Source organism: Elephas maximus, chromosome 6, assembly GCF_024166365.1.
Source record: "Elephas maximus indicus isolate mEleMax1 chromosome 6, mEleMax1 primary haplotype, whole genome shotgun sequence".
NCBI lineage: Eukaryota > Metazoa > Chordata > Mammalia > Proboscidea > Elephantidae > Elephas > Elephas maximus.
In genome coordinates this window covers 116692112-116753059 of record NC_064824.1, presented here as the reverse complement: position 1 = coordinate 116753059, position 60948 = coordinate 116692112, and the positions used below count along the sequence as shown (strand labels likewise).

Genomic DNA, 60948 nt, shown 5'->3' with positions numbered 1-60948 from the left:
TGAGCTAAAAGGGTGTGTGGGGGCTGTACTCTCGGGGTTTCACCTTTCTCTGTCAGACCAGTAAGCGGTCTTTTTTTTTGTGAGTTAGAATTTTGTTCTACATTGTCCTCCACTTCTGTCTGTCTGGAACCCTCTATTGTAATTCCTGTCAGTTGGTGGTACAGTTGGTAGTGGTAGCCAGGCACCATCTAGTTGTACAGGACTCAGTCTGGTGGTAGATGTGGTCCATTAGTCCTTTGGACTTCCCTTGTATCTTTAGTTTTCTTCATTATTCCTTGCTCCCGAAGGGGTAAGACCAGTGTTATATCTTAGATGGCCTCTCACAGGCTTTTAAGACCCAGACACCACTCACCAAAGTAGAATGTTTTCTTTATAAACTATGTTATGCCAATTTAGCTAGATGTTCCCGAGACCATGGTCCCCACAGCCCTCAGCCCAGCAATTCGGTACCTCAAGGAGTTTGGATGTGTCTATGGGGCTTCCATGACCTTGCCTTGTACAAGTTGTGCTGGCTTCCCCAATATTGTGTACTGTCTTAGCCTTCACCAAAGTTACCACTTATCTATTGTCTATTTAGTGTTTTTCCGTTCCCATCCCTCCCCTCCCTCATAACCATCGAAGATTGTTTCTTTTTGTGTGTAAACCTTTTCATGAGTTTTTACAGTAGTGGTCTCATACAATATTTGTCTTTTTGTGATTGACTTATTTCACTCAGCATAGTGCCCTCCAGATTCATCCGTGTTTTGAGATGCTTCAGAGATTTGTCATTGTTCTTTATCATTGTGTAATACTCCATTGTGTGTATGTACCATAGTTTGTTTATCCATTCATCTGTTGATGGGCATCTAGGTTGTTTCCATCTTTTTGCTATGGTGAACAGTGCTGCAATGAACATGGGTGTGCTTATGTCTATTCGTGTGATGGCTGTTACATTTCTCTAGGATATATTCCTATGAGTGGGATTGCTGGATCATATGGTGTTTCTATTTCTAGCTTTTCAAAGAAGCACCATATCGTTTTCCAAAATAGTTGCATCATTTTGCATTCCCACTAGCAGTGCATAAGAGTTCCAGTTTCCCCAAAGCCTCTCCAACATTTGTTATAGCTTGTTTTTTTTTTTATTTGTGCCGGTTTGAGATGGTGTCTCATTGTGGTTTTAATTTGCATTTCTCTAATGGCTAGTGATCGAGAGCATTTCTTCACATGTCTTTTGGCCACTTAAATGTCTTCTTTGGTGAAGTGTCTGTTCTTTTCCTTTGCCCTTTGCCCTTTTCTTCTTTTTTGATGTGTGCACCTATTGCTATAAATTGATCACTGAGAACTGCCTTTGTTGTGACCCAAAGGTTTTGGTATGATGTGTTTTCATTTCCCATTTGAGTCTAGGAATTTTTTTATTCCATCTCTGATTTTTTCTATTACCAGTGGTTTTTAAAACCCAGTGACCCAGTGGATTTTAAGCAGGGTGTTACTCAGTTTCCATGTAATTGATTTTTTTCCCCTTGCTTTTCTTGTTAATTTCTACCTTGATGGCATTGTGGTCAGAGAAGATACTTTGTATTATCTCAATGTTTTGGATTTTGTTGAGGGTTCCTCTGTGGCCTAAGATGTGGCTTATTCTGGAGAACTTTCCGTGTGCATTGGAAAAGAAGGTGTACTTTGCAGCTGTTGGGTGGGGTGTTCTATATATGTCTATGAGGTCAAGTTGGCTGATTGTGGCCTTTAGCTCTTCTGTATCTTTGTTGAGTTTCTTTCTAGATGTTCTCTATCTTTTACCGAGAGTGGTATGTTGAAGTCTCCTACTATTATTGTGGAACTGCCAATTTCTCTTTTCAGTGCTGTCAGAGTTTGTTTTATGTATTTTGGAGCCCTGTCATTGGGTGTGTAGATGTTTATTATGGTTATGCCTTCATGATGTGTGGTCCCTTTAATCATTATATAGTGCCCTTCTTTGTCTTTTATGGTGGATTTTGTTCTAAAGTCTATTTTATCTGAGATTAGTATTGCTACTCCTGCTCATTTTTTGGTAGCTATTTGCTTAATATATATTTTTTCCATCCTTTAATTTTTAATAACTTCATGTCTGTGTTTCTAAGGTGTGTCTCTTGTATACAGCATATTGATGAAACCTGTGTTTTTATCCATTCTGTCATTCTCTGTCTCTTTATGGATGCATTTAGGCTATTTACATTCAGTGTAATTATTGATAAAAAATACATGTGAGTTTATTGCTGTCATTTTGTAGTGTTTTTTTTTTTTTTTTTGTGGTGCTGACGTTTTCTTTTTTCCTCTTACCCTCCTGTGCTGAATTCCTTTTGTTTGTGGATTTTTTTTTTCCATTTCTTTTGTTTTTGTAGATTTTGTTTTCACTGAGACTTTGTGTTTTTCTTCTTTATTTTGGTAAATAGGTTTGTTAACTTTCTTGGTGGTTACCTTGAAATTTACCCTTATCTTCCTAGGTTTGAACCAGCCTACTATTACTTGGTATTGCCTTGCCTTCCTTTCCGATAGAAAGTTCTGTACCTATACTGTGTATTCCCTCTTTTATTGTTCTGATGTTGTTGTCATTTACAGATTAACCTCTCTGGTTCCCTGTTGTAATTCTTTTGGTTTTGGATAGTCTTTGAGAGTTCATTACCTAGGTTGGTATCTGGCTGGTGCAATCTTGCATCTTAGCTTCAGGCTATGGTCTGATCTTGTTTGTTCTCAGTCTGAAGGACTCCCTTTAATAATTCTTTTAAGTTTGGTTTGGTTTTTACATATTCCCTTAATTTCTGTTTATCTGGAAATGTTCTAATTTCACCATCATATTGGAATGAGAGTTTTGTAGGATATATTATTCTTATTTGGCAATTTTTTTCTTTCAAGGTTTTATATATGTCATCCCATTGCCTTCTTGCCTGCGTGGTTTCTGCCGAATAATCAGAGCTTAGTCTTATTGTTTCCCCTCTGTATGTGACTTTTTGTTTTTCTTGAGCTGCTTTCAGTATTCTTTCTTTGTCTCTGATTTTAGTGAGAGTGATTATAACATGCCTTGGTTATCTTCTTTTAGGGTCTGTCCTATATGGGGTTTGTTGAGCTTCTTGGATGGTCAGCTTTTCATCTTTCATGATATTAGGGAAGTTTTCTGACAGCAATTCTTCAATGATCCTCTCTGTGTTTTCTGTTTTCTCCCCTGTTCTAGAACTCTGATCATTCACAAATTTTTGCTTTTGGTTTTATAACACATAATTCTCGGGGTTTCTTCCTTTTTCTTGGTTCTTTTTTCTGATTCTTCCTCAAACAGAGTTGTATCCAAGTGTTTGTCTTCAGCTTTGCTGATCCTGTCTTCCTTCATTTCAAACCTGCTCCTCAGCCCTTCCAGGATGCTGTCCGTTTCTGAAATCTTGTTGTTTATCTTTTGGATTTCTAGTTGTCGTTTTTGTATGATTTCTAGTTGTGCATTTATTTTGGCATTTTGTCCCTGTATTATTTTTCTGAATTCTTCCATATTTTTGTCTGTATTTTCCATGAAATTTTTTCCTCATTTTTCTCCCGCTTTTTGCTTCAGCTCTTAGGTAGCTCTGAATATTAGAGATTTGAATCCACTATCAGGTAGTGCTAGTGCCTTTTCTTCTACTGGAAAGTCACCTGGCATTTTATTTTGGAGGTCTCCTAGAAGCATCTTGTCCTTTTTTTTTTTATGTTTTGATATTGTCTACTGTCTTCAGGATGTTCAGTAGTTATTTTCTTTGTTTATTGATTGTAGATTTATTTGTTTCATCCTGTGTTTTTGTTTTGTTTGGTTATATCTGAGCAGACAGACTGTATAGTCTTTGTTTTTTGCTTGTCTCCGGGCACAATACTTTTCACCTCCTTGTCCAATGGGCAGGGCCATTTGCTCAGCTATGGTGCAGCAGGGCAGGTCCAGCTGAAGGGGAGGGGCTGGGATAGGTTGTTTGTGGCATGTACTACAGCCAACAGGATGGACTGGGAATAAGTCCTTGTGCTGCTCAAGGGTGTGATGTTCAGTGCACAGTGCAGATAAGCAGGTAGGAGGGGGGAGGTTGTGATGTGTGGAGCTAAGATGGGTATGGGAAAGAGGAGAGAGAGGAGAGGTAAACAGGAGTAAAAAACAAACAAACAAACAAAAACAAAAAAAGTGCTAAGGGAACTTGCCACTGGAGTGGAGAGATGAGAAACCAAGAAATGGAGAAAAGCAAAAGGGAAGAAAAAATAAATAAATAAAAATTAGAAAAAGAAAAGCCTTCAGGGATCCCACTGGTGTGGCTGTGAAGACTGGGAAAGTGGCTCCCAGGCCACGCAGTACAGCCAGGCTAGAAGGGTAGAGATGTCACACAGCGCCAGGTATTCAGGAGACAGGAAAAGAAGGTAAGTATAGAGAGATGAGAAACTGAGAAATGAAGAAAGAAAAGAAAAAAAAAAAAAAAAGAAATGCCCTCAAGGAATCCACTGGTGTGGCTGTGCAGACCAGGGAAGAAGCTCCCAAGCCACACAGTACAGCCCAACTAGAAGGGGCTCCCAAACCTTGAAAAGAAAAAGAAAACAAACAAAACAAATTAAAGCAAAAAAAAAAAAAAAAAATCCCTGGGGATCCACCAGCATGGCAGAGGGCTGGAGAAGCTGTTCCCCAGTTGAGCAGTGCTTCACAGCCTTTCAAGAAGGAGCAAAGATGGCACATGGAGCCAGGTGTTCGAGAGAAAGGAGGGGGAAATGGTGAGAGGAATGGAAGAAACCAAAAGAAGTGGAAAAAAGCAACATCAGCAACAAAGAAATGGTACTCTGGGAGCCAGCCAGTGTGTGTGTGTGGGGGGGTGGGGTGGGTGTGTCCAAGTGGCAAGAGGCTGAAGCCAGTGCCTGTTGGCCAAGAGACTGCAGCTGGCGGGAAGCAGAGAAGGCCGAGCAGACGGGGGGAGAAGGATGGGGGTGGGAAGGTGTATCACTGGTTACTGGGTGCTCTGTCTCCTGCTTGGAGCTCTGTGAAGCTGCTTTCCCATACTCCCTGTCTGCTGATCTCCTACAGGAGTCCAAGATGGTGAATCCATGCTGCATTAGCTGATAGGGGACCTGAGCACATATCCCTCTTCACTCTCTTTTCTCTGTCAGTTTCTTATTCCATTCAGAACTTGGATGAGCTCTTTATATCTTCATTTGACACTTAGGGTTCAAGGATTGATGTTTGTCTGTTTTACTTAGATTTTTTGGGTCTTTGCTGTGGAGGGACAGTGTAGTGCTTCTGTCTATAGTGCCGTGTTGGCTGGAAGCCTCTCCATAAATTTCTGTTTCTTAAAGCCACCCACTTGTGGTATTTCTGTTATAGCAGCACTAGATAACTAAGACACCAAGATCCTGATTTAGACTTCAGAACTGTGAGAAAATAATTTCTGTTCTTTAAAGCCACCTGCTTTGTGGCATTTTTTGTTATGGCAGCATTAGGTAATCAAGACAGGTCCTATTTTTATTCTCATTTTACAGATGAGAAAACTGAGGCACAGAATGGATACCTGAGGTGCCCAAGGATGCACAACAGGCCAGGAAGGGAAGTGGGATTTGGGGCTGGTGTTTTGGTTCTACAGCCTGTGCCCTTATCTCATTTCATCCTCACAACAGCTCACTGACACAAGTATTAAAAAACCAAAAACCAAACCCACTGCTGTCAAGTTGATTCTGACTCATAGCGACCCTACAGGACAGAGTAGAACTGTCCCATAGAGTTTCCAAGGAGCACCTGGTGGATTTGAACTGCCAACCTCTCGGTTAGCAGCCGTAGCACTTAACCACTACACCACCAGGGTTTCTGACACAAGTATTAATATCCCCATCTTTATAGCTAAGGCTATTGTTATGGATTTAATTGTGTCCGCCACAAAATGTGTGTCAACTTGGCTAGTCCGTGATTCCCAGTATTGTGTGATTGTCTACCATTTTGTCATCTGATGCAATTTTCCTATGTGTTGTAAATCCTACCTCTATGAAGTTAATGAGGCAGGATTAGTGGCAGTTATATTAACGAGGCAGGACTCAATCTACAAGATTAAATGGTGTCTTAAGATAATCTCTTTTGAGATATAAAAGAGAGAAGTGCGCAGAGAGACATGGGAACCTCATACCACTAAGAAAGCAGCACTGGGAGCAGACCATGTCCTTTGGACCCGAGGTTCTTGTGCAGAGAAGCTCCTAGACCAAGGGGAGATTGATGACAAAGACTTTCCTCCATGGACTTTCCTCCAGAGTCAGCAGAGAGAGGAAGCCTTTACCTGGAGCTGGCGCCATGAATTTGGGCTTCTAGCCTCCTAAAATGTGAGAGAATAAACTTATGTTTGTTAGAGCCATTCACTTGTGATATTTCTGTTACTGCAGCACTAGATAACTAAGATATTTTGACACAAGAAATTGGTCCAAGATCACAAACTAAGAAAGAAATAGAGCTAGCATTTGAGTTATGGTCTGCCTGACTCCAAAGCAGAGCTTTCCGGGTCCTTTGCAAGGATTTCTGAGTTCATCAGGAGGGTGTCCTTCAGAGGAGGTCTCGTGTGTTCACTTCAAGGTTCCTCTCTTGCTCCCACCAGAGCTTGCAATCAGGGTTAGGAGGTCTGCTGTTGTCCAGGCTGTACCTCTCTGTCCAGTGCTATCAGTGCTGCCATTTTCCTGAAAATGTGGCCCATTGACCCCTCTGCTCTCTTCCTAGATCATTTGTGGTTTCCAAAGCTCTCTTGGCTGGGCATGCTCTTGGTTGCAAGTAGCAGAAAATTGAACTTGAGCTAGTCTAAATCCATAGGGGAGGGGTGACTCCTCTTCTCCATCTCCATTGTCTCTCCTTTGGTCTCCAGGTTCAAGTGGATTCTTCTGGAGGAATGTAAAAGATGCTGTTCCTGCTATCAAGGCTGATACGGAGACAGGATATATAAACTCATTGCTGGCAAGTTGATTCCAACTCATAGTGACCCTATACTTACAGCCTTTTTTGTTGTTCACATGGTCTTGCATAGGAAACATATTTAAAACAAAGTGGTAAGAACGAAATCACCCCAAAGAGACCCTCACATTCTGCCAGTTGACGCATTAAGATGGCACCTGTCACAATAATCTTTGTGGCACCGAGTGTTCTGCATAGAATGGAAAATGCTTTCTCATCAGAAACATTACAGACCAGATTAGGAGGGAGCAGTTATAAGTGGGAAGTGAGGTACAGAAGATATGTTGGGTGGATGGACTTTCTGGGACATATCTGAGTGGGCAAAATTTTATTCCAACCTCATCTGTATATGTTTTCTCCCCTTCTGCAGCGAAATCCTCTTTCCTTACATCAACTGAAATGTTCCTTTCAAATGTCTCAGGAAAAGACAACCTTCAGCACAGTCAGTGGGACAGAGGCATAAGATGCTTATCATGCTACCTAATTTTAATCTGAATTTCTAGACTACCAGCTATGTTTTCTTAGAAAAACATGTCTTTTCTTGGTGGTCAAATATAGGATGTGAAACCATATGTCTTGAGGGGTCTTAACCAAGTGACCATCTGCACCCTTTGAAATATGCGTACTCAGGAAGAGTGCTGTCTGGGTGCTGTTGCCAACAAGATATTTTGCAAAACAGATAAAGCAAATACATGTAAGCATCTTGTGACCATGATCTAAGCATTCTGTGAAACTATGTGTAATCCTAACTATACTATTGATAATCAGTCAGTAATCAATAAGAGTGTGATCATCACAGTATTAATTAATTTTCCTGAAATTGCCCTCCCTATGGTTTGGTTCCTCTTTTTACTCCATAAGGATACTTGTATAATGAAACTGCCCCAGGACTACCTGGTTCTGTTTTCAGTGGACTATGTAGTTCCCCAGTTGCAATTGTTTTAAACCTTTAATAAACCTCTCTGTTTTAACTTGAAACAGTGTTCAAATTTTTCTCTACAACACAACTCTTGTCCTCCAGATCCACCTTCCCATTGGAGAGCTAAGCAGTTGCCGTTGTCATCACTGTGCTCTTCTAAAGAGGCTGCTCCTTCTCTGGCTCCGGGGCGGGGCAGGGGGGCAGAGGGACCAGATCCTTCCCCAATGCCTCAATGATTAGTTGTAATAGACTGGAATGTTGAACCAATTTGACTGAGAGTTTAGGAAAAACAGAAGGGAATTAATTATACCCGAAGAAGAACTGGGTGTTAGGTCAGGCCGCTCCTGGCTTTGGTGTTTCTCAATGGGTCACTAGCAGCAGCCCCTCTCCAGCGGCTGCTGCCACCTTGTGGCAAAAACCATTTCTCCCTGTCACCTCAGCTTGCTCTTGTGTACCTGCAGGGGTTTTGCAGCCCAGGTTCCAGATAGTCCCTTTTCTCTTCTTCCTCTTCAGTCATCACTTTATGCCCCAGGAGCTAATGGGCAATGTCCAGTCCCTCCAGGGACTACCCCTTCTTCGAGTCCTTTCTGGTCTAGGCATCTTTGAACCTTATCAGACCACAATAGTGCAGCATCAGTAAAACAATGCATGGGTAGCCCCAATGCAACTGTCTTCTCACATTCCCCTGCTACTATTTCTAAATGATAAAAGAACCCAGGAAGAAAGCTTGACTTTGCTTCAAGAATCTGCTTGCCAGTGGCAGAATTGTAGGTACCAGAGACACGAAAAATTTTGGCATTTATGGTAGGGGAAGGGCTTATACTTGCACAGATTGGCACTAACTTCAAACAATAGAGAATAGTCGGAAAGCAACAACGCTGCTGGTCTGACCAGCCTGGCTGTATGGTAGAGAAGTTTTCAGACATACCTTAAGTATGAGTGTGTGTCTTAAAGCGATAGACACTCTGAATCGTGCTGGTGTCCATGAACCATACGAGATCTGTCTAATGTCATTTATTCTGCATGTCTTGATCAAGCACTTACTATGTCCCCTGACAGAGGATAGAACGATGAATCGATGGGGTCACTGGTCTGTAGTAGTTCCTGGTCAGATGAGGAAGACAGACTTGTAAACACATCATTCCTGTACAATAGGGTTTACACTGTAATAGACAAGTGACTAAAGTGCCAGAGGGATAAAGCCAGAGGGACAGCCATTAGTTGCTGGGAACAGCTGAGGCAGGTTCTCAGAGAAGCCAAAGAAACCTGAACCTATTGCTTTTGAGCTGATTCTGACTCACGGCCACCCAGAGAATCTTTCCTTTATTACCAAGATTGCAGCAGCAATAACCGTTGACCCCCAACTCTTCCATTCACTGCTTGCCCCAGCTCTTATGGTCTCCCAGACTCCCAGCCAGTCTTCAGGAGCGACCTCATGCCCTCAGCCTCAGCGTAATTCTAATCAACCAATCATTGGCCTTGGTAGTGCCAAGGAGTGGCTGGCAGAGCTAGTTCTCCCTCCAAATCACCACTGACAGCTCTAGTAGCCCCCAGGTCACCCCAAAGAAGTCTATAATCTGAGTAAAAATTGTGTGCTTACTGTCCAAACTCAGCTTAAGTGCAGTCCTCCACCTCTTTCCCACCAGATTGTCCCCAAGTTCGTCCTTGCTAGAAGTTCTGAAGTCCCCACCTTATAAAGTCACATCCTTTCTTTATCCATGTTAGGCAAGTTAGAAGCTTTCAGTGGCGATCTACTAGGAAATTTAAGGACTAAACAGATAGAAGTAAATGCAAGGAAAGAAGGAGAATAAAATTGATTGTACATAGAATGGGGTATTCAGATAATGGACATTTAACTCCAGCTTCACGCCTGGCATCCCTGCTTGGACATATGGACCCTGGGAGTCTCTGATACCCCGTGACCATATATGAGTTAGTCTGTTCTGCAAACATAGACATGGGCGGGGCACAGAGGGGAGGTATGGAGTGGCGTGATTTCCTTATATTCATCAAGTTTCCTCTCACTGTTAAGACACTTCTGCTCTCTGAGCTGCAGGCTCTTGAGGTTGGACACACCTGGCCAGTGCCTCAGGTAGGGAGCTACCTCTGTTTGCCAGGACTTTCTTTGAGGGACTAGGGCTTGGTCTGACTATATTCTAGGAAATGCATCCATTTCTCTGGGGCACGAGGAATTCTGTTAAATGGAAATTTGACTTCCTTATCTGTGCATCAACTCTGACATCATATGTGGCTGTAGTTGGTAACAAGCTGGGCACAGCCTCCTCCCCTGCTCCATTTATACCACCCCCTTATGTGGGGCAGAGGCTTTTGATTCCCCAATTTGATCTTCACTGCTTTGCCCTAAGACTTTATGTTTGGTGAAGATGCAAATACTGTCAGGGAGAGAACATTTAGAACATGTACGGATCTAAATGAACTTGTAGAACCTCACACCTGGAAGCAACCTAGAGGTTATCTACTCTGTCCCTCTCAATTTCAGTCAAGAAAACCAGACAGGTGAAGGGATCCACCCAAGGTCACATAGCTTATTAATGATAGAATCAGGACTCGATGCTAGGTATCCTTATTTCCAATCCGGGGATCTTTCCAAAGCTTTCAGACTGTTCTCTGGAGAGCCACAGGGACCTTTGGGAACCCTTGTTAGAGCAACCTGGGTAGAGAGGGTAGCACACCCTTCCCTGATAGCAACTGAGCTTTTGTCTATTTTAAATATTGGATTTCCGAGAGGATTTAGTTCCAACAAAGTGTTTCACAATTAAAGAATTAAAGAATATTTGAACACTCCTGAACAATTCTGTGGATGTTTGGAAGATGATTTCAGGGAAACTTCCTCCTCTCAAATGCTTAGAATTCCTTAGACAGATGACCAAAACTTTTATTGCTCATTTAGAGACAAGGCTTAAAACACACTTACAGTACAATTTGTTGCTATCACTTCCTCCCCCTAATAGGTTTTAAGAAGGGTAAAGAAGGCTCGGGAAGGACATAGCAGGGAAAATAACATAGAAAAGGACCTCCAGGAACAGGTTTGTCTCTTTTCATTTTGCTTAATGCTGGCCTTTCTCTAAATGCATAAGACTGCCTTGGTCCTCCCATGTAAATACGCGGTCATGGTTGAGGATGGAGAAGGCCAAAGAGGGGCCCAGGTATCACTGAGGCAGCTGTAGGGCCAACCAAGTGCAAAGGTTTTTCACCTGTGTTCCATCTTATCCCATACTCAGGCCAGGCCAACCTCTAACCTCTGACAACACTGTTAAGCCAACCTCTAAAGAAGGCCAAGTCGGAGGTAGGGTTTTCTGGCTGCCAAACCAACAGAGAAGTTAAAGATATTCCACTAGCTGTTCTCAGATCTTTGATAAGAGTGACTCGAATGTGAGTTAATAAGTCACATTTCCTTCTAATCTTTCAACTAGACCAAACCATGGCTGATATCATAGACAACATATGGAATATTACTGATCTATGGGAGTGGTTTGATGACATTTCAAATTTCACTGGAATGCCACCTACAGAAGAAGATGTTGGCCCTTGTAACATAGAAACTGAGACACTCAACAAGTATATTGTGGTCACCATTTATGCCCTGGTGTTCCTGCTGAGCCTGCTGGGAAATTCCTTGGTGATGCTGGTCATCTTATACAACCGGGTCAGCTGCTCTGTCACGGATGTCTATCTGCTGAACCTGGCCATGGCTGACCTGCTTTTTGCCCTGACACTGCCCATCTGGGCTGCCTCCAAGGAACACGGCTGGATTTTTGGCACACCCCTATGCAAGGTGGTCTCACTCTTGAAGGAAGTCAATTTCTACAGTGGTATCCTACTGCTGGCCTGTATCAGTGTGGATCGCTACCTGGCCATTGTCCATGCCACACGCACACTGATCCAGAAGCGCCATTTGGTCAAGTTCATATGCCTGGGCATCTGGGGACTGTCTCTGATTCTGTCCCTGCCCTTTTTCCTTTTCCGCCAGGCCTATCGTCTACCCTATTCCAGCCTCATAGTCTGCTACGAGGACATTGGTAACAATACAGCAAAATGGAGGCTGGTGCTCCGGATTCTGCCCCAGACCTTTGGCTTTGTCCTGCCACTGTTGGTCATGGTGTTCTGCTATGGATTCACCCTGCGTACGTTATTGGAGGCCCGCATGAAGCAGAAGTACCGGGCAATGAGGGTCATCTTTGTTGTTGTGTTCGTCTTCTTGCTTTGTTGGCTGCCCTACAACCTGGTTCTGGTCACAGACACCCTCATGAGGACTGGGTTGATCGAGGAGACCTGTGAGCGTCGAAATGACATTGGCCGGGCCCTGGATGCCACTGAGATTCTGGGCTTCTTCCACAGCTGCCTCAACCCCGTCATCTATGCCTTTATTGGCCAGAATTTTCGCAATGGATTCCTCAAAATTCTGGCCACCCATGGCCTGGTCAGCAAGGACTTCTTGGCACGCCATCACATTACCTCTTGTACTTCTTCCTCTACCAATGTCTCTGCAAACTTCTGAAACCATCAATGAAAGAATATTTCATCTTCATGAAGAAATGATAACCGTCACCCCAAAGGGTGGGTAGTCTGGCTGAGGAGAGATACTATCTGGGTTTGGCAGGGAGGCTATAGAATGTGCGGAAGTTAGGGATTGGTGTCTTCAGGGCCAAGCCCACTTTCTGAAAAAGTACTGAGATACTTCTAAGGAAGGACCATGACACTTGCATGAAAAGGAAGTGTCATCATTTCTGCTGAACTCTTGCATCTTTGACTTGCTTACTTCGTAATTATCATGGCCACATCTGAAACCTGAATCTGCCATTAGATCAAAGAACTGGAACTGAAGCTGTTTTCTTATGTGGGCTGGATTGTCTTGTTAACTCTGCCCAAAACATCACCTCAACCACTGAGCATATACCAACTTTCCCACTAGGCTGTTTGGCAACTCTTTGTCCTCTGATTAGAGCTCATAGAAATGCTTTCTCATCTTGGATGTGTTGTAGTGTCTGTTGGGGACATTGAGGCAGGTGCCACCTAAACATCCAACCACGAGGTGGCCTTGTGATGTAGTTTTTTTTTTTTTAATTTTTATTGTGATTTAAGTGAAAGTTTACAAATCAAGTCAGTCTCTCACACAAAAACTTTTATGCACCTTGCTACATACTCCCAATTGCTTTCTCCCTAATGAGACAGCCCGCTCCCTCCCCCCACTCTCTCTTTTCGTGTCCATTTCTCCAGCTTCTAATCCCCTCTGCCCTCTCATCTCTCCTCCAGGCAGGAGATGCCAACATAGTCTCAAGTGTCCACCTGATCCAAGAGGCTCACTCCTCTCCAGCGTCCCTCTCCAACCCATTGTCCAGTCCAACCCATTGTCCAGTCCAATCCTGTCTGAAGAGTTGGCTTAGGGAATGGTTCCTGTCCTGGGCCAACAGAAGGTCTGGAGGCCATGACCACTGGGGTCCTTCTAGTCTCAGGCAGACCATTAAGTCTGGTCTTTTTACAAGAATTTGGAGTCTGCATCCCACTGCTCTCCTGCTCCCTCAGGGATTCTCTGTTGTGTTCCCTGTCAGGGCAGTAATCGGTTGAGGGCGGGAACCATCTAGTTCTTCTGGTCTCAGGCTGATGTAGTCTCTGGTTTATGTGGCCCTTTCTGTCTCTTGGGCTCATAATTACCTTGTGTCCTTGGTGTTCTTCATTCTCCTTTGCTCCAGGTGAGTTGAGACCAATTGAGGCATCTTAAATGGCCGCTTGCTAGCATTTAACACCCCAGACGCCTCCCTCCAAGGTGGGATGCAGAATGTTTTCTTCATAGATTTTATTATGCCAATTGACTTAGATGTCCCCTGAAACCGTGGTCCTAACCCCCTGCCCCTGCTACGCTGGCCTTCGAAGCATTCAGTTTATTGTGGAAACTTCTTTGCTTTTGTTTTGTGATGCAGTTTTGAAAACATTTTTCTCTTGGGAATGGTGGGTGGACAAAGGGAGGAGGGGTTGTGAAGCCAGACCTCTTGCACGAGGATCTCTTTTGCCCCATGACCAACATCATTCACAGATTGCGTTGGGAGCCATTTGTGCATGAGGCCATGTTGAGCCTTATACAGAAGAAGATGAACAGCTTTTAACCCCTGCCCTCTTCGATATGGACCATCAGCAACTTCACAAACCCATACACAGTCATCAATCAGCTGGACACTCAGATTTTTCTAATAAATTTATGTTCCATATTGGCCCCTCTGGAAGAATCTTTGTTGTGACATAGAGTAAGGTTTTGTGCGTGGTGTTCTTGGCTGTTCCTGCAGTAGAATGGGAGCAGCACCCAAAGAAGAGTCATCTCTCTGGGTTGATGGGCAGCGTTCCCTGGGGCTTTAACTACTGCTAGAATAGTCTCTTGGGGCACAGAAACTCCTTTTCCAGGCTACTTCAAATTACATTAGCACCCTGATCCTCCAAATATTCCCATAACACCTGACACTTTTCCCTTTGCAACACTCAGCACACTTTATTTCAGTTACTTCTTTGTCCGTTTTCCCTGTTTGAAGGCAAACCAAAGCCAGTTGCCACCCAGTTGATTCCAACTCATGGTGACCCCATGAGTCGGAGTAGAACTGTGCTCTGTAGGGTGTCCAATGGCTGATTTTTCTAAAGTAGATGGCCAGGCCTTTCTTCTGTTCCTTGAAGGCAGGAGCTCTACATCCTTGGTGCCTGACACATTGCCTGAAGCCTATTAAATGATCAGGAAATATTTATCGAGGCCCCTGTTATTGAATGAACCAATGAATATTAAAAATGCTCAAATCATTTACACACCATCAGTCCCAAATCCTCTTATCTGTGTTTCTCCCACTCCCCCCACCCCCTTTGTCTTTGGAAACATTTCACTCATCAAGTTTTCCTTTGTGGTTTATCTTTATCAGATTTTTATCAGCACTGACGAAGTCAAGAATCTTTTGATTGCAAATGACAGAAATGGAACCGTAGCAGTTGTAGCAAATCTGAGAATGTGTTGGTTTACATGGGATGAGAAAGTATGAGAGATAGCTTGAGGTTGGGAATAGGGTGAGGCACAGAGACGGGATTTAGATCAAGGGTGAGATTGGGATCAGGGATTGGGTGGAGTCAGAGTTGAGATGAGGGACAAGGGATGGGGTGGCAACTTGGCATAAGGTGGGGGGTGGGGGAGAGGTGAGAGAAGGATGGATGTTAGGAATAGAGAGAGCTTAAGAAATGGGGAGAGGCTTGGAGGTGGAGGATTGAGATTCATGGATGCAATGAGGGGTCAGAGGTAAGAAGGTTCAAGATGGGGCTGGGACAAGTTATGGAGTGAAGCTTAGGAATGGGATGAGTGTGGGGGTGTGGTGAGTTTCAGGGATGGGGTGTCAGAAATGGAGTGAATGTCAGGGATGCCTTAGTGGCTACAATGATAGAGCAAAAGGCCATCTCTTGTAGGGTCACTATCCTCTCTGGAGCATCATCTAAGGTGCTCTTCTAGGTCCAGGAAGGAGGCTCCTTGCCCTATCCAACCTACCCTCAAGGTAGGCTGACGAGGAAGAAGTGAAGGCATCAAGCACTAAGAGATAGATTTGATCTAGGAGAATGGACAAGAAGAATGCAAACAGAATCCAGGCACGAGGAAGGAGGGGTGAGAACTGGGCATGGGAACCTCCATTTTGTCTCCTCTCCTCCCCCAGCTCCTCTCCACCTGCCCTGTTTACCTTACCATCCATCTTCCTTCATGCTATACGCCCCAAAGACAACTAACTCCATCAGGAACTTCAGGAGGTAAATAAGGGTCCATACTGGGTCTGGAGGAAATACCAAAACCAAACCAAACCTATAGCCATCAAGTCGATTCAGACTCATGGTAGAACTGATCCATAGGGTTTTCATGGATGTAATCTTTATGGAAGGATTATGGGTGGTACAACCAAGAAAACTCTATGGAGCAGTTTTATTCTGTAACACCTGGGGTTGCCATTAGGTAGGGGCCAACTGGACAGCAGGTAACAAAAACAACCATCTTTATGGAAGCATATTGACAGGTCTGTTTTCCAAGGCCCTGCTGAATGGGTTTGAACCATGAACCTTTAGGTTAGTGCTGTGTGTCGTTAGGTGCTATTGAGTTGGTTCCAATTCATAGCTACCCTATGTACAAAAGAATGAAATGCTGCCTAGTCCTGTGCCATCCTCACAATGGCTGTTATGTTTGAGTCCATTGTTGCAGCTTGGTCTAAATCCACCTCATTGAGGGTCATCCTCTTTTTCTCTGACCCTCTACTCCAGAGACTGGCCCCTTCTGATAACATGTCCAAAGTATGTGAGATGAAGTCTTGCTATCCTTGGTTCTAAGGAGCATTCTGGCTCTACTTCTTCCAAGACAGATTTGTTCATTCTTTTGGCAGTCCATGGTATATTCACTATTCTTTGCCAACACCGTAATTCAAAGGTATCAATTCTTTTTCTGTCTCTCTTATTCACTGTCCAGCTTTTGCATGCGTATGGGGTGATTGAAAATACCACGGCTTGGGTCAGGCACATCTTAATATTCAAAGTGATGTCTTTGCTTTCAAATACTTTAAAGAGGTCTTTTGCAGTAGATTTGCCCAATGCAATATGTTGTTTGATTCCTTGGCTGCTACTTCCATGGGTGTTGATTGTGGATCCAAGTAAAATGAAATCCTTGACAACTTCAATATTTTCTCCATTTATCACGATGTTGCTTATTGGTCTAGTTGTGAGGCTTTTTGTTTTCTTTGTCCATACTGAAGGCTGTAGTCTTTGACCTTCATCAGTAAGGCTTCAAGTCCTCTTTGCTTCCAGCAATCAAGGTTGTGTTAACTGCCTATCACAGATTGTTAATGAGTCTTCCTCCAATCCTGATGCCATGTTCTTCTTCATATAGTCTAGCTTCTTGGATTATTTGCTCAGAAAACAGATTGAACAAGTATTGTGAATGGATGCAACTCTGATACACACTCTTTTTGATTTTAAACTATGCAGTAGCCCCTTGTTCTGTTTGAATGACTACCTCTTGGCCTATGTACAGGTTTCTCATGTGCACAGTTAAATTTTCTGAAATGTCCATTCTTTGCAATGTTATCCATAATTTGTTATGCTCCACATAGTCCAATACCTTTGCATAGTCAATAATACACAGGTAAACATCTTTCTGGTATTCCCTGCTTTCAGCTCCATCTGACATCAGCAATGATATCCCTCACTCCAAGTCCTCTTCTGAGTCTAGCTTGAATTTCTGACAGTTCCCTGTAGATGTACTGCTGCAACCAATTTTGAATTATCTTCTGCAAAACTTTACTTGGGTGTGATATTAATGATATTGTTCAATAATTTCCATATTCCATTGGATCACTTTTCTTTGGAATGGGCACACAAATAGATCTCTTCCAGTTGTGTGGGCAGGTAGCTGTGTTCCAAATTTCTTGGTGTAGACAAGTGAGTTCTTTCAGCATTGCATCAGTTTGTTGAGACATCTCAGTTGTTATTCCGTCAATTCCTGGAGCCTTGTTTTCCACCAATATTTTTAGTGCAGCTTGGACGTCTTCCTTCAGTACCATCAGTTCCTGATCATATGCTACCTCCTGAAATGGTCGAATGTTGACCAATTCTTTTTGGTATAGTGACTCTGTATTCCTTCCATTTTCCTTCATCATTCAAAAAATTGAACAACGCATAGAATCTTTAAATTCTTTCTTCAGTTCTTTCAGCTTGAAAAATGCCAGGTGTGTTTTCTTTTGGTTTTCTAACTTCAGATCTTTGCACGTTTCATTATAATACTTTGTCTTCTCAGGCCATCCTTTGAAATTTTCTGTTCAGCTCTTTTACTTCATCATTCTTCCTTTTGCTTTAGCTACTCGACACTCAAGAGCAAGTTTCAGAGTCTCTTCTGACATCCATTTTGGTCTTTTCTTTCCTTCCTGTCTTCTTTCTTCATGTATGATGTCCTTGATGTCATCCCACAACTTGTCTGGTCTTTGGTCATTAGCGTTCAATGCATCAAGTCTATTCTTGAGATGGTCTCTAAATTCAGGTGGGATATTCTCAAGGTGGTTCTTTGGCTCTTGTGGATTTGTTCTAATTTTCTTCAGCTTCGGATTGAACTTGCATATGAGCAATTGATGGTCTATTCTGCAGTCGGCCCTGGCCTTGTTCTAACTTATGATACTAAGTTTTTCCATCGTCTCTTTCCACAGATGTAGTCAATCTGATTCTTGTGTATTCCATCTGGTGAGGTCCAGGTGTATAGTTGTCGTCGATGTTGTTAAAAAAAGGTATTTGCAACGAAGAAGTCATTGGTCTTGCAAAATTTTATAATGCTATCTCTGGAGTTGCTGCTATCACCAAGGCCATGCTCTCCAACTACTGATCCTTCTTCTATGTTTCCAACTTTCACATTCCAATCAGCAGTAGTTATCTTGATGGTATGTTTGATCAATTTCAGACTGCAGAAGTTGGTAAAAATCTTCAATTCCTTAATCTTTGGCATTAGTGGCTAATGTGTAAACTTGAATAATAGTCGTATTAACTGGTCTTTGTAGAGATACAGTTGTTATCCTACCACTGACAGTATCGTACTTAAGGATAGAGCTTGAAATGTTTGACTATGAATGTGCTGCCATTCCTCTTCAATTTGTCATCCTGATTCAAAATGGCCAATACTAGTATATTTCAGATTACTAATACCCAGGATATCATTCTTCAAGCATTCCATTTCATTTTTGACAACTACAAATTTTCCTTAATTCGTACTTGATACATTCCACGTTCCGATTACTAATGGATGTTTGTGGCTGTTTCTTCTCATTATGAGTCATGCCACTTCAGTAAATGAAAATCCCAAAAGCTTTACTCCGTCCATGTCGTTAAGGTGACAGCTTTTCCCCAACAGTATTTTGAATGCCTTCCGACCTGAGGGGTTCATTTTCCAGCACTTTATCAGACAATGTTCTAGTGCTGTCCATAAGGTTTTAATTGGCTAATTTTTTTTTTTTTTTTGGAAGTAGGTCTCCAAGTCCTTTTTCCTAGTCTGTCTTGGTCTGGAAGCTGTGCTGAAACCTGTCAACCATGGGTGGCATAGCTTTCAGCATCACAGCAACACAGAAGCCTCCATAGTGTGACAAACTAACAGACATGTGGTAGGTTAGTAGTTGAGTGTAAGCCGTTTGTGCCACCCAGGAACCTTGGAGGAAGTACAAAATAAGAGAAGATGTGTAGCCTCACTAGTAGCCTGGGAAATGGGAATCAACAGTAAAATAACTTGGAAGTGTTTAAAGCACGGGAGGGATATGGTCAGAATTCTTTTCAAATGAGTGCGACATTGATCAGATATTTTAATGTTGTTAGTTGTTGTTGTTAGGTGCCATCGAGTCGGTTCCGACTCATAGCGACCCTATGCACAACAGGACGAAACACTGCCCGGTCCTGCACCATCCTTACAATTGTTGTTATGCTTGAGCACATTGTTGCAGCCACTGTGTCAATCCACCTCGTTGAGGGTCTTCCTCTTTTCCGCTGACCGTGTACTCTGCCAAGCATGATGTCCTTCTGCAGGGACTGATCCCTCCTGACAACATGTCCAGAGTATGTAAGACGTAGTCTCGCCACCCTTGCCTCTAAGGAGCATTCTGGCTGTACTTCTTCCAAGACAGATTTGTTTGTTCTTTTGGCAGTCCATGGTATATTCAATATTCTTCACCAACGCCACAATTCAAAGGCGTCAACTTTTCTTTGGTCTTTCTTATTCATTGTCCAGCTTTCACATGCATATGATGTGACTGAAAATACCATGGCCTGGGTCAGTCGCACCTTAGTCTTCAGGGTGACGTCTTTGCTCTTCAACACTTTGAAGAGGTCCTTTGCAGCAGGTTTGCCCAATGCAATGCGTGTTTTGATTTCTTGACTGCTGCTTCCATGGCTGTTGATTGTGGATCCAAGTAAAATGAAATCCTTGACAACTTCAATCTTTTCTCCGTTTATCATGATGTTGCTCTTTGGTCCAGTTGTGAGGATTTTTTCCATACTGAAGGCTGTGGTCTTTGATCTTCATTAGTAAGTGCTTCAAGTCCTCTTCACTTTCAGCAAGCAAGGTTGTGTCATCTGCATAACGCAGGTTGTTAACGAGTCTTCCTCCAATCCTGATGCCCCGTTCTTCTTCATATAGTCCAGCTTCTCAGATTATTTGTTCAGCATACAGATTAAATAGGTATGGTGAAAGAATACAACCCTGACGCACTCCTTTCCTGACTTTAAACCAATCCGTATCCCTTTGTTCTGTCTGAACAACTGCTTCTTGATCTATATAAAGGTTCCTCATGAGCACAATTAAGTATTCTGGAATTCCCATTCCTTGCAGTGTTATCCATAGTTTGTTATGATCCACACAGTCGAATGCCTTTGCACAGCCAATAAAACACAGGTAAACATCCTTCTGGTATTCTCGGCTTTCAGCCAGGATCCATCTGACATCACCAGTGATATCCCTGGTTCCATGTCCTCTTCTGAAACCGGCCTGAATTTCTGGCAGTTCCCTGTTGATACACTGCTGAATGATCTTCAGCAAAATTTTGCTCGCGTGTGATATTAATGATATTGTTCTGTAATTTCCACGTTCAGTTGGATCACCTTTCTTGGGAATAGGCATAAATATGGATCTCTTCCAGTCAATTGGCCAGGAAGCTGTCTTCCATATTTCTTGGCATAGACGAGTGAGCACCTCCAGCGCTGCATCTGTTTGTTTAAACATCTCAATTGATATTCCATCAATTCCTGGAGCCTTGTTTTTCGCCAGGCCTTCAGAGCAGCTTGGACTTCTTTCAGTACCATTGGTTTCTGATCATATACCACCTCTTGAAATGGTTGAACATTGACTAATTCTTTTTGGTATAATGACTCTGTGTATTCCTTCCGTCTTCTTTTGATGCTTCCTGTGTCGTTTAATATTTTCTCCATGGAATCCTTCACTATTGCAACTCAAGGCTTGAATTTTTTCTTCAGTTCTTTCAGCCTGAGAAACGCCAAGCGTGTTCTTCCCTTTTGGTTTTCCATCTCCAGCTGTTTGCACGTGTCATTATAATACTTTACTTTGTCTTCTCGAGAGGCCCTTTGAAATCTGTTCAGTTCTTTTACTTCATCAATTCTTCCTTTTGCTTTAGCTGCTCCACGCTCAAGAGCAAGTTTCAGAGTCTCCACTGACATCCATCTTGTTTTTTTTTTTCTTTCCTGTCTTTTCAGTGACCTCTTGCTTTCTTCACAGATGATGTCCTTGGTATCATTCCACAACTCGTCTAGTCTTTGGTCACTAGTGTTCAATGCGTCAAATCTATTCTTGATATGGTCTCTGAATTCAGGTGGGATTACTCAAGGTCATATTTTGGCTCTCGTGGACTTGCCCTGATTTTCTTCAGTTTCAGCTTGAACTTGCATATGAGCAATTGATGGTCTGTTCCACGGTCAGCCCCTGGCCTTGTTCCGACTGAAGATATTGAGCTTTTCCATCGCCTCTTTCCACAGATGTAGTCAATTTGATTTCTGTGTGTTCCATCTGGCGAGGTCCATGTGTGTAGTCGCTGTTTATGTTGGTGAAAGAAGGTATTTGCAATGAAGAAGTCATTGGTCTTGCAAAATTCTATCATTCGATCTCCGGCATTGTTTCTATCACCAAGGCCATATTTTCCAACTACTGGTCCTTCTTCTTTGTTTCCAAGTTTCGCGTTCCAATCACCAGTAATTATCAATGCATCTTGATTGCAGGTTTGATCAATTTCAGACTGCAGCAGCTGATAAAAATCTTCTATTTCTTCATCTTTGGCCCTAGTGGTTGGTGCGTAAATTTGAATAATAGTTGTATTAACTGGTCTTCCTTGTAGGTGTATGGATATTATGCTATCACTGACAGCATTGTACTTCACAATAGATCTTGAAATGTTCTTTTTGACGATGAATGCAACACCATTCCTCTTCGAGTTGTCATTCCCAGCATAGTAGACTATATGATTGTCTGATTCAAAATGACCAATACCAGTCCATTTCAGGTCACTAATGCCTAGGATATTGATGTTTATGCATTCCATTTCATTTTTGACGATTTCCAATTTTCCTAGATTCATACTTCATACATTCCAGGTTCTGATTATTAATAGATATTTGCAGCTGTTTCTTCTCATTTTGAGTCATGCCACATCAGCAAATGAAGGTCCCAAAAGCTTTACTCCATCCATGTCATTAAGGTTGACTCTACTTTGAGGAGGCAGCTCTTCCCCAGACATCTTTTGAGTGCCTTCCAACCTGGGGGGCTCATCTTCCAGCACTATATCAGACAATGTTCCGCTGCTATTCATAAGGTTTTCACTGGCTAGTGCTTTTCAGAAGTAGACTGCTGGGTCTTTTTTCCTAGTCTCTCTTAGTCTGGAAGCTCAGCTGAAACCTGTCCTCCATGGGTGACCCTGCTGGTATCTGAATATCGGTGGCATAGCTTCCAGCATCACAGCAACACACAAGCCCCCACATTATGACAAACTGACAGACCGATATTTTAATGCAGCATGTAATTCTCTGGGTATGGCTAAAAACACGAATGGTTTGGATTTCAGGTTTTTTAAAATGCCAATATTTTGTTACTTTTCTCAGTTTCTTAGAGAAGAATTCTCCAGTTTCTACTCTGGGAGTTCTAAGCCTGGGCACCAGTGTTCTTAGAGCCAAGGAGAAGAGAGCTACTCGCTGTAGCCATTATAGGGTTTGACAGCACAAACCAGAGTCCCTGGGCAATGGGAACAGTTAACACGTTCAGCAGCTAACTGGAAGGTTGTTAGTTCGATCCACCAAGAGGCCCCGTTGAAGGAAGCCCTGGTGATCTAGTTCTGAAAAATCAGACATTGGAAACCCTAGGGAGCACTTTTCTACTCTGACACACTTGTATTTGCCATGAGTCGAAAATGACTTGATAACTTTTTTTTTTAATAGCACAAACCAGTATGTCTCTTGCCTCCTCCCATAGTCACTTAGCTTTTAGTCAGGGATGGACAAACTGTGACCCATGGGCCAAACCCAGTTTACCATCTACATTTGCAAATAAAGTTGTATTGAAATATAGCCATGTTCATTGGGCTACTTATTGTCTATGCCTGTTTTCATGAAGAGTTGAGTAGTTGCAACAGAGATGTATGACCTGCAGAGTCTAAAATACTTACTCTTTGGCTCTTTACACAAAAAGTTTGTTGACCCCTTTCTAATGAGTCAGTTATCACTTAAACATCTACGCTGTGACTTCCATTAAAAAAAAAAATCTCTCATCTTCTGTTACTTTCTCTCACACTTTGTTTTTCTATCTCATGAAATTATTCTTTAAAAAAAATCCACTTAGGGTTCTTTTTAGTGAAATTTTTAGATGGAACAGGGGTAAACATGTTGTACAATCCTCCGTTTTTGACGTGAAGGCCTCTTGGATATTTTAAACACACTTATTTTAGAGTGATGTTCAGATTGCACTATTATTTTTAGTTCCTCAGGTGTGAATTCTCTCATTTATTATGTCAGATGTTTCTTGTAGTGGATGTTAGTGCTTCGTAATATTTGACTGTGAGCTCATCTTTTGAAGAGCTTTTTTTTTTTTTTTTTAATGGGAGTTTCGTATGTGCCTTGGATCAAAAGGGAATCTGCACATGGGCAGTATCATAATTGTATTTACTGGCACCCTAGTGGGTTGCATGGTTCAGATCATTTTGTCGTTGTTATTTATTGATCTTGGATTTTTACACTATTCTAAAGGGCAGGTTTGGTCCTCATAGTTTGTTGCTCAGGCTTGGAATTCTGAACTGTCATTTAGTAGCCCTCTTTCTTCCATGGCCTAGAGCAAGCAGTTCATTTTGGGGTCCTGTCTCAGACCCAATAGGTGTTTTTTCTATCCCCATTCAAAGGTGGGCCAGCTCTCTCCTGTTTCCTGGCTTCTTTAAGAGAATCCAGTTGTAGCTCCTTGTTGTGTGTGGGGTCTACAACTCACCTTGATGTTACCACTCTATCTTTAAGTTGTATGACCAGTTCTAGTGCAGTCCCTGGGTGGTGCACATAGTTAATATATTCAGCTGCTAACTAAAAGACCAGAGGTTCAAATCCATCCAGAGGTACCTTAGATGAAAAGCCTGGGATCTACTTCCAAAAAAAAATTAGTTGTTGAAAACCCTATGGAACACAATTCTACTCTGATGCACATGGGGTTGCCGTGAGTTGGGGGTGGTGTCTTCTTGACAGCAACTGGTTTACCAGTTCTAGTATTTTTCTGAGTTCCTGCAGCTTCAACTTCTACTCCCTGACATGTCTACACATCTCTAAGTTCCCTCTGACCCTTAGAGATTTCTCTTTTTTTGCTTTTGATCTTGGATATTAAAAAAAAAAAAGTGTATATATATATATATATATATATATATATATATATATATATATATATATATATATATATATATATATAACCAGTTCAGTCCACCATTATGACTGGAAGTAGCACGTAAAATGAAAAACAAAGTTTCCTTCCCAGTCTTTATTTCCTTGCCTTAGAGATAACCATTGTTAACATTTGCTACCAGCAAATTTTAAATGTCAATCTGGAGAATACATTGACCAGATTTCTAGTTAACTCACAGAGTGTACCTGTATGTTGTGTGCATGTGTGTGTGTGTATATATTGGAGCTGAGTGCCCCCACATTATCCAAGAATTATCACCTTCTTCTTTTAGTCAAGTTCAGATCTGGAGGATGGAAGAAGTAAGATATAGAAGGCAGTGGGGAGGGGCCTCTGAAGAAATCTAGTCACTTTCTACATGCGAAAGAAATCGTGTTGCCCAACAGAAGACTGAGGCCACATCCGTACCTCTTTTGGTTCGTATACTGTAAACAACAAGGCTGTCTTCCGGAAGGAGCTGGCTTTGCTCCAACTTCGAAAGTGTCGAAGGTGTCAGAAAGACTAAGCAAGTATAGGGCCAAGGACTATACAGGCTCCCCGTTTTGCCAACTTCCTTAAGCGTTTCTTTTAGCTGGGATCTTGGCCATACTCAGCATGTACTGCCCCTTGACGCTGGCCAAGGTATTTTAGAAAACATGTTAAATAGGTAAGAATCAAATAACAAGTTAATTGATTATGTATCAAATGCCTGCTCTGCACCCAGCTTTGTGCTAGACCCTTAAATAAGAGCATGTACAATAGGAATGAATCTTAGTGGACAAAGGAAATTGTGAATGAAGGATATATGAGGAGTTCATGAAACTTCTTTTTTTCCCTTTTTATTTATTTTATTGTGCTTTAGGTTAAAGTTTACAGTTCAAGTTAATTTCTCATACAAAAATTTGTACACATATTGTTATGTGACACTAGTTGCAATCCCTATAGTGTAACGCTTACAAAACTTCTTGTAGGATCAGGGTGACTGGAATAAAGAGAACTACCTGGGGGTCTTAGTGTACCACAAGCTGAACCTAAAGATTGGAAAAATGGTCCTAATTAAATCAATTGAAAAAAGAAAGACTTAGTAGCTGTGTGGCTTTGAATATTCACTTAAACTTTCTTAACCTTAGTGTCCTCTTCCATGAAAAGAGGTTTGATTAGGTAACCTCCCTTCTAGTTCTAAAAAGAGGAGAGGCTCCAAATCTAAGAGTCTGCTGAGGAGTAAAAATAGGACCATAGCTCTGAGAGAGCTTGCTATGAAACTTCTATTTTTCCTAAGGCTGTGGTTATTAATAATTAACCCCAAACCAAACCAAACCCATTGCTGTCGAGTCGATTTCGACTCAGAGCTATACTTCATAAAAGCCCAGTTCTTATTATGTGCTTTCCAGGCAACTGCTGACCAAGTCTGACTTGAGGAGCTCCTGGGAGGCCTTTCTCCCTCCCCGCTTCCTCCCCGGCACCTTCCTCCCTAGTAAGTCAGCAATTCATTCTTTTGTGGGTAGGCAGGCCCCTGGGAAAAAGGGCAAATGCCCTCTGGTTGGAGGACAATTTTTCTTTAAGTCATTAAGCTGGAAAGCTTAATGTTCGCTTTTTTTATCTTGGTAAAATATATATAACAAAGAACTTGGCATTTCAACCATTTTTATGTGTACAGTTCGGTGACAATAGTAACATTCCATGCATTGCACAATCATCACCACTATTTGTTTCCATTTTTTTTCATCACCCTTAACAGAAACTCAGTACTCGTTAAGCAATAATGCCACATCCTTCCTTCCCTTCCATTCACTCTTGGTAACTTTGGTTTCTCTACATTTATCTATTCTAGATATTTCATGTAAGTGGGATCATACAATATCTGTCCTTCCAACTTATTTCACTCAGCATATTTTCCAAGTTCATCCATGTTTGTAGCATGTACCAGGACTTCAAGTGAAAACCAAACCCATTGCCTTCGAGTCTATTCTGACTCACAGCAAACCTATAGGGCAGAGTTGAACTGCCCCATAGGGTTTCCAAGGCTGTAAATCTTTACAGAAGCAGAATGCTACATCTTTCTCCTGTGGCCTGCTGGGTTTGAGCCACCAACCTTCTGGTTAGCAGCCGAGTGCTTTAAAGGACACTTGGTGGTATAGTGGTTAAGTGCTCGGCTGCTAACCTCAAGGTTGTTGGTTTGAATCCACTAGCCGCTCTGCAGGAGAAAGATGTGGCAGTCTGCTTCCATAAAGATTTCAGCCTTGGCCAAATTTACTGATTTGACAGAAACTGGAGAAACCCCTAGAGTATGCCCCCTGGCCACCCTTTTAGCTCAGCAATGAAGTCACTTCTGAGGTTCATCCTTCATCCAAAGATTAGACAGACCCGTAAAACAAAATGAGACTAAAAGGGCACACCAGCCCAGGGGCAAGGACTAGAAGGCAGGAGGAGACAGGAAAGCTGGTAATAGGGAACCCAAGGTCAAGAAGGGGGATGTCGACACGTCATGGAGTTGTTAACCAATGTCATAAAACAATATGTGCACAGTTTAAAGAAAAGCTAGTTTGTTCTGTCAACTTTCATCCAAACTTCAATAAAAAAATGGTGTTAAAACATAAAGAACAACAACAACAAAAAGAGATCACAGCCTTGGGAACCTTATTGGCAGGGAAGTAACGAGGGTAACAAGTGTCCGGGGCAATCTCTAAATTGCGCACCCCCCAAATTCAAAATGAATAAATGCCTTCCCCACCATTGTGTGGGTGCTACAGTCAAGTGCCTTTCACATTTGTGGCGCCTTGGAATGTCATTTTGTGCCTTGTCTGGTATCCCCTTGAACTTGCACCTGGGGGCAAATGTCCCTCTGCCCCACCCCTTGCTATGCCTTTGCCTATGGGGGCAGTTCTACTGTGTCCTGTAGGGTAACTATGAGTCAGAATCTACTCTATGGCGTTTTTTTATCAGAACTTCATATCCTTTTATTGCTGAATAATGTTCCACTATAGGCATATACCACATTTTGTTTATTCATTCATCCTTTGATGGACACTTGGGTTACTGCCACCTTTTGGCTATTGTGAATAATGCTGCAATGAACATTGGTGTACAAGCATCTGTTTGAGTCCCTGCTTTCAATTCCTTTGAGTATACATCTGGGGGTGGAATTGCTGGGTCATATGGTAATCCTATGTTTAATTTTTTGAGGAGCCACCAAACTGTTTTCCACAGCTTCTGCACCATTTTATAATCCTACCAGCAATAGATGAGGGTTCTAATTTCTCCACATCCTTGCCAACACTTGTTATCTTCCATTTTTTCTGACACAACAGGTTTGGGTTTTTTTTTTTGGTTGGCCACCCTGGTGGGTATGAAGTGGTATCTCACTGTGGTTTTAATTTGTATTTCCGTAATGACTAATGAAGATTTGACTGAATCTTTCATGATGACTAATTGAAGACTTTTACCAACTTCTGCAGTCTAAAAAGGACTGAACATGCAATCAAGACGCATCGATAATTACTGGTGATTAGAATGTAAAAGTTGGAAACAAAAAAGAAGGATCAGTAGCTGGAAAATATGGCCTTGGTGATAGAAATAACGCCAGAGATCGCATGATAGAATTTTGCAAGACCAATGACTTCTTCATTGCAAATACCTTTTTTCAATAACATAAATGATGACTGTACATGTGGACCTTGCCAGACGGAATACACAGGAATCAAATCGACTACATCTATGGAAAGAGACGATGGAAAAGCTGGATATCATCGGTCAGAACAAGGCCAGGGACTGACTGCATAACAGACCATCAATTGCTCGTATGCAAGTTCAATCTGAAGCTGAAGAAAATTAGAACAAGTCCACGAGAACCAAAGTACGACCTTGAGTATATCCCACCTGAACTTAGAGACCATCTCAAGAACAGATTGACACATTGAGCACTAATAACTGAAGACCAGATGAGTTGTGGAATGACATCAAGGACATCCTATATGAAGACAGCATGTGGTCATTAAAAAAGACAGGAAATAAAGAAAAGACCAAAATGGATGTCAGAAGAGACTCTGAAACTTGCTCTTGAAAGTAGAGTAGCTAAAGCAAAAGGAAGAAATGATGAATTAAAGAGCTGAACAGAAGATTTCAAAGGGTGACACAAGACGACAAAGTAAAGTATTACAATGACATGTGCAAAGCCAAGGACATAGAAAATCAAAAGGGAAGAACATGCCCAGCATTTCTCAAGCCGAAAGAGCTGAAGAAAAAATTCAAGCCTCAAGTTGCAATATTGAACTGTTCTACAGGGAAAGTATTAAACAACGCAGGAAGCATCAAAAGAAGATTGAAGGAATACAGAGTCACTATATCAAAAAGAACTGGTTGACATTCAACCATTTCAGGAGGTAGCATATGATCAGGAACTGATGGTACTGGAGGAAGAAGTCCAAGGTAAACTGAAGGCATTGTTGAAAAACAAGGCTCCAGGAATTGATGGAATACCAATTGAGATGCTTCGACAAACAGATGCAGTACTGGAAATGCTCACTTGTTTATGCCAAGAAATTTGGAAGACAGCTACCTGGCCATCTGACTGGAAGACATCTGTATTTATGCCTAGTCTCCAGAAAGGTGATTCAACAGGATGAGGAAACTATTGAACAATATCATTAATTTCACACGCAGGTAAAAATTTCTGAAGATCATTCAAAAGGTGTTGCAGCAGTACATTGGCAAGGAACTGCCAGAAATTCAAGCTGGATTCAGAAGAGGACATGGGACAAAGGATATCATTACTGATGTCAGATGAATCCTGGATGAAAGCAGAGAATACCAGAAAGATGTTTACCTGTGTTTTGACTATGCAAAGGCATTCAACTGTGTGGATTGTAACAAATTATGGATAACATTGTGAAGAATGAGAATTCCAGAACACTTAATTGTGCTCATGAGGAACCTTTATATAGATCAAGAGGCAGTTGTTCAGACAGAACAAGGGGATACGGATTGGTTTAAAGTCAGGAAAGGAGTGCGTCAGGGTTGTATTCTTTCACCATACCTATTCAATCTGTATGCTGAAATAAATAATCCGAGAAGCTGGACTATATGAAGAAGAACGGGGCATCAGGATTGGAGGAAGACTCGTTAACAACCTGCGTTATGCAGATGACACAACCTTGCTTGCTGAAAGTGAAGAGGACTTGAAGCACTTACTGATGAAGATCAAAGACCACAGCCTTCAGTATGGATTACACCTCAACATAAAGAAAACAAAATTCCTCACAACTGGACCAAAGAGCAACATCATGATAAACGGAGAAAAGATTGAGGTTGTCAAGGATTTCATTTTACTTGGATCCACAATCAACAGCCATGGAAGCAGCAGTCAAGGAATCAAAACATGCATTGCATGGGGCAAATCTGCTGCAAAAGACTCCTTTAAGGTGTTAAAAGGAAGAGATGTCACCTTGAAGGCTAAGGTGCGCCTGACCCAAGCCATGGTGTTTTTAATCGCCTTATATGCATGCGAAAGCTGCACAATGAATTAGGAAGACCGAAGAAGAGTTGACATCTTTAAATTATGGTGCTGGTGAAGAATATTGAATATACCATGGACCACCAAAAGAACAAACAAATCTGTCTTGGAAGAAGTACAACCAGAATACTCCTGATCCAAGGTGGAAAATGCAGAACAGTATTTCAAATTCTCCTGGACTTCAGATTTTCTGGAGCCATGGAGGCTGGATGAACCCCTGAAATTATTGTGCTGAGATAATCTTTAAACCTTAAACCAAAAAGACCTAAGGTCTTCTTAAAACCAAGCAATGGTTTAGCTTAACTAGTAAAGCATGTCTGGTTTAAGCATTGTGCTCTTTAAGACCTACCTATATGGGATCAAACTGACAACAGCAACTGGAAAGATTAGATAAGAAACTGAGGGGGCAGTGAGTTTATGCTAATGAAGGAGCAACAACTCAGAAAAAGAGGATGAAAATGGTTGCACAACTTGAAGAACGTAATCAATGTCACCGAATTGTACATGTAGAAATTGTTGAATTGGTATATTTCAGCTGTGTATCTTCTCAACAACAACAAAAATAAAATAAATTATAAAAAATTAAAAATATTTGTGCATCAAAGGACTATATCAAAGGACTAATTTTTAAAAAATTAAAAATATTTGTGCAACAAAGTGAAGAGACAACCTATAGAATGGGAGAAAATATTTGGAAACCATACACCTGATAAGGATTTGATGTCCAGAATATATAAAGAACTCCCACAACTCTACAACAAAAAGACACACTAGTCAATTTAAAAAGGGCAAAGTGCTTGAATAGACATTTCGCCAAAGAAGATGTACAAATGGCCAGTAAGTGCATGAAAACTGCTCAATGACATTAGTCATTAAAAACAATAAAAACTAAACCCATTGTCAGTGAATTGATTCTACTCACTGTGACGACATGTGTTTCAGAGTAGAACCATGCCCCATAGAGTTTTCAATGGCTATGATCTTTCAGATGTAGATTACCAGGCTTTTCTTCCAGGGCTCCTCTGGGTGGATTCCAACTACCAATCTTTCAGTTAGTAGCTGAGCGCTTAACTGTTTACACACCCAGGCTCCTTTTAAGAAAAAGGTCATGGGTAAAATCTTTTATGAGTCCTACCATCAATCCCTTACATCCTCACCAACACTTGTTATTTCTATTTTGTTTTTATCTTAGCTACCCTACTGGGAAAAAAAGAAGAAAAAAACTGGGACCGGAAACCCTGGTGGCATAGTGGTTAAGTGCTATGGCTGCTAACCAAAAAGTTGGCAGTTTGAATCTACCAGCTGCTCCTTGGAAACTCTACGTGGCAGTTCTACTCTGTCCTATAGGGTCGCTATGAGTTAGAATAGACTCGACGGCAACAGTTTTGGTTTGGTTTTTGGTATCCTACTGGGAGTGAAATTGTATCTCATTGTGGTTTTGATTTACACCTCTCTGATGGCTAATGATGTTGAGCATCTTTTCATGTGTTTGGTGGTCATTTGAATGTCCTCTTTGGTAAAATGTCTGTTCAAGTCTTTTGCCCATTTATAATTGGGTTGTCTTTTTGTTGTTAAGTTTTTGAAGTTTTATATATATTTTGGTTATTGGATTCTTATCGAATATATTGTTTCTGTAGATAGTCTCCCAGTCAGTTGTTGTTATTTGCTGTTGAGTCGGTTCTGACTCATAGCGACCCTATGTTTAAGAGAACGAAACACTCCCCAGTCCTGCACCATCCTCAGTTGTTGCTATGTTTGAGCCCATTGTTGCAGCCACTTTATCAATTCTTCTCATTGAAGGTCTTCCTCTTCTTTGATGACCCTCTACCTTACCAAGCATGATGTCCTTCTTCAAGGAGTTGTCCCCCCTGATAACATGTCCAAAGTATGTGAGACGGTCTCACCATCTTTGCTTTTAAGGAGCATTCTGGCTGTACTTCTTCCCAATTGGTATCTTGTTTTTCACTTTTTTGGTAATGTCTTTTGAGGAACAAAAGTTTTTAGTTTTTATGTGGTTCCATTTATTTATTTTGTGTTTTGCTGTTTGTGCTTTTATATTATACTATGCTATGCTATGCTATGCTATGCTATGCTATGCTATGCTATGCTATGCTATGCTATGCTATGCTATGCTATGCTATGCTATGCTATGCTATGCTATGCTATGCTATGCTATGCTATGCTATGCTATGCTATGCTATGCTATGCTATGCTATGCTATGCTATGCTATGCTATGCTATGCTATGCTATGCTATGCTATGCTATGCTATGCTATGCTATGCTATGCTATGCTATACTAATGCTAATGCTGTACTGTGCTATGCTATGCTATACTATATTATATATTAAAAGCTAGGTCCAACAGCATTGCCCCTGCTTTTTCTTCTAAGAATTTTATAGTTTTAGTTAGTGTTAGTTGATTTCTTGTTTATCTCCCCATTGACCATGAGATCCTTGAGGTAGACACTGAACCTGTTTACTCCTCTTTCTCTAGAGTCAGGTCTACAATGAGGATCAATTCAAATTTTAAATGAATGAATGGACCGGCCCATGAGCCTCCGCCCACCACATGTAGGTGTTTTTCTGGGCAGTATTTAGGCATATGACAGGAAAGGAAACAAATAGTACAGCTGACTAATTTGATGGCAGCATCTTCTCACTGTCCGTGAGTATTGGCCCTCAGGAGCCTTCATAATTTAGGACTCATTTTCTGCAAGTTTACAGGGGTATTTGCAATTTCCTAGATGAAAACTGCCAAATTTGACGTATTAGCTGGTGTCTAAGTACACACGTGGCAAAAGACAGAACAGATCAGGCTTTAGAACAGATTTTAAAAGTGTTACCATCTTTGTATGACAGGCAAGTTGATGGTGGCTATGTACACTTATTAAAAATCAAAGATGTCACTTTGATGACTAAGGTGCTCCTGACCCAAGTCATGGTCTTTTTAATCACCTCATAGCATGTGAAAGCTGGACAATGAAAAAGGAAGATGAAGAATTGATGCACTTGAGTTATGTTGACAAAGATAGTGATTATACTGTGGATTACCAGAAAAACGAACAAATAAGTCTCAGAAGAAATTCAACCAGAATGCTTCTTAAAAGCAAGATGGCAGACTTCAGCTTGTTTACTTTGGACATGTCATCAGGAAAGACCAAATGCTAGAAAGAGCCATCATGGTTGGTAAAATAGAGGGTCAGCAAAAATGAGGGAAACTCTTATTGAGATGGACAGACATGATAGCCAAAACAATGGACCCAAATGTACCAAAGATCGTGAAGATGGCACAGGACTGGGCAACGTTTTGTTCTGTTATACGTAAGGTTGCTATGAGTGGGAGCCAGCTCAACAGAACCTAACAACAACATGTACATTTTATATTAACATTATAGCTAGGAACTCATTTCAACTTTATGTGTAAATTGCTATGCATAAAGTTTAGCCCAAATTACAATGTCCATGAGGTTGAAACAAAATAAAAAATCTCAATAAATATGAATAGTTAATGTTTATTGTGGAGAGCTGGTGGCTAGACAGTTAAGTGCTCTGCTGCTAACCGAAAAGTTGATGGTTTGAACCCACCCAGCGACTCCGCGGGAGAAAAACCTGGTGATCTGCTTCCGTAAAAGATTATAGCCAAGAAAACCCTTTGGGGAAGTTTTACTCCCGTCACATGGGGTTGCTATAAGTTGAAATCGACTTGATGGCACCCAACAACTACAAACACAATGATATTTATTGAGAGCTTACCATTTCTAGGCAGTAGGCTAAGTGTTCTGTGTGTATTAACTAACACGCTTAATCCTAAAATTACCCAATGAGGTGGATTCTATAACTAGCCCATTTAACTGAGGAAACTGAAGTACAAGAGTTTAACTAGGGTTAGGATGTGCATGTAGGGTTGACCTATACCTTTAACTGCTCTGCTAAACCACCTCAAGGTATAATCTGGTACCATTCTTTCAATGTTTATCTGCTAATGGCTACTGTTTGAATTATGCTTTTTCAGCTAGGCTTTATTAGAGTTGTTCTTTTAACATATCCTTTCTGTTTATGTTTTTGGGTAAAAAAAAATCTCTCTGTGTAGATGTAGGGGACCTTTGCATTAAAGGCTCTCATAAGAAGCTCTCATCATGCTGAAGTTTCTCACTAACCCAGCTCCCCCTGCTCCAAGTATTTACCTGCCTCATGTGATACAAGGGAATAGATGAAGGAGTAGCTTTAGGACTGCCCTGTAGGCCGTATTCTTGGGTTTCTTTGCCCTTGGATCTTCATCTATGGGAAGAAAAAGGTCATGGGTAAAATCTTTTATGAGTCCTACCATCAATCCCAGAAGAATTAGGTTCCCCAGCAACTTGACAGGAGGCTTCCTGGTATAGTGAAGAGAGTAATGAATTAGGGACCTGGAGACCCAGGCCCAGGGCTGCTTCTGCCACTTGTAGTACAAGACCTTCGGCAAGTGTCCAACCACTCTGGGCCTCAAGTTGTTCACCTGTCAAAAGGGGAGTCAGTGCCGAAGTGGATCTTCAAATACCTTCCAGGCAGGCATTCTAGATTTAGCTAAAGCAGCTCAGGGCCATCACTCACAAATGGGCAGATTTTACACTGCGCACCCCTAGGGCGTACCAGTCACGTAGAGTTCAGTGTGACTAACACACTTATTGTGTGTATATATTCTAAGCTGAATTAGCAGCATCTTCCCATAAGCAGAGGACTTTAGTGCAAGCCTGACCCAAGTCCCTGAGGGTACTATAGCATTAAGACCCCCGAGTCTTGCAGAAGCTGCCTATGAGCCAGGCTTATGCATTTTTGGCACCTGTGTTAGACACTTGGGCAAGTGTGAAATTGGGCAGGGATCAGCAGAGGTATCCAAAGTGCCATAGCCAGCAGTGCAGTCTAGCAGAGTGAATCGCTTAGCTTAGTGCTGGACAGCAAAGTAAATTTTGTTGTGTTGTTATGTCCGTTGTGTACTGTTGAGTCGACTCCAACTCACAAAGACACTATATGACAAAATACAACTGTATCATAGGGTTTCCTAGGTTGTAATCTTTACAGAAGCAGATTACCAGGTCTTTTCTTCCATGGAGCAGCTATTGGGTTTGAACAGCCGACTTTTCCATTAGCAACAGAGCACTTAGCCATTATGCCGCAAGAGCTCCTCCTGGAAATGCTAGCTGATATTATTGCTGTAGTGGCATAGAGAAAAACAAACACAAACAAACAAAAGAAAACATGGGACAGACTACCTTGTGAGAATCAAAATTTGGCCCTGCCTCTGGGTTGACTTGGCTCAGAGCTAGCTTTGATGGGAAGCTGGCTCTGTTCATGGCTAGGGGAACATGTCTGATGTCAGACTTTGCAACGTTCTGTTGGGTAATCAGTGGTCCATGTGTCTTCTCCGGGAAGGTGCCTCCTGCGTGTTTCCGAAGCTGTTAGGGGAGGGGCCTTGAGTTGGGGCGGTGATTCTGTTTCTCCCAACTTCCTCTCCCCACCCCCACATCTCCTTCACCTCAGGCAGATGCAATGATCAGGAGGAGGCGCCAGTGTAAGGCCACCTTACTTTTAGACCAGGGCTACAGGCCAGCAGGAGTTGGGGGTCTTGGAGACTGGAAGGAAACAGGGGGAGAGAGAGGAAGTTGGATACATACCTGTAAGGGAAAGACTCACCCTCACACACAATTCTAATTCCAAGAGAGTATTTCTCATCTCTAGTTTGGACAGTTCTACCAGCATTGCTTCCAGCTTCTGGGTCAGTGGGCTTTAAACCTGAGCCTTGATCAGAGTCATCTGGTGCTCCAGCTTCTTACAACCCAACCTTAGCCACTCAGATTCAGTAAGACTGGGACCCTCTCGCTTACCCTAACCTTAAGCTGGGGTGGTGAATTGTGTATCTTCCCTTTGTCCCTCCAGATTCACTTTCTGCCTTTTTCTACTGACCTCTGGGTCCTGGGATACTGACCCATATGGACTGTCTCAGAGAACTCCCTTGCCCTCTGATTTCTGAGTTCAGCCAGTGGGGACTCTGGTAGGAGATTGGGTTGAGCTCAGACAATGGGAACCCTGGTAGGAGATTGGTGGGCAGGAGGAGCTTAAAGCTAGGGCACTTAACTCTGTAGCTCTGTCCTGTTGGTTGCGGGTGGCGGGGGTGGGGGGGGTGGGGGTGGTTGGTTACTCTCAGGAAGCCATTATCATACAGCTTTCTTTCTGGGCTCCTTTAATGGCTCCCTCACTTTGCCCTTTAGACCTCAGGATAGTAACAGCTCCCTGCTGTTACTGGCCTTAGGGTACGGCACCATTTCTCATTAGTTGCCCTAAACCCTTTCCACACTTTTGTTAAAGTTCTTTTATTAAACTCTCGTTGAATTTAATAAAACCCTTCTTGCCCAGCTTCAACATGCCATCTGGTTTCTGCCAGTACCCTGATAGATTCAAGGGTTGTCTATAAATCTACATTTTAAGCAAGGAGCCCATTTTAAACAAGGAGCCCTTTAAGAACTGTTGGTGTATGGCCTTCCATGCTGCCTTAGTTCTTTTTGGTCTAATGTTGACAGGTCCCCTTACTGCTTAATTCATTTGAGACTAAGGTGCCTCTTTCAAAAAGCAACTTTACCAGGAAATAAAGGGAGAGGGGAGAAAGGAAACTGTTCAGTGGGAGGATATAAAGGCATAGAAATGGGCCTGTCCACAGATCCTAGCCTCCTCGTCTGTGAAGAAGCCTACAATCAGGCTTGTAGGCTCCTTCGATTTTGGAAAAATTCTGCCCCAACTAAACAAATTGAAACAATGTAAAATTGTACAAATTTGTTATGAATATTACTCCACCATCTAATTTCTCTCATCATGATAATACCTATTAGCATCTTGGTAGATATCTTCCAAGACATTTTTCTAAACATTTACAAAGCTGCGAATATTACAATGTGTTTCACACAAACGGGCAAAACATTTGCAACACATGTTGTTCTACTTTCTTTTATCATTCAACATTATTTCTTGAAGATCTTCCCATGTCCATTTGTATAAGTGTAATTTTTTTTTAAAGACTGTTTAACAGCTTTATATAGGTACAATTTACCTACCATGAAATTCACCTGTTTTAAGTATACAGTCCAATGATTTTTAGTAAATATACTGAGTTGTGCAGCCACCACCACAATCCAGATTTAGAATATTTGCATCATCCCTAAAAGAACCTTTGTTCCCATTCACAGCCCCAGAGAACCACCCATCTGGTTCCAGTCTCTATATAGTTCCATTTTCTGGACATTTCATATACACATAGAATCATACAATATGTGGTCATCTATGTCTGGCTTCTTCTACTTAGCATAATGTTTTTTGCCTCATTTTTTTTTAACTGCCGCATCCAATGTGTTCCATGGTATGACTATACCATCATAATTTATCTAACCGGTTCCGCATTCATGAATATTTAATTTGTCTCTAAGCTTTGACTTTTACCGATAATGCTGCAATGAATATCCTGTATATATTTGTTCACCTATATGGGAATTTCTGTAAGATAGATTTATAGCAGTGTAATTCCTGGATCAGAGGATGTGTGCATTACAGTAGATATGACCAACTTGTCTTCTCTGAAGGTTGTACCGATTTAATCTCCTACCAGTGTTGTTGCTGGTCCAGAGGAAGTCTATAGAAGTCTGTTATGGGGGTGACCATAATCTTTCTCCTTCTATACTCCGTTGCCATCAAGTCGATTCTGACTCAAAGCAACCCTACAAGACAGAGCAGAATTGCCCCATAGGGCAGTTTCCTAGGCTGTAACCTTTATGGGAGCAGACTGCCATGTCTTTTCTCCTGTGGAGTGGCTGGGGGGTTTGAACCACTGACCTTTTGCTTAGCAGCCAGATGCTTAACCATTGTACCACCAGAGCTCCTTCCCCTACCAGTAGTGGATGATAATATCTTCTTCTAATGCGATGAATTCTGACTCCCAAACTATAGGATGAGAAAGCCTTCACTTGACTCCCTGCAATGCCTGCTCCAAATGACCAGAGTTGTCCCTTCATTCTTCTGACAAGTTTTCTCTTGGTTGATTGATTGATCAGTTATAATGATTAAAAGCATTTTTATTGTGAAATATAGCAATATCCTTCAGGTTATAGAAAGATTATATAAATGGCTTAACGAATAATAATACAACAAATCCCAGGTATATGTCATCTAGGTTAAGAAAGACAGTGTTCCTAAGTGCTCATCAAGAGATGAGTGGATAAACAAATTATGGTATATACACACAGTGGGATACTATACAATGATGAATCTATGAAACATCTCACAACATGGATGAATATGGAGGGTATTATGCTGAGCAAAATAAGTCAATCACAAAAGGACAAATATTGTATCAGACCAATATTATAAAATCTCAAGAAAAGGTTTACACACAGAAAACAAAACAAAACAAAAACAATATTTGGCAGTTACCAGGGGTGAGGAGGAGAAATCACTAATTAGATAGTGGACAAATGTTAACTTTGGTGAAGGGGAAGACAATACACAATATAGGGGAAGTCAGCAGAACTTGACCATGGCAAAGTCATAGAAGCTTCCTACACACATCCAAACACCTTGAGTGACTGAGTTACTGGGGCGGAGTGCTGGGGACCATGGTCTCAGGGGACATCTAGGCCAATTGGCATAACACAGTTCATAAAGAAAATGTTCTACATACTACTTTGGTGAGTAGCATCTGGGGTCTTCAAAGCTTATGATCAGTCATCTCAGATACATTTATTGGTCCCATCTTATCTGGAGCAAAGTGGAATGAAGCAAACCAAAGACACGAGGGAAATATCAGTCCAAAGGACTGATTGACTAAATGAACCTTAACTTCCACCAGCCTGAGCCCAGGAGAAGTAGATGGTGCCTGGCTACCACCACCAACCACTCTGACAGAGATCACGATAAAAGGTTCTGGACAGACCAGGAGAAAAACGTAGAACAAAATTCAAATGCAGAAAAAAGACCAGATTTACTGGTCTGACAGAGACTGGAGGAACCCCCGAGACTATGGCCCCTGGATATTCTGCTAACTCAGAACTGAAGCTACTCCCAAAGCCCACCTTTCAGCCAAAGATTAGACAGGCCTATAAAACAAACAATAACACGAATGAGGACGTGCTTCTTAGTTCAATCAAGTATATGAGACCAAAAGGGCAACACCTGCCCAAAAGCAAAGACAAGAAGGCAGGAAGGGACAGGAAACCTGGACGAATGGACACAGGGAACCGGAGTGTAAAGGGGAAGGGGGAGAGTACTAACACGTTGTGGGGATTGCAACCAATATCACAAAACACTTTGTGTATAAATTTTTGAATGAGAAACTAATTTGCACCGTAAACTTTCACCTAAAGCACAATAAAATTAAAAAGAATAAAGGAAAGAAAGAAAGGGAGCATTGTCAGTACTCTCAAAAGTCCTAATGTTCCTCCTTGATTGGAACCCCTTTCCTTTCCTTACTCTTGAATAAATGTTACCCAAACTTTTGTGGTAATCATTCCTTTGCTTTTCTTTAGAGTTTGCCCCATGTATGGAGGATTTGCATTGAGTCAACTTAGTTACGCTGGAATTATGTTTCCCAAAATTCCTGTCCTTGCCTAGTCCCAGGTTAGTGTGGGCCAGAAGAGACCTGGTGTGTGAGGTTGGAAGGTGGAGGTGAAGCAGCAGCCACATTCCTCCAACGCCCTGGAAGGTCTGCTGTCACATGCTGTCACTTATCTGTTGGCTCACCTGGTTGAGGTGGACAGCAGGTGGGGCTACAGCTACCCTAGCTCCTGAGCCAGGTGTGGCTTTTCCTTCATAATGCAGGGTGCCAGTTTCTCTTGCGGGCCATCCACACATTCAGCCTGGAGGCTTGGAGGCAGGTTTTAGTCCATTCTCATGGGTTCCAGCTTGTCCTTGCTCTTTTCCACTTCAAGTCCTTCTTTCCTTCCTGGCTGCTTATCCTCCAACCTCAGGTTCCAGCTTCAGAAGCAAAGAGAATGGCCTGACAAAGACTATTTAATTTTGTTATCATTGGCATAAACAGTATGCCAGCCACTTTTTGTACCTCTGGATCTCGGAGGTAAGGTGTTATTCCAGTTCTAATGCACTTAGCATCGATGTGGGTACCTTTTGAAATGTGTGAAGCTCAGCAGTGCCCCAAGCCTCAGCTGGTCCCCACCTCTGTCAGGATATTTGAGACACCAACACCACCAGCTCCAGGGCCAGATGAGTCTGGGCATTGATGAAGCAGACTGGTTGTACCTGTGTGACTGGGATGCTCTGAGAAGCACATATATATTTCCTCATTTACCTGTCAGGTCCCTGAAATGTCGCCATTTGAAGCAAAATATCTGGTAAAAAAATGAACTGAACTTGGAATTTTTTTTACAGCTCTACTGCTATACAGCCATGAAATTTTGGCCAAGTTGCTTTGCTCAGGACTCAGTTTCTCCACTAGTATATTAAAAGGATTGGTCCAGGGTTCTCTAGGTCCCTTCCAACTTTGCTATTGCATAGCAGCATTGTTCTCCACCCTGGATCTGCATGAGATGACTTTGAGAGTGACATATGAATCAGGAGTATCTTAATATCACCCAAGGGAGGCTGGAGGCTGTCTTGATTTAATGAACAAAGGGAACCCATCCTGCAGAGACTGGAGAGGGATTGTGGTGGTGAGAGAAGTCGTAAGCTGGGGGGAGACAGATAAATACAGATAATAAAACAGAGAAAAAGAAGTAAATAAAGGAACACAGGAGTCCCTGGGTGGTGTACACGGTTAACATGTTTGGCTGCTAACCAAAAAGTTGATGGTCCGAGTCTACCTAGGGGCACCTCGGAAGACAGTCCTGGTGAGTTACTTTTGAATAATCAGCCCTTGAAACCCCTAGGGAGCAAAGCTGTACTCTGATACACATGGGGTCGCCGTAAGTCAGAATCAACAGCAGCTGGTTTTAGAGGAACACATCTTGGGAAGCAAGAGGGACCAGCTCAGAATGAGCAGACAAGTCTAGGCAGAAAGCAGCTAGACCCTGAGACTGGGGGACTTAGGCTGGGACACAGCAGAGACAAGAGAGAAATCCATGACTGACTCAAAGGCTGGCCCTAGATTTGAGTGGTTAAGAGCTCGGCTGCTAACTAAAAGGTCAGCAGTTAGAATCCACCAGCCACTCCTTGGAAACCCAATGGGGCAGTTCTACTCTGCCCTATAGGGTCAGTATGAGTCAGAATTGACTCGGTGGCGGTGGGTTTTGGTTTTTGGTGATGGTTTGGTTGGTAAATTATTTGTGCTTAGACTGTCCTTATGAGAGACAGCAAGCCAGAGACAGAGACAAATATTAACTGAGGTCACGTAAGTGAAATTCACTCTCTGCTTCATTTCTTCAGGGCTTATTGCATTCTCTTATTTTCCTTGGAGAACGCTGCTTCCTCCAGCCCTGGGTAGAAGAGGAAAGAACAGAGTCCTGGAACCAAGTGAAACTTAATTTGGCATCCTCCTTCAAAGAGTCATCTCAGGGAGCTGTCTGGCTTGTCTGCCTTGCCCAGGCAGAACATGCCTGGTCCCTCTGGCAACTCGGGTGTTTGGTAAATACATGTTCCCCTGCATTTTCCTCATGCTGAATCAGAAGCTGTTGGGAAGGCTCAGCCAGAGCAGTTGAATCATGCCTGATCCTGAGCTTAGCACAGTGCCTGGCACAGAGCAGGGGGCTATTGTCACTGAATTAATCCTGTTTGCTGAATGCAAAAGGAAAAGCTCTTTCCTGAGTTATGAGTGGTAGCTACCTGCCTTCTGGAGCCTTCTAGCTCAGAAGTTTGTCTTTACTCCCTGGAGAGGCCTCTTTTCATAGCCATGGCTGGGAAAATGGTTATCTCCTTGGTTTAGTGGTTAGATAGTTTTAAAATGAAGAGGATTGAGACTTGGTAAATGTTTGGTAACTGTGAAGTTCCATTCACTTCAGTATCTTTCCTTAGGCTGGTCAGAGCTAGAGCCCCTCCTGACAAAGACTCCTCCGAGACAAGCCTCATGAGTGAGCCAGGGCAAGGCCTTCTGTGGTGGTCACTGCTATGTCCCAAACCCTGGGAATAATAAGCACTCAATAAATATTGACTCAAATTCTTTGTTTTCTCTGGGTGACATAGATCCTGTCCCCATTCTGTACTACCGCTGTCTTGTCAAACCCGGAATGATGGATGTGTTTGTATTTCGTGGAAAGAGAGGAGATACTGAAGGGAGACTCTAAGTAGGAGTTGCTGGTTGAACTTAGGAAAGCTCTCTGCCTTCCTGCTACCCAATCCCGCTGATTTGGTGAACTCGCTCAACCTTCTGCACCTTCTAAGACACTCCTGACTACTATTTGACCCAAGAACGCGAGAAACGCTAGATGATCCCAGAACACATTTCCTTCCATGTGTTCACCAACAGGAGGCTTGGGCTGGAGATGAGGGGAGTGGTAAGGCTAGCCCTGCCTCCATTCCAATTCGTCTCTCTACGTACCCAATAAATAGCAAAGGGATTCACTTATTGTGAAGACCCTCATTTGGGACTTCTGCTCACCCTTGCCCAACCTCTCTGTAGCATTTTGGATGCTTTCGATTGCAAATAACAAAATACCCAACTAAAAGTGGTTTATATATGTATTAGTTTCCCAGGGATGCTGTAACAAAATATCACAAACTAGTATAACAACAGAAATTTATTGTCTCACAGTTCCAAAAGCTGGCAGTCCAAGATCAGGGTATTAGCTGTGTTGATTCCTTCTGAGACTTTGAGGGAGAATCTGTTCCATGCTTCTCTCTTAGCTTCTGGTAGCTCCAGGCTTTCCTTAGCTCCCAGCTGTAGCATCATGTGGCATCCTTCCCTCTGTCTCTCTGTCTCTGTGTATCTTCTCCTCTTTTATAAGGACACCAGTCATATAAGATTAGGACCCACCTTACTCCAGTATGACCTCATGTTAACAAAACTGGTAAAACCTTCAAAGGCCCTGTTTCCAAACAGGCTCACATTCACAGATACAAGGGTTAGGATTTCAACATATCTTTTGGGGGAACACAATTCGATCTATAACAGTACAAAAAAAAGACATTTAACTATCTCATTTAATGAGAAGTTGGAAGTAGGTGGTGCCAGGATTGGCTTAGTGATTCAAACTTGCCTTTTTGAATCCAAGTTCTTTTTATCCTTTGGTTCCACCCATCTAATGAGTTGGGCCTTTTGTCTCATTGTCACAAAGCAGCAGCCACGGGATCACACATCATATCCTAGAGCCACATTCAAAGACTGGGAGCAGGGATGTGGCCAAGGCGGTAAAAAAGCTCTCCTTAATCCAGGAAGATTCTAGGAGCCCCCTGACCCTAGCAGACTTCCCCTTAAGCAGTGGTGTACTGGAGCCAACTTGAGCCTGCTCATGAGATCAGATTATTACATTTTCAGCAATTTTGTGAGCTGGTTGATAAACACAGCCACCCTTGAAATCAGTCATGGTTGGAGTATTTACGTTATGGAAAGTGACAAACGCTATAAATCAGGCTTGTTTTCCCTGGAGAGCAGTTTACCAGCACACTATTGCCCTTAAGTATTATCAGTCAGAGCTGGACTATATGGCCACTTTTTTTTTTTTTTAGTAAGGGAGCCATAGAAGTGATTGTCACTTTCAGCTTCTTTCAAAGGGAGGTAGGTTTTGCTAGCAAGGAAGAAAGGGGAGGAAAATGGTGGTTGGGGAAGCAACTAATGGTGTTTGCCGCTAATGGTTTCCAATGGTGGGAATTTCCTGCAATCACTTAAAAGAATGTCTTTAAAATATCTCAGAAAACAGAGTGCTATAGGCCCAGTGGTAGGATGGACCAAGTTCTAGCAACTGGCATAGTTTAGGGCATATTTCAAATAGATAGGACATCAAGCTTGGTAAAGTAGAGGGTCAGCGAAAAAGAGGAAGATCCTCAATGAGATGGATTGACACAGTGGCTGCAACAATGGCCTCAAGTGTAACAACGATTGTGGGGATGGCGCAGGACAGGGCAGTGTTTTGTTCTGTTGTGTGTGGCTTTGCTATGATTCAGAACCAACTCAACGGCACCTAAAAACAACCGGCCATAGGGTGGGACACCACGAGCAGGTTTTCTGAACCCTACAGTGGAGGCCTGCTATGGATGCAGCCTCAGTTCCTTCCTGTGACCACCACTGGGGGCTGCCTTGACACAGAGACAGTGAACAGTCATTATATATGAGGCTTAGAATGGGATGATGAAAGGAAGAGAGGAAACCCGAGGGGCTAGAAGAGAGGCAGGAGGTCTTAGAGGGTAGTAGAAGTGTTCGCTGAAGAAGAGCCAACAAATGAAGGCCTGCCATCCTTGGCTAAGAAGTCCTTGCTGATCAGGCCATGGGTGGCCAGAATCCTGAGCAGTCCATGTCGAAACTTTTGGCCAATGAAAGCATAGATGAGGGGGTTGAGGCAGCTGTGGAGGAAGCCCAGTATCTCGGTGACATCCAGAGCCCAGCCAATGTCATTGCGGCGCTCACAGGTCTCCTTGATTACCCCAATCCTCATGAGGGTGTCTGTGACCAGAACCAGGTTGTAGGGCAGCCAGCAGAGCAGGAAGACAAGCACGACAGCAAAGATGATCCTCATGGCCTTGTGCTTCTGCCCCGTGTGGGCCTCAAACAGTGTGCGCAGGGTGAATCCATAGCAGAACACCATGACCAGCAGTGGCAGGATGAAGCCAAAGGTCTGGGGCAGAATCCGGAGCACGAGCCTCCATTTTGCTGTATTGTTACCAATGTCCTCGTAGCAGACTGGGCTGGAATAGGGTGGGTAGATAGCCTTACGGAAGAGGACAATGGGCAGGGCCAGAATCAGGGACAGTCCCCAGATGCCCAGGCATATGAACTTGACCAAATGGCGCTTCTGGATCAGCGTGCGTGTGGCATGGACAATGGCCAGGTAGCGATCCACGCTGATGCAGGCCAGCAGTAGGATACCACTGTAGAAGTTGACTTCCTTCAAGAGTGAGACCACCTTGCATAGGGGTGTGCCAAAAATCCAGCCGTTTTTCTTGGAGGCAGCCCAGATGGGCAGTGACAGGGCGAAGAGCAGGTCAGCCATGGCCAGGTTCAGCAGGTAGACATCCGTGACAGAGCAGCTGACCCGGTTGTATAAGATGACCAGCATCACCAGGGTGTTTCCCAGCAGGCTCAGCAGGAACACCAGGGCATAGATGGTGATCACAACATTCTTGTTGATTTCAAGGGATTCTGGCCGGCATGGGGCAGAATCTGATAGAATAGAGGGTATTCCAGTACTGTAACTGTAATTACTATCATCTCCAAAGAAATCTTCAAGGCTTAAATTATCGAAGTTAAATTCTTCCATTTTTGAGATAAACTTTAACCCTGGCCTGTAGAAGAGAGATGAAGGTTACTATACAATAAAGTCCCCTACAGGTTCTAGCCCTTTCCCTGCCCAAGAACCTGGGCTAATTTGCACTGGCTTGCACAGACGTAACTTTCACTTCATATGTGTGAATAGCAAGGGCTCTGAAGAATGAGACACATTTAGTGATAAACAGGACATTTCACCAAAAGGAGCGTGCCTCTTTAAAACCAGAGGTTCTTAGGATTTTTCATGATATCACCATCGCCCAAAACATTGTTGAACCTCTCCTTTGGATAATCCCTACAGAGCAAGTTGTCTTGGGGCCCTCAGTGGTGCACATCTTTGGGTGCTGAGGCTGGATTTAATGTTTAGAAACATAAAATGCCACTCAGCTCTCAATATCAAGGGTTATGGGGGTAATCTTTTGGGTTGTACCCCTAGGAAAAGATCAAGGTTTAACTGCGAGATGAACCTTTTGTCCTACTTTCTGAAAGTCATTTTACAAGATGTGCTCTGGAATACGGTTGCAGCGATGGCAGAATAGAGTTTCAGAATGCTTGAGCTAGAAGAAATGTCCATCAGTTAATACGGCCCGGAGCTTCTTTGTCAGGAAGGAGGTCTGTTCTGGGAGCGTTTGTGTACTTTAAAAAAATATAAGGAGGTGGCTGATTCTTCAGGTAGGTGAAAATGTAACCGGTTATCTTGGGAGCTTGGGGCACCCATATTCTGCCACATAGGGGCAAGCAGAAAAAGCCAGTGTGCCCCTAGAATAAGGCAGGGAGGCAACAGGAAGCAAAGATGACAGGTGGAAACAGTGTCTTTGTTCTTGGTGGCTTTCCAGTCCCGGTGGTGTTCCTACCTGTCCTGCCTGTGTGTGTCTTGATTCATCCCTGATCTCCCTCAATCATTACAAATAGTTCTTATTAGCCCCAATTGGCTGGTGAGAATACCGAGGCACAGGGAGGCTCAGCAACCAGCCTGCAGTCACCAAACCAATAAGTGGAGGAGCCAGGATTCAGACTAGGTGTCAATGGGTCCACATGGCATATCATTTTCAGTATTCAGCCCTACGTCTTAAAAAAAAATCACACCTTACGTAGATTATTAAGTCAACCTGTATATAGTTCACTCACATTATTTTAGGCCTTGTGCATTACTTTCTTTGGCTATTCCTTAGACCCAAAATTAAAGAGTCAGACCTTGCAAGAATGATAAACCAAACAGTCTCGAGTGATCTGACTTCTACTGACCACTCCATCATGTTCTCGGTGACCAAGCAAGAGCTTCCCTGATTAAACAAACCTGCCAGCCTCTTAGTGACACACAGTTGTTTAGATGAATTCTAATTTACTACATAAAAATACTATAGAACAGTGTACGTGAACTCTCTGTACTTTCTGTACAATTATTCTGTGAACCTAAAACTGCTCTAAAAATTAAAGTGTATCGAAAAACAAAACCATAGAACAGGGACATAGACAAAATCCCAAATATTTAAGGCAATCTTTTTAACATGAAGAAAATATTCAGCCAGCCATTTCAACACAATCCCAGTATTCTCTACAAATATAATTCACAAAGATTTGTATTTAATATAAAGGAGGGGAAATTAGCAGTGCCTGACCCATCCTCAGATCCCCTAGCCAAAGCAGGGAGAGCTGGCTGAACCTGGGAAGGCTACAGGGTCAAGGGAAGGGGGTGGGCAGCAGTTGTCTAAGTTGTTGTTGGAGTAGGGTATAGGAAGAGGGGCAGACATTCTCCCTTTGGGAATAAGAAGACCTAAGGAGTGAGAATGAAGAGACTGAGGGGTGTGGATGGGGGGCCCACCAGGTGGGGGGATAGGTGCCTGGGATAAATACAGGCTGGGTGTCAAAGGAAACAGAAAACAGAGACAACCTGGGGCGTTAGGAGGTGGTGGGTTTTCCAAGACTTACCAAGATGCTGAGCTTTTCACCTGTATGACACCTCCAGGAGGGCAGATGTGGTCAATGAAAGGGTGGTGGTGCTGTGAAAACAGAGGAGAGGAAGTGAAGTGTTGAATTAGATTGCTCAACCGAGGGGTGGAGTTCTTGAGCGTGCAGTGTGGCTTTTGATAACTTTGAATAATTAGTTCCCAGGTCAATTCTTTAATAGATAGTGACTTTATGGACTCATAGAGTTCATATTGGGAAGGAACTGTAGGGTTTTCTAGCCAGTCCTCCCATTTCACTGATGAAGAAATTGAAGCCCAGACAAAGGAAATGGTTGGCCCAGGACTACACCAATTTCTCTCATTTTTGTCTTGATCTTTGCAGCGGTTTTTCAGCTGACCTATCTGACACTTCCCACGCCAGCTGCCTTAGGCTTTGCAGTACCATTTTCTTCAAAAGCTGTCTTGACACAGTCTTGAGGCCCTGACTGGAAGCCAGTCCATTCCCCTTCCCGAGCAGCTAATGAAGTCCATTCTCCAACCACTCCTCTTACCAGGTTCTCATACTCCTGGACCACTACACACCTGTTCTAATTGCCCCGGGGTCAGGTACCCAGCAACTAGGGACAGCCTGTATGCCCACTGAGCCTGCAGAATTATTCAAAATGTCCAGTCCCCAGGAAGCCTGGACAACCTAGCTAACCCCATCCTGCTGGCCATCATCGCTTAAGTCCTTTCCTACAACTCCAACTTGTAACCTTGTCCTCAGATACAACCCCTTGTGTGGCCCTGCCTCATGGCATGCTGTGCCTCCCCATCTCTGGGAACAGTGAGTATAATAAACCTCGTTACTTTCCGTGGCCTCTCTGACTTCTCTCTCCCACATTGCATGTGACTTACCATCCCACAAATCTGTTAGAGTGGGTTTCGCAGGTGCTTACCAGTCAGCAGCGCTATTGCTTTTTAACATCTTTCACATCTCAAGGTGGGGGACAACTTATTAAGGGAATGGAGATAGAACTTAGGCCTCTGGTGAGTCTGGTAGCTTTCCTGCCTGGACATACTGCCACTTGTCTTCCATATGCTCTTGAAGATTCCTCAGAGCCTCACAGACTCCTTCTCTATGTCACATCCCTGAGCGGGGGCCCATTCCTGCCTCTCCTTGCCTTTCACCTCATTTCCCAAACATCTTCTTTGGCCAGGTCCCTTATTAAAACCCACTGCCGTCGAGTCGATTCCGACTCATAGCGACCCTATAGGACAGAGTGGAACTGCCCCATAGAGTTTCCAAGGAGTGCCTGGCAGATTCGAACTTCTGACCTTTTGGTTAGCACCCGTAGCACTTAAGGTCCCTTACTAGGGCGTTGCTATTCTTTCTTGGTTTACACACTGGGATTGGGTCTGAGGACCAGAACTGTGTAGTGGCCACCAGCCTTAGAGCAAAGAGCATCTAGTTAGAAAGGAAGTCCTCAGCCAAAGTCAAAATCCAACTCAAGTCCAAACACATTGTTGAAAACAGCGTTGGGTGATTCTAAGAATATATTTAATCACATTTGCTATTGATCATAAGTGAAAAGGAGCCCTGGTAGTGCAGTGGTTAAGCGCTCAGTTAGGCTGCTAACTGAAAGGTTGGAGGTTTGAGTCCACTAGCCGCTCTGTGGGAGAAAGATGTGGCAGTCTGCTTCCGTAAAGATTACAGCCTTGGAAACCCTATGAGGCAGTTCTACTCTGTCCTATAGGGTGGCTATGAGTTGGAATTGACTCCATAGTAACCAGTTTTGATTAACGAAAGGTAGAGCAGGTACATTACAGGTAGCGCACTAATTCACACTAATTCATTGCCCTGTCCCAGGCCCCTATCCCAGCTAACAAAGCCTCAGTCGCCTCCATTGTTCCTTACACTGTCCTCTTGCTTAACATACCCCAGGGCCCAGAAAGTCCTCAAAGCCTGTGGCAAACTCTCTTAAGACCCTACCCCAAGGAAAGAACCTTTGAGTCTAACTGTTTAGGAAAGGTTTTTCAGTGTTTGTCACCTCTCTCTTTCCCATGCTGGAGAAGAAAGCAACGACACCTGGCTAGGTGATGGTCAAACCAGACAGAGGCTCATTACACATGAGAAGCAGTTGAGAGGAGTGGTTAAGAACTTTGCTAGCTGAGCAACTTTGGGCACGTTACTTTTCCTTTCTGAGTCTTAGCTTACTCATCAGTAAGATGGGGCCCATAACCTAACGCATTGGGTTGGGGTGAGGATAAAATTAGTGTTTAGCATACACATAAAGCACAGTGTTAACTTTTATTGTTGTGGTTACTATTATTCAAATAGTTTATCAACTAATAACATGCTGTTTCTCCCACTGCTTCTCCAATCGGACAAAAATAGTTTGGCTGCATCTGTTTCCTTCTGTTCTTTTCCTTCTTTTCAAAGCTGACTTTGCTGTAGATCTTAATTTGATGTACTTTTACTTGGGTAACAATAGTCATATTAACTGTAGTGCTGAGTGCCTAAGTTCTAGCTTCTGGACAAGGTGCTTTCCAGAATTTGTATTATTTAATCTTCATGACAACCCTGTGAAATTGGCACTTTCTGGAAGTGGAAACTAAGATTCAGGAAAGTTAAGCAACTTACCTAGAGTGACAAAGCTGAACTGAGGTTTAACCTTTTTTTTTTTCTGACCTCAAATCCTGTTTTCTGCCCACTGTAACAAGGGGGATGGGTCCCAGCCTCAGGTTCCTAAGCCCAGTTAGGTACAGTTCTGTTCCAGACAACCAAATACAAAGAGTATAGAAAGGGGAGCCCAGATTTAACACTTCTCAACCGGTCTATGTTATGGAGTGAATTGTGTCCCCCCAGAATGTGTTGTAAATCCTAACCTCTATGCCTGTGGTGGAGCCCTGGTGGCGCAGTGGTTAAGAGTTTGGCTGCTAACTAAAAAGGTCAGCAGTTCAAATCTACCAGCCACTCCATGAAAACCCTATAGGGCAGTTCTACTCTGTCCTATAGGGTCACTATTAGTCACAATTGGCTCAACAGGAATGGGTTTTATGCCTGTGGTTATAATCCCATTTGGGAATAGGTTTTCCTTTTTATGTTAATGAGGCAGGTTTAGCATAGGGTATGTCTTAAGTGTTAATTTCTTTTGGGGTATTAAGAGAGACTGGGGACTAGAGATGTCAAGCCACATGAAGACTGCCCAGGAGCAGAAGGTCAGAAGAGACGAGGACCTTCCTCCAGAGCCAACAGAGAGAGAAAGCCTTCCCCTAGGGCTGGCACTCAGAATATGGACCTATAGCCTCCTAAACAGTGAGAAAATAAACGTCTGTTTGTTAAAGCCACTCACTTCTGGTATTCCTGTTATAGCAGTACTAGGTAATTAAGTCTACTTCTTGATTTTCTTTAAGTTGATTTCATTTCCACTGAACCCTCCGCATGCATGCGGTTGGTGGGGTGATTAAGAAACTGGCTTCCAAACCTAGTTCTGCTATTAATGGTCAAGGTGAGCGTGAACGAGTTATTCTCTCTGGGCCCTGGTGTGATCCTATGTGAAAAGATTGTTAAAGGTCTGTGCTCTCCAGTATGGTGGCCACTAACTGTATGTGGGAAACCCTGGTGGCGTAGTGGTTAAGAGTCACTTCTGCTAACCAAAACGTCAGCAGTTCAAATCTACCAGGCGCTCCTTGGAAACCCAGTGGGACAATTCTACTCAATCCTACAGGGTGGCTATGAGTCAGAATCTACTCGATGGCAACAGGTTTGATTTGGTTGAGCCGTATATGGCTATTCAAATTTAAATTATTCAAAATAAAATAAGAATTCAGTTCCTCAGTCATCCTAGCTATATTTCAATGCTCAATAGCTAAGTGTGTCTAGTGGCTACCATACTGGACAGTGCAGATAAAGAACATTTCAGTTATTGCAGAAGGTTCTGTGGGACAGCACTGTCTGGGCAAAGACTTAATTATCTTCAGCTGAAAGTTTCTGCAATTCATCACCCCAGCAACTAGGAGACTCAGAAAAAGAGGGGCTGGAATTTCCCAAGTACCTTCTATCAGAAATATGTCCCCAGCAATTCTAAGACTGAACAGATCACCTACCTCCTGTTGCTGCTGTATCTGCTGTTGTTTTTGCAGTGGCCACTGACACCTCTGATGTGACTCACAGTGTGGAAGCTGTTAAGGCTGTTGGGCAGGAAAGAAAGTTTAGCACCCTTTATGGGGAAACTTCTGATGCTGGGCTGCAGAGGGGAAACCCAAGAGGCCCACAAGGGGAGGTGTTCCCACAGAGGAGGTGTGCCCTGGGACTCTGTCTCCAGGCGAAGGTCCCATCTGCTCATTCAGGGATGAGTGCTTGAGATTTTCACGCCTTTCTGTCTAATGGCTACTGGAGGAGCCTGCTAGTCTGAAGGTGGAGGTTTGTCTAGTCTACCTTCTGTCTCTCAGCCTTTTGAACCTGCACCTCCTTCTTTACGAGGAAGGTGTAGGCAACCCCAGTCTCTTGCCAACAGACTTGCCTGAACGGGCATGCTGTTTCTTCCTTCTCTCCAGGGTCACTGTGAGAAGTGTTCCTCCTTTTGTTTCTGGGGAACTCTGACATCTGGCTGTGGAACCTGCCTCTCACTTCCTTGAGAATTCTGCTTCCTACCTTCTCTGTCCCTCAACTGCTCTTCCCTTTCAGCCCCTGAACTGGCTTATGTCTTTCTCACCCTCCCTCTCTCCTAGGACCCCTTTAGCTATCACTATCCTGTGTCTTTCTCTTCACAGGCACAACTTGGAAAACTGGAAGAGGTGGGTGAGCGGGTAATAGGAGAAGAAAATGATCGAATGCATATTTTAGAAAGATTACTCTGCGGCCAGTTGGTCTCTATTTGTCCGGAGGGCAGATTGAAGGGGAAAGATTTGAGGCAGACACTCTTTACCAGTACTGGTTGCTGTTGAGCTGACTCCAACTCATGGCGACCCCAGGTGTGTCAAAGTAGAACTGCACTCCATAGAGTTTTTTTTTTTTTTCCATATAGTTTTCAATGGCTGATTTTTCAGAAGTGGATCGTGTAGATCATCAGGCCTTTCTTCGGAAGGGCCTCTGGGTGGACTTGAACCTCCAACCTTTTGGTTAGCAGTCAAGTGCATTAACTGTTTACAGCACCCAGGGACTCCAGAAACTATTTGTTTTTCTTGTTAGGTGCTGTTGAGTTGATCTTCGACTCGTAGCAACCCAAAGTAACAGAGTAGAACCCCCCTATAGGATTTCCTAGGCTGTACACTTTACAGAGGCAGATCTCCAAGTCTCTTCTCCTCTGGAGCTGCTAGTGGGTTCAAACCACCAAAATTTTGGTTAGCAGCCAAACACTTAATCATTGCCACCAGGGCTCCTTCCAGAAACTATTTAGGAGAATAATGTAATAATAATAGCTAACAGTGCTGTCTTAGTCATCTCGTGCTGGTGTAACAGAAGTATCACAAGTGGATGGCTTTAACAAAGAGAAGATTATTCTCTCACAGTCCACTAGGCTAGAAGTTGAAATTCAAGCGCCAGCTTCAGGGGAAGGCTTTTTGTCTCTGTCGGTTCTGGAGGGAGGTCCTTGTCATCAGTCTTCCCTTGGTCTGGGAGCATCTCAGTGCAGGAACCTCAGGTCCAAAGGACGCTCTGCTCCTGGCACTGCTTTCTTGGTGGTATGAGGCTCCCATGTCTCTCTGCTCACCTCTCTCTTTTATATCTCAAAAAAGACTGGCTTAAGACACTACCTAATCTTGTAGACCTCATCAATGTAACTGCCACTAATCCATCTTATTACATCATAGTGATAGGATTTACAACATATAGGGAAATCACATCAGAAGATAAAATGGTAGACAATCATAAAATCATACAAGGAAATTATGACCTAGTCAAGTGGACAGATATCTTTGGGGGACACAATTCAATCCATGACACATGCCAACATCATTTTAATTGCTTTATAAGTATAAACTCATTAAACCAATAACAGTCCTATGCAGTAGATCTTATTATCCCCATTTTACAGATGATAAAACTGGGACCCAGTGAGATTTAGTCACTTGCCCAAAGTCCATAGCTGTTAACTGACATAGCTGGGACCCTAACTCAGACAGCCTAGCTCCAGAATCCACCACTATTGCATGACTATTGCATTAGTGTAGGGGACAGAAAAAAAAGAGAGTAGCTGCTGAGCCTGCTTATATACAACCAGACACCTCATGGGATTTGTTTCCTTGGTTTGGAGATTTAGGATCATGGTTTCATGGGACATCCCAGCTAGCTGGTCTAATAGCATGTTTAGTGCTTCTGTTCCACCTCCTAGTTCATTGCATAGTTCCTGGGGTCTTAAAAGCTTGCAAGTGGCCATCTATGACACAACAATTGGTTTCTATTTTCTGGAGCAACAGAGGAAGAAGGTGAGTCAGGAATAGGAGGAAATGGAATGCGTGGCTAATTGCCTCCATGAATAACTATCTTCTCTGCCATGAGACCAGAACTGGACGGTGCCCGGCTATCCTTACTGAACATTTTGATCAAAAATTTTATAGAGGAATCCTAATCAAAAAAAGAAAAATGCAGAACATAATTTCAAATTCTCGTGGACTCCAGGTTTTCTGACACTATTGCCCTAAGAAAATCTTAAAACCTTAAACCAAAAATATTCCCTGAAGTCTTCTTAAAACCAAACAATAGTTTAGCTTAACTAATAAAAAAGGTCTGCCTTGAGCGTTATGCTCTTTTAAGAGTTATCTATATGGGATCAAATCGACAACAGAAACCTGGAAGATTAGACAGAAACCTTAGGGGACAGTGGTTTTATGTTACTAGGAGAGGAACAACTCAGAAAAGGAGGGTGAGAATGGCTGCACAACTCAAAGAATGTGATCAGTGTCACTGAATTGTACAGGTAGAAACTGTTGACTTGGTATGTGTTTTGCTGTGTATATTCTCAACCACAACAATATAAACAAAATAAATTTTATTGTGGTAAAATATATAACAAAATTTACTATCTTAACCATTTTAAGTGTCCAATTCAGTGGCATTAGTTACATTCACAATGTCGCGCAACCATCGCCACTATCTATTCCCAAAACTTTTTCATCACCTCAAACAGAAACTCCATATCTCTTAAGCAATAGCTCCTCATTCTTCCTTCCTCCCAGCCCCGGTAACCACTAGTCTACTTTCTGACTCTATGAATATGCCTCTTCTAGATACTTTATATGAGTAGAATCATACGATATTTGTCATTTTGTGTCTAGCTTATTTCATTTAGCACGTTTTCAAGGTTCATTCATGTTGTAGCAAGTATTAGAGCTCATTCTTTTGTTATGACTAAATAATATTCCATTGCATGGTTACACCACATTCTGTTTATCCATTCATCTGTTGATGTTTGGGTTGTTTCTACTTTTTAGTTATTGTGAACGATGCTTCAACAAACATTGGTGTAACAAGTATCTGTTTGAGCCCCTGCTTTCAATTCTTTTGGGTATCGTATATACCTAGGAGTAGAATGGCTGGGTCATATGATAATTCTATGCTCAACTTTTTTGAGGATCTGCCATGCTGTTTTCCACTGTGGCTGAACCCTTGTACATTCCCACCGGCAATGCCCAGGGGTTCCAATTTCTCCACATCCTCATTAACACTTGCTATTAAGCAACATCATGATAAACAGAGGAAATATCGAAGTTGTCAAAGATTTCATTTTACTTGGATCCAAATCAATGCCCATGGAAGCACCAGTCAAGAAATCAAACAATGTATTGCATTGGGCAAATCTGCTGCAAAAGACCTCTCTTTAAAGTGTTAAAAAGCAAAGATGTCACTTTGAGGACTAAGGCCTGGCCTAAGGCATGGAATTTTCAATTGCTTCATATGCATGCAAAAGCTGGACAATGAATAAGGAAGACCGAAGAATTGATGCCTTCGAATTATGGTGTTGGCAAAGAATATTGAATATATCATGGACTGCCAAAAGAACAAACAAGTCTGTCTTGAAAGAAATATAGCTAGAGTGTATTGGAAGCAAGGATGGTGAGACTTTGTCTCACATACTTTGGACATGTTATCAGGAGGGAACTGTCCCTGGAGAAGGACACCATGCTTGGTAAAGTAGAGGGTCAGCAAAAAAGAAGAAGACCCTCAATGAGATGGATTGACACACTGGCTGCAACAATGAGCTCAAGCATAACAATGATTGTGAGGATGGCACAAGAGTGGGCAGTGTTTCTTTCTTTTGTATATAGGGCTGCTATGATTCAGAACCGACTTGACGGCACCTAACAATAACATCTCTTATTGGAGAAATACCTGTTCAAATCCTTTGTCCATTTTTAAGTTGGGTTGTTTTTTTGTTGCTGTTGATTCGTAAGAGTTCTGTATATATTTTTGACATTAAACCCTTATCGGATAGGATTTGCAAATATTTTCTCCCATTCTGTAGATTATCTTTCATTTACTTGTTAATGTCTTCGGATGCATAAAATTTTTTCATCTTGATGAATTCAAATTTTCTTTTGTTGCTTGTGCTTTTCATATTGTATCTAAGAATCTATGACATGAAGGACATAGGACTTGAAGATTTACTCCTATGTTTTCTTCTAAGAGTTTTATGGTGTTAGCTTTTATATTTAGATTGTTAATCTCTTTTGAGCTAATTTTTGTATATGGTGAGAGGTGTTGTTGTTGTTAGGTGCCATCGAGTCAGTTCCGACTCATAGTGACCCTATGTACAACAGAATGAAACACTGCCAGTCCTGCGCCATCCTCACAATCGTTGTTATGCTTGAGCCCATTGTTGCAGCCATTGTGTCAATCCATCTCATTGAGGGTCTTTCTCTTTTCCGAAGACCCTGTAGTTTACCAAGCCTTCTCCAGGGACTGATCTCTCCTGACAACATGTCTAAAGTTTGTAAGGTGCAGTCTTGCCATCCTTGCTTCTAAGGAACTTTGTGGTTGTACTTCCAAAACAGATTGTTCACTGTTTTGGCAGTCCATGATCTATTCAATATTCTGTGCCGACACCACAGTTCAAAGGTTTCAATTCTTCTTCTGTCTTTCTTATTCATTGTCCAGATTTCACATGCATATGATGTGATTGAAATACCATGGCCTGGGTCAGATGCACCTTAGTCTTCAAGGTGACATCTTTGCTCTTCAACACTTTAAAGAGGTCCTCTGCAGCAGGTTTGCCCGATGCAATGTGTCTTTTGATTTCTTGACTGCTGCTTCCATGGCTGTTGACTGTGGATCCAAGTAAAATGAGATCCTTGACAACTTCAATCTTTTATCCGTTTATCTGATGTTGCTTATTTGTCTAGTTGTGAGGATTTTTGTTTTCTTTATGCTGAGGTGTAATCCATACTGAAGGCTGTAGTCTTTGCTCTTCGTCAGTAAGTGCTTCAAGTCCTCTTTCTTTTCAGCAAGCAAGGTTGTGTCATCCGCATATCTCAGGTTGTTAATGAGTTTTCCTCCAATCCTGATGCCCCGTTCTTCTTCATATAGTCCAGCTTCTCAGACTATTTGCTCAGCATACAGATTGAACAGGTATGGTGAAAGGATACAACCCTGACATACACCTTCCCTGACTTTAAACCACTCAGTATCCCCTTGCTCTGTCCAAACAACTGCCTCTAAATCTGTGTACAGGTTCCTGATGAGTACAATTAAGTGCTCTGGAATTTCCATTCTTTGCAATGTTATCCATAATTTGTTATGATCCATATAGCCCAATGCCTTTGCATAGTCAATAAAACACAGGAGAACATCCTTTTGGTATTCTCTGCTTTCAGCCAGGATCCATCTGACATAAGCAATGATATCCCTGGTTCCACGTCCTCTTCTGAATCTGGCCTGAATTTCTGGCAGTTCCCTGTTGATAAACTGCTGCAGCCGCTTTTGGACGATCTTCAGCAAAATTTTGCTTGCACATAATATTAATGATATTGTTTTCTGCATTTGGCTGGATCACCTTTCCTGGGAATAGGCATGAATATGGATCTCTTCCAGTCGGTTGGCCAGGTAGCTGTCTTCCAAATGTCTTGGCATAGACGAGTGAGCACTTCCAGCACTGCATCCTTTCACTGAAACATCCTAGTTGATATTCTGTCAATCCCTGGAGCCTTGTTTTTTACCAGTGCCTTCAGTGCAGCTTGGACTTCTTCCTTCAGTACCATCGGTTCTTGATCATATGCAACCTCTTGAAATGGTTGAACATCAACCAATTTTTTTTGGTATAATGACTCTGTGTATTCCTTCCATCTTCTTTTAATGCTTCCTGTGTCATTTAATATTTTCCCCATAGAATCCTTCAATTTGCAACTCAAGACTTGAATTTTTTCTTCAGCTCTTTGAGCTTGAGAAATGCCGAGTGTGTTCTTCCCTTTTGGTTTTCTATCTCCAGTTCTTTGCACATGTCATTATAATACTTTACGTTGTCTTCTCAAGCCACCCTTTGAAATCTTCTGTTTAGCTCTTTTACTTCATCATTTCTTCCTTTTGCTTTAGCTGCTTGACATTCAAGAGCAAGTTCCAGGGTCTCTTCTGACATCTATTATGGTCTTTTGTTTCTTTCCTGTCTTTTTAATGACCTCCTCTTGCTTTCTTCATGTATGATGTCCTTGATGTCATTCCATAAGTCGTCTCATCTTCGGTTATTAGTGTTCAGTGGTTTGAATCTATTCTTGAGATGGTCTCCAAATTCAGGTGGGATATATTCAAGGTCATATTTTGGCTTTCCTGGACTTGTTCTAATTTTCTTCACTCTTTTGGCAGTTTCATCTTGAACCTGAATGTGAGCAATTGATGATCTGTTCCACGACTGGCCTCTGGCCTTGTTCTGACAGATGATATTGACCTTTTCTATCGTCTTTTTCCACAGACGCAGTCTATTTGATTCCTGTGTATTCCATCTGGTGAGGTCCATGTGTATAAAAAAGACAAACAAACCATTGCCATCAAGTTAGTTCCCACTCACAGCGATCCTATAGGACAGAGTAGAACTGCCCCGTAGAGTTTCCAAGGAGCGCCTGGTGGATTCAAACTGACGACCTTTCAGTTAGCAGCTGTAGCTCTTAACTACTACGCCCTCAGTATTTCCTCCATGTGTGTAGCTGCTGTTTATGTCGTCAAAAAAAGGTATTTGCAATGAAGGAGTCGTTGGTCTTGCAAAATTCTATCATGCGATCTCCGGCATCATTTTTATCACCAAGACCATATTTTCTGACTACCGATCCTTCTTGTTTGTTTCCAACTTTTGCATTCCAATCACCAGTAATTATCAATGCATCCTGACTGCATGTTCAATCAATTTCACACTGCAGAAGCTGGTAAAAATCTTCAATTTCTTCATGTTTGGCCTTAGTGGTTGGTGCATAAATTTGTCTTCGTTGTAGGCATATGGGTATTATCCTACCACTCACAGCACTGTACTTCAGGATAGACCCTGAAATGTTCTTTTAGACGATGAATGCAACACCATTCCTCTTCAAGTTGTCATTCCCAGCATAGTAGACCATATGATTGTCTGATTCAAAATGGCCAATACCAGTGCATTTCAGCTTACTAATGCCTAGGTATGGATGTTTATGTGTTCCATTTCATTTTTGACGATTTCCCTCGTTACTACCTTCTTTTGTCTTTAGTTGATTTTTTTTTATAATGAATCATTTATGTACCATATTTTTATGCAAATAGTGCACACCTTCTATGTTTGTTTGCCAGCCGTGCTCTTCTTCAACCTTGTCCTCACTCATACCTCGTGGGGGAGGGTACAGCTGGCAAACAAACATAGAAGTTGTGCATTATTTGTGTAAAAATAAGGTGTATTTCCTTTTGTGTATATTTTTTAGATATTTTCTTTGTAATGGCACAGCGAGTAAAGCACACAGTTGCTAACTGAAAGGCTGATGGTTCAAACCCACCAGCTGCTGTGGGGGAAAAATGTGGCAGGCTGTTTCTATAAAGATTTACAGCCTTGGAAACCCTGTGGGGCAGTTCTACTCTGTCCTATAGGGTCACTATGTGTCGGAATCGACTCAATGGCAATGGGTTTGGTTTTTTTGATTGATGTTCTCATTTTGTTTAAATATCATTTTCTTGACTTCCTTTAGTTCTTTGTGGTTTCCTTTAGCTCTTTGAGTATATTTAATACAGTTTTTTTGTTGTTGTTGTTGTGGTAAATAGCTACGTAACAAAATATTTGCCTCTAAATAGTCTTTCCACGCTCAGGTCAGTGACATCAATTATGTTCATTATGTTGTTCAACCATCACCTTATCCTTTCCCAAATTTTTCCATCACCCTTAACAGAAGCGCCGTGTCTCCTTAATACAGTTGTTTTAAAGACTTTATTTAGTAAGTCTATTGTCTGGTTTCCTCAGGGACAGCTTCTTTCACTTTATTTTGCTTTTTTGAATGGCCATCCAGTTTCTTTGTATGCCTTGTGATTTTTATGTTGATAATTGAACATTTGAGTACTATAATGTGGTAGCTCTGGAAATCAAATTCTCCTTTTCCCCCAGGGTTTGCTTTTTTTTTTTTTTTTGATTGCTGAAGGCCATAGTAATCCATTTGTTTAGTGGCTTTTCCTCTCTATTATTGTAGACTACCTTCCTGGATGTGTATGGCCACTGAAGTCTCTGTGCTTCAGCTTATGTTCAGCAAATGGTTTTAATAAAGAATAAAACACACTTCTCCTAGTCTTTGCAGATTGGCTCTGTGCCAGGGCTGTCCTTCAACACTTAGCCAGGCTTGCACTAAACCTAGGGACCAGCCGAAGGTGAGAGCATACATAGGCTTTTCTCAGCTGTTTTCTAGCATGTCTCTTGCCCTGGGCATGTTTGTGGTTTTCTAAATTCTCCCATATATATGCATGCTGTTGAATGTCCTGATTTCCCAAAGAAACTCTCCCCAGGTTCTCTTCTCAGTTCTTTGGTATCTATTCTAAGTCTTAATCTCACTCTTTAGCCTTCGGTGGCTACAGGTGGTTAAAGTGTTTGGAATGTAGCTATAGTTTTTCAGCCCGGTGTGAGCTTTGAGATAGGCAAAAGAGAGACCGGCCTTGAGTCAGTCCTTCAGGCAGCCCCCAGATAGGTCAGAACAGGCACGCACAATAATTTGAATATAGTCTGCTTTGTTTCTTCCAGAGCCAGGGACCAGGATTCCTCTCTGGAAATGCGGGATGTTTGACTTTAAAACTGCCATTGAGCTGGGGAGGGGGCGAGACATTGGTGAGTAGAAAACATCACAAAGCCTTTCCTGAAGTAGTCTTTTTCTTAATTCAGAGTTAACTTGGTTGCTGTAAACTTTTGACTGGTTTCCAGAGTTCTGATGAAATTCTGCCAGATTCTGCTTGTTTCTTGGGGTTTCTGAGAAGGGAAGGAGGCACAGAACTTCTGACTCCACTGTCTTGCCACAAGCCCGCCTGTGGAGTAACTGGAACTCTTACTCATTGCTGGTGGGTGTATAAAAGGTACAACCTCTTTGGAAAATAGTTTGGCAGGTTCTTAAAAGTTAAGCATACACCTACCATATGGCCTAGCCATTTCGTTCCTGCAGATTAAACTAACAAGGAAAAATATATGTCTATACAGAGATTGGAAACCCTGGTGGCGTAGTGGTTGAGTGTTAAGGCTGCCAACCTAAGGGTTGGCAGTTCAGATCTGCCAGGCGCTTCTTGGAAACTCTATGGGGCAATTCTACTCTGTCCTATAGGGTTGCTATGAGTCAGAATTGACTCGATGGCAATGGGTTTTTTTATACAGAGATTTGTCCACAAATATTCCTAGGAGCTTCATTTGTAATAGCCAAAAATCAGAAACAACCCACATGTCCAGCAACAGATGACTATATAAACAAAGTGCAATATATCTGT

At 42.4% G+C, this 60948-nt stretch overlaps 2 protein-coding genes across 3 annotated transcripts; one reads left to right on the top strand and one right to left on the bottom strand.

The window, feature by feature from the left end:
* The first annotated feature begins 9853 nt into the window (after positions 1–9853).
* CXCR1 (C-X-C motif chemokine receptor 1) lies at positions 9854–14056 on the top strand. 2 transcript variants are annotated; one of them, XM_049888138.1, is made up of 2 exons: positions 9854–9924; positions 11267–14056. In XM_049888138.1, the coding sequence occupies exon 2, from the start codon at positions 11275–11277 to the stop codon at positions 12349–12351; it is 1077 nt and encodes a 358-aa protein (XP_049744095.1). In that variant the 5' UTR covers positions 9854–9924; positions 11267–11274; the 3' UTR covers positions 12352–14056. The 2 variants fall into 2 exon arrangements, with proteins under 2 accessions (XP_049744095.1, XP_049744094.1); XM_049888137.1 differs by lacking the exon at positions 9854–9924 and adding an exon at positions 10805–10879.
* Positions 14057–42410: 28354 nt separating this feature from the next.
* CXCR2 (C-X-C motif chemokine receptor 2) lies at positions 42411–47162 on the bottom strand. The gene is made up of 2 exons (XM_049888139.1): positions 47098–47162; positions 42411–45185 (listed from the first exon to the last, which is right to left on the bottom strand). Exon 2 carries the CDS (start codon positions 45158–45160, stop codon positions 44084–44086), a length of 1077 nt encoding a protein of 358 aa, XP_049744096.1. The 5' UTR covers positions 45161–45185; positions 47098–47162; the 3' UTR covers positions 42411–44083.
* Positions 47163–60948: the final 13786 nt, after the last annotated feature.

Excerpts from the sequence above, each read along its gene's own strand:
- CXCR1 (XM_049888138.1), top strand. The coding sequence starts at position 11,275 with ATGGCTGATATCATAGACAACATATGGAATATTACTGATCTATGGGAG.
- CXCR2 (XM_049888139.1), bottom strand. The coding sequence starts at position 45,160 with ATGGAAGAATTTAACTTCGATAATTTAAGCCTTGAAGATTTCTTTGGA.